At 38.2% G+C, this 72,089-nt stretch overlaps 3 protein-coding genes and 1 non-coding gene across 7 annotated transcripts in view; 1 reads left to right on the forward strand and 3 right to left on the reverse strand.

Annotated features, from left to right (window-relative positions):
• Positions 1 to 2,266, forward strand: part of LOC107830737 (gibberellin-regulated protein 1-like) — a 4,644-nt gene extending 2,378 nt beyond the window's left edge. The window contains exons 3-5 of one of the 2 annotated variants that reach the window (XR_012699366.1): positions 1 to 1,094; positions 2,024 to 2,185; positions 2,252 to 2,266. The exon at positions 1 to 1,094 is cut by the window's left edge and continues 1,542 nt beyond it. The gene's annotated coding sequence lies outside the window, so the exon portion shown is untranslated. Of the gene's footprint in view, positions 1,095 to 2,023; positions 2,186 to 2,251 lie in introns of those variants that run through there. The other variant, XR_012699367.1, reaches the window with a different exon arrangement.
• Positions 2,267 to 12,509: 10,243 nt separating this feature from the next.
• Positions 12,510 to 15,797, reverse strand: LOC107830761 (putative HVA22-like protein g). Of its 3 annotated transcripts, none has more exons than XM_016658403.2 (8): positions 15,576 to 15,797; positions 14,660 to 14,700; positions 14,474 to 14,572; positions 14,257 to 14,313; positions 14,112 to 14,175; positions 13,805 to 14,008; positions 13,020 to 13,455; positions 12,510 to 12,888 (listed from the first exon to the last, which is right to left on the reverse strand). In XM_016658403.2, exons 2-7 carry the CDS (start codon positions 14,689 to 14,691, stop codon positions 13,045 to 13,047), a joined length of 867 nt encoding a protein of 288 aa, XP_016513889.1. In that variant the 5' UTR covers positions 14,692 to 14,700; positions 15,576 to 15,797; the 3' UTR covers positions 12,510 to 12,888; positions 13,020 to 13,044. The 3 variants fall into 3 exon arrangements, with proteins under 3 accessions (XP_016513889.1, XP_016513895.1, XP_075087126.1); XM_016658409.2 differs by having other exon boundaries at positions 15,580 to 15,794; XM_075231025.1 differs by lacking the exons at positions 14,660 to 14,700; positions 15,576 to 15,797 and having other exon boundaries at positions 12,582 to 12,888; positions 14,257 to 14,388.
• Positions 15,798 to 18,909: 3,112 nt separating this feature from the next.
• Positions 18,910 to 18,991, reverse strand: TRNAS-UGA (transfer RNA serine (anticodon UGA)). The gene has a single exon. It is a non-coding gene; the product is annotated as a tRNA-Ser (tRNA).
• An 810-nt stretch (positions 18,992 to 19,801) lies between these two features.
• On the reverse strand, positions 19,802 to 38,278 carry LOC107830742 (5'-3' exoribonuclease 3). Its single transcript, XM_016658384.2, is given in 24 exon segments — positions 19,802 to 20,687; positions 20,690 to 20,874; positions 20,963 to 21,042; positions 21,493 to 21,568; positions 21,674 to 21,778; positions 22,366 to 22,523; positions 22,606 to 22,680; positions 22,757 to 22,797; positions 22,942 to 23,018; positions 23,131 to 23,259; positions 23,622 to 23,692; positions 24,766 to 24,861; positions 27,333 to 27,428; positions 27,638 to 27,988; positions 28,614 to 28,700; positions 28,824 to 28,901; positions 31,825 to 31,989; positions 32,126 to 32,275; positions 34,265 to 34,327; positions 34,438 to 34,557; positions 34,697 to 34,888; positions 34,966 to 35,042; positions 35,471 to 35,573; positions 37,911 to 38,278. Coding segments are annotated over 24 exon segments (3,324 nt in total). The 5' UTR covers positions 38,115 to 38,278; the 3' UTR covers positions 19,802 to 20,142.
• Positions 38,279 to 72,089: the final 33,811 nt, after the last annotated feature.

Genomic DNA, 72,089 nt, shown 5'->3' on the forward strand with positions numbered 1-72,089 from the left:
TACCAAGGCATTAAATGCCTGTCAGTCGTTGGTCGGCCACTACCAGTTTTGAACCGTCATTACCAGGCTATAAGTATTCAAACCTTCATATTCATTCAAAACTTTTCACCCAAAACTTCTTATCTACTCTTGCATCTTCTTCAAAAAAAATCTTTTTGCTTCACAATTCTCACACCACATACAACCCTAATTCTCTTTTCCTTTGATCATCAATGGCGAAAACCTCCAAAACAGTGCCGCAAAAAGAGGTCGCTTCTTCATCACGACCTGCCGGTGGCGGGGATGCGGCGGAGCCTCACCCTAAGAAATTCGTTCTAGTAAGGTGCTCAACCGTCATCGACTTTAAGGTTGAAAAACCCTCTTCGGTACCGGGCCGATGTGAGCCGATCTCGAGGTACTAGTACATAATCAATGAGAAAATTCTCAACAAAGTAAAAAAAGAATGCAACTAGGGCGAAAAGCACGTGGTAGTCCCATCGCCTGAAGAATCAATTACTACCCATGTGGAGGGGTTCTTAAGTGTTTATACTTATCTCTTCACGTTGGGTCCCTTAGACCCTATCATCGTCGCCTTTTGCAAGAGACATGACGTGACCCTCGGCCAGATCCACCCTTCTGTTTGGAGAATAGTGATTCTCCTCCGATTCTTTTCGAGCAAAGTCGAGTGGTGTCTTTTCACCCTCGATCGCCTCATGCGCCTTTACAGTCCCCGACTCTATCGAGGAGGGCTAATCAAACTTGTTTGCCGAGCCACCAAAGCACCATTCTCGAGCATATACGAGACTCGTAACCAAGATTGGATGGGCCGATTCGTTCGAGTTAGAACTTCGGACCTGATCCCTGCTGATGACATGCCGTTTCCTAACAAATAGAACATGAATCGTGAGTATTATTCCCCTTCGAACGTTTAATTTTGTGGTTCTGCTTTTCATTTTATTGATCCACTTTTTCTATGCTTGTTACAGCTGTGTCCCGGATGCCAGAACCGATTTCGGAACTTAAATAATGGGTTGAAGGTCTGGTGCTATAGAGATCGTACTCTGAGCGTGCTTGGATGGAACTATCGAAGGGTTGATGGGAGGCCCGTAGTCATGGTAAGTCTCTTTCTTAAATTGTTTATCGTTTGATCTTTTTCTCTGCTGACGAAGAGGTCCCTACTCCGAAGCAGGTCAAAGAGAAATAAAAAGAAGCTCCGAGTTCCCCGGTCTTGGAAAAGAAAAAATCGACGAAGAAATCTCGCAAGCCTAAGGGGGGCTCCGGTATTAAGCCTCCGGACTCGATCCGCCGATTAAGGGAGAAGCCCGAAGAAGGAGAAGAGGAATTAGCCTATGTGCGGGCAATGTTGTGATACAACATTCCTCTGAATCGGCGGAGGTTGATAAGGGAGCTCTGGCCATAATTCCTGAACAAGGAAAAGCCGAGGCCATTCCGTCCCGAGCTGAGATGGTCGAAGGAGAGACAGGGGGCAGGACTTCTCGGGCAGCAAAAGATATCTCGAGGGACGAGCTCGGGATAATTGACATTACTGGATCCCCTTAGATTTCGGATGCTATGATCCGTGAGGCTAACATGTTGGAAAGTCGATCTTTCGAGGGTATTCAGGGGTCGACTGATATCCATGGTTTTCTGGATGAGCTCGAGTCCACTGACTCAGAGGATATTATCGGGTTCATTGGGTTAACGGTACCAAAGAAAGCATCATGGTCGGGCACAAGCGAGTCTTCATCGATCCCAAAACTGGCAGACCGATTCCCGGTCCCCAGTGCTAATCCCGGTCGTAGGTGGAAAATAGTGCTCTCCGTCTTGGAGGATGCCCGAGTTTTCTCTCCCCCAGTGGGGATTGCTAGTTACCTTCGGTCCTTGGTGACCGAAGAGGATCAAGCCGTGATGAAGGCGGTAGGAGCCGCTTTCCTTTTTAACGAGGTCCAACATGCTCTGAATCGGGTAACCTCGAGGGTATCTCTACTGTTTCTTCTACACTTAGGGTTGTAGATAATTCTAACATCTTCTTCCTTGTTTGCAGGCTTTGGTGTTGCATCACGAGGCTTTCCTTGGAATTCGGGAGGAGCATGAGGCCGAGGTTCGGAACCTCAATGAGAAGAGTGACACCTACAAACTCCTTAGTGAGAAACTTCGGGCAGATTTGGCAACGAATCGGGATGAGCATGCCGAGATGGCCGAGCAGGTATTTCGAGTACTTCACGATAGTGAAGATGAATTGAAGATAACTACTAATGATCAAATTTTGCAGGCCCGACAGAGGTTTGAACAAATCGGACGACTCCAAACGCAGGTAGATATGATACAGGCCGAGGCGGAAGAGTTTAAAAAGAACATGGACATTCTAGTCTCGAAAAAGGAGATCGTCCAAGCTCAACTGGAGTCGGTCGAGACCCAGCTCTGAGCTACGAAAGAGAAGGTCTCGATGCAGATCAAGGAACTTCAGCATCGGTTGGATTTGGCCGTTTCTGATAAGGCAAGCTTGGCCGGTGAACTCGAAGTGGCCAAATACGAGATGACCGAGACTAACAAAAGAGCTGATGCTAAAATGGCCCAGTTTAGGGTCGATGTCGAGGTCAACCAGGCCAAGGCCAAGGGCATGGTTGAACATGCGAAATGATGGCTCGGAGGGAAGCTCTCGAAGGGGTCAGTGTCCAGGGCTTCGATATTGTGGCCGAAATTGAAAATGCCAAAGCGGAGGAAGCCAGGGCCCGAAGGCTAGCCTTCCTGAGGAAGACTCCGAGAGCAGCTCAAGTGAATCCGAAGACGGAGAAAATCTTGAGGATGGTGATGCAACCTCCGATGAAGACGAAGCCACTTAGGACATTAGGTTTCTTGTTTTCCTTTTGCATTTTTTCTAAGGCCGTTTTTTGGCCGTTGTAAATTTAGACCAATTTGGCCTTTGTAAAAAATTATTGTGTATAAATATATGGATTTTCTTGCCCTTTTGGATCTCGTAATTTTTCTTTGCTTTATTTGTATTTACAAAGGTTGAAAATGCCTTAGCACGAAACAGTAAGGTTGTGTTCGAGGGTTCGAACAAATCTTGCCTTTGTTTCCTTTCTTAAGTTAGGGATTTTACCGAGGGTAGCCTTTAGGACCGGTTGTCCAAAGTTTTAACATTTTCAAAGGCTTATTTTTATTACGGATTTTGGATGTCTCTGAGCCGTGTTAAATCGGTCATAGCCTTTTAGTTCGGTAGTTACCCATTGGGCTTGTTCTCCCGTTTTATTTGGGTTTGCCCGAGATATTAGTTCCCGAGTGGGGTGGCCGTGACTTTTAGAAATTGGGGCATTGCCTATTAGGTCTTTTGCTCCCGGGGTCCCGACGGCTTGGGTTGTTTGAGTCGGATGGCAGTCCCCGAATGAGGGAGAGATCGTTCGTATTCCGGTTAAGTATTGCCCTTGGTCTTGTTTATATTCGGAAGTACAAAGCTCTTTGCAAAGAAGGAAGAAGAAGGAAATTCTGCTAATTTTAAAGCATAAGATGTTTGCAAGGAACATAGTTCTATTTATTCTCGATCGAAATAGGGTTCGAGCAATCTATATGGGCACGGTTCGATTTGACCGTTTGACCCTTACAATAAACCTTATTTCTCGAGATCCTCCTTTTATGAATTAGTTTCCTTTCTAGAGTTGATATTCGAAAATAATGCATATCCGAGGGTAGTCCCCCAGCATTCGAGGTTGATTGCAAAGGAACCTCGGATAATGCCGAATGGATCTCCGATGCCGATTCGTAATCGGGCTTGATTCTAAGTTAGCATGATTCATTGTTGCCTCGTTAAAAACCTTGCCGAAAAAACCCATTTGGGACAAAACTCGGTCTGAGGAAAAACGAGTGCAACACGTGCTTTCAGACCTAAGGACTCCATGTCGTTTGCTAAAAAGCTCGTTGTCGTTTCTTGTCGACCACCTGCATGTGTTAATCTGAAAATAGGAAAGGAATAAATAAAATGCGTACCTTAGCAGTAGTACCGTTTTAGGCGAGATATGTTCCAATTGCTTGGTAGTTGTTCCCCATTCATTGTTCCAAGCTTGTAAGACCCTTTTTCCGGTGACCTCTAGAATTTGGTACGGTCTTTCCTAATTCGGGCTTAATTTCCCTTCATTAGGATTTCGGGTGTTGAGGGTGACTTTTCTTAGCACTAAGTCCCCTACATTAAAATATTTAAGATTAGTTCTTCGATTGTAGTATCTCTCGATTCGTTGCTTTTGGGCAACTAATCGGATGAGGGCGGTTTCACGCCTTTCGTCCAATAGTTCTAGGCTCGTAGTCATGGCCTCGTTATTTGATTCCTTTATTGCATATCGGAACCGAATGCTCGTCTCTCCGACTTCGACCGGTATTAGATCTTGGGCGCCACAAACTATTGAGAATATGGTAGCCCCGGTACTGGATTTCGAGGTTGTGCGATATGCCCAAAGAACTTCGGGTAGAACTTCCTTCCACTTTCCTTTGGCGTCGGTTAACCTCTTCTTAAGATTTTGGATGATAGTTTTGTTGGTTGATTTGGCTTGCCCGTTCCCGCTAGGATGATAAGATGTTGATAGGATTCTTTTGATCTTATGATCATCGAGAAATTTGGTTACTTTGCTGCCGATGAACTGTTTCCCGTTATCACACACAATTTTGGATGGCATCCCGAATCGACATATGATGTGATCCCAAATGAAGTCGATGACTTCCTTCTCCCTAACTTTATCGAAAGCCTGTGCTTCAACCCACTTAGAAAAATAGTCAGTCATAAACAAAATAAATTGAGCTTTACCTGTGCCAATGGGAGGGGGCCGACAATGTCCATTCCCCATTTCATAAATGGCCATGGTGACAAAATCGAATGGAGCAATTCCCCGGGTTGGCGAATCATTGGCGCATGCTTTTGACATTCGTCACATTTTCGAACAAACTCTTTCGTATCTTTTTCCATGTCGATCCAGTAATAGCCGGCTCTGATTACCTTTTGAACCAATGATTCAGCACCGGAGTGATTTCCGCAAGTGCCTTTGTGAACTTCTCTTAGAACGTACTCAGTGTCTCCCGGTCCCAGACATATTGCTAATGGACCATTGAACGTTCTTCTAAACAAAGTCCCATCTTCAGTCAAAGTGAATCGTGTTGCCTTCGTGCGTAGGGCCTTACATTCTTTCGGATCCGAGGGAAGCTTTCCGGTCTTCAAATATTCTATGTACTTATTTCTTCAATCCCAGGTCAAGCTTGTGGAATTTATCTCAGCGTGACCTTCTTCAACTACTGATCTCATGAGTTGCACGACGGCCCCTGAATCGAGCTCGTTGTCCTCGATTGATGACCCTAAGTTTGTGAGAGCATCGGCCTCACTATTCTGATCTCGAGGCACATGTTGCAAAGTCCACTCCTTAAATCGGTGAAAAGTTACTTGTATATTATCTAGGTATCTTTGCATTCGGTCTTCTCTAACTTCGAAGGTTCCATTAACCTGATTTACTATGAGGAGGGAGTCGGATTTGGCCTCTATCACCTCCACTCCCAAGCATTTGTCTGGTTCAAGACCTGCAATCATGGCCTCGTATTCGGCCTCATTGTTAGTCAATTTCACAGTTCTAATAGATTGTCTAACCACGTTACCTGTGGGTGGTTTTAGTATGATGTCGAGCCGGACCTTTTCGTGTTCGAAGCACCGTCCATGAAGAGGGTCCAGATTCCTGAGGACGTACCCGAATTTATCAATAGTTCTCTTTCGACCTCAGGTACTAGGGCCGGTGTGAAGTCAGCTACGAAGTCTGCCAAAATTTGAGACTTAATTGTTGTTCGAGGTCGATATTCAATATCATACTCGCTAATTTCTATGGCCCATTTGTCCAACCGTCCCGAAAGCTCGGGTTTATGCAAAACATTTTGAAGTGGATATGTTGTTACAACACATATGGGGTGACATTGAAAGTATGGTTTTAGTTTCCTAGAGGCGCTTATCAAAGTGAGCACCAATTTTTCTAGGTGGGGATATCTAGTTTCGGCCTCACTTAAGGTCCGACTAGCATAATAAATGGAAAATTGCATACCTCATTCTTCCCGGACTAAGACTCCACTTACCGCTACCTCCGATACTGCCAAATATATGTAAAGTTATTCGTCTTCCCTTGGTGTGTGTAGCAGCGGCGGGCTCGATAAGTACCGTTTAAGCTCTTCCAAGGCCTGCTAGCATTCCGAGGTCCATATGAAATTATTTTTCTTCTTTAGCAACGAGAAAAATCGGTGACCTTTATTGGAGGACCTCGAGATAAATCGCCCCAGGGCGGCCATGTGCCCGGTTAACCTCTTCACGTCCTTTACGTTGTCTACCACCGTGATGCCATCGATAGCTTTGATCTTGTCGGAGTTGATCTCGATTCCTCGGTTAGATACCATGAACCCGAGAAATTTCCCTGACCCGACCCCGAATGCACATTTTTTCGGGTTTAGCTTCATGTTGTACTTCTTCAATATACTGAGAGTTTCCTGCAAGTGTTTTAAATGGTCCTCTGCTCGCAGGGACTTAACTAGCATGTCATCAATGTAAACTTCCATAGATCTTCCTATTTTTTCTTCGAACATCCGATTTACTAGGCGTTGATAAGTGACACTAGCATTTTTTAATCTAAATGGCATTACATTGTAGTAGTAGGTACCATACTTAGTAATGAACGAGGTCTTTTCTTGATCATCCGGGCACATTTGTATTTGATTGTACCCGAAATAGGTATCGAGAAAACTGAGGATCTCGTGGCCGGTCGTGGCATCGATCATGCGATCGATATTAGGCAAAGGAAAAGAATCCTTTGGGCATGCTTTATTTATATCCTTGTAATCTACACACATTTTAAGATTGTTCCCTTTTTGAGGGACTACTACTACGTTTGCTAACCATTAGGGGTATTTTACTTCACGGATTGACCCTATTTTAAGAAGCTTGGTTACATCGTCTTTGATGAAAGCATGTTTGACCTCGGACTGGGATCTTCTTTTTTGCTTCACCGGATGGAACTTCGAATCCAAACTTAGTCTATGGGTGGTGATTTCTAGTGGGATTCCTGTCATGTCAAGATGGGATCAAGTAAAACAATCCATGTTAGCTATAAGAAATTGAATAAACTTTTTCCTGAGCTCGGGATTTAACCCCGTCTCCAGGTATACCTTTTGTTTGGGCAGTTGTTCGATTAATATGATTTGCTCCAGTTCTTCGACCTTTGATTTGGTAGCGTCGGAATCATCGGGGACTATGAAGGATCGAGGGATCCCATAATCACCATCTTCATAAGACTCCTGCTTTTCTAGTTAGGTCGAGGCCGGCGTTTGTGATTGCTATTTGGTCTCCTCCTTCGAATTTGACCCCTTTGTTGATGAGAGCGACGATATCGGAATCACTTCGTCGACGGCAAACATTTCCTTTGCGGCGGGTTGCTCCCCGTAGATTGTTTTGATTTCTTCTAGTGTTGGGAATTTTAGAACCTGGTGAAGGGTCGAGGGTACTGCTCTCATATTGTGGATCCATGGTCTCCCGAACAGGGTGTTATACCTCATATCGCCCTCGATCACGTGGAATTTCATTTCTTGGATGGTCCCGGCCACATTTATTGGCAAAGTTATCTTGCCCTTAGTAGTTTCACATGCCATGTTGAATCCATTTAGTACTAGGGTCACGGGCACAACCTGGTCCTGTAGACCGAGTTACTCTATGAGCTTCGATCGTATGATGTTAGCCGAACTACCTAGATCAATTAACACACGCTTAACTTGAGTCTCATTCATGAGTACAGATATTACCAGTGCATCGTTATGGGGTTGCATGGTTGAAGGACAAGGTTCCTTTCGGTATGTAATCCTGAGCTAGAGATTGCTTCTCTCTTACGATCGAGACCTTAGTGCGTTTAAACACTGGCCCTTGGGGAACATCGATTCCTCCGATGATCATGTGAATAATGTTTTGCGGTTCTTCTTGCTCGTTTTGTCTATTGAACTCTCTGTTTTTGAAATGATTCTTGGCCCGATCACTTAAAAACTCCCGAAGGTTCCCTTCATTGAATAACCGGGCCACTTCCTCTCTCAATTGCCTGCAATCTTCCGTTTTGTGGCCATGGGTGCCATGATACTTGCATACTTGATTGGGATTTCTTTGGGCTGGATCAGTCTGCAGAAGTCAAGGCCATTTAGTATCTTTGATGCGTCCGATAGCCGATACGATGGTGGATGCATCAACATTGAAGTTATACTCGAACAATCGTGGTGCTTCCTTAGGTCCGGTGTGCCTGTCGAAATCATTCTTGCTGATCAACCCTCGAGAGCCCTGACCTCGATCGCTTCTCCTCTCACCTCGTATGGAGTTGTGCCCATGTTCGTTGCCCCTACGATTTCTATTATACGGATGGTATTGATCCCTATTCATCCTCGGTTCTCGATCGATGTCTCTTTTGGTAGCGGAACCAGAAAGAGCCCTCAGCTAGTCATCTTCGACTCTAATCTTTGATTGATATCGATTATGTATATCGGCCCAGGTAATAGCCGGGTACTCAATTAAGTTCTGCTTCAACTGCTGTGAAGCCACTGAGCTTCGTTCATTTAGTCCTTGAGTGAAAGCTTGAACGGCCCAATCGTCTGTGACCGGTGGTAGATCCATTCGTTCCATTTGAAAACGAGATACAAACTCTCTTAGCATCTCGTTCTCTTTTTGCTTTACCTTGAAAAGGTCCGACTTCCTGGTCTCGACCTTTATGGCTCCGGCGTGTGCTTTGACAAAAGAATCTGCAAGCACGGCAAAAGAGTCGATAGAGTTAGGTGGTAAATTATGATACCATATCATTGCTCTTTTTGACAGGGTTTCCCCGAATTTCTTTAGTAATACAGATTCGATCTCGTCATCCTCTAGATCGTTCCCTTTAATGGCACACGTGTAAGAGGTGACATGCTCGTTGGGGTCGGTCGTTCCATTATATTTAGGAATCTCGAGCATGCAGAACTTCTTGGGGATTAGTTTGGGAGTTGCGCTCAGGGGGAAAGGCTTTTGTACGAACTTTTTGGAATCCAAACCCTTCAGTATTGGTGGTGCCCCCGGGATTTGATCAACCCTGGAGTTATAGGTTTCCACTTTCTTGTCGTTTGCTTCGATCCTCTTTTCCCATGATTCTATCCGCTTTGTGAGTTCCTCGAGCATCTTTATAATTTCGGGGTTAGTCCCTGATTCTTGTTCATTTGACCTTACCACAGCTGGCTCTGTTTTGTAGGTGACTCCTTGGGGTGGACCGAACTCGGCCCTGCTCAGTGCCTGGGTTTGGCTCTGCAACTGAGCTATCGCCACATGTTGAGCTTGCAGCATTTCGAAGATCATACGCAGGTTAATCCCGTCTTCTCCAACATTTTGGGTATTTCGAGCTGCAGATCGGATTCCACTATGGATGCTATTTTTGGGACCGGAATGTTGGTTCGCTTCGATGGCCATATGCAAATTAACATCAATTGGATCCACGGCCCGAGTTTCAATAGGGTCGGTGGGTGGCCTTTCATCCATGGGCGTTCCGTTGTTATTATCCCCTTGATGGCCAGATTCGTTGTCGATATGTAGGAGTATTATTTGAGAGTTCGTCATTTTTAGCCTGAAATCAAAGATACTTCCAAGAGAAAATGTAAAATAGTGTGTGTTACAGAGATTTGTATCAAATAACCACTATTATACTTAGCCCCACAGTGGGCGCCAAACTGTTTACCCGAAAAATAAATTGTTTACCCGAAAAACGGATAATCAATTGAATTTATACGCGGTTCTAAGGATATATAGTATAATTCGGTACAAATTGAAAAAATATATAAATGAATATCGAAATAGACTGTAGAAGAAATGAATGCTAACCGAATGAATTAATTAGCCTAAGCCTTCAAGTTTTATCACCCTCAAACTTAATAGAGAGTAACTGATAGGGGAACAATATGACTCAATATCAAAACCAGAAAAAAGATAGTATATTGCCTTATGTTCTATGAATCTGAATGAATCTCCCTTACAAATAATCAGACCCCCTTTTATATAGTAGGAGGTCCTATTCTTAATATAATTTTTAAATACAGCAAGGAATTCCATGATAGATTAATTAATTGTCCTCTCATTGATATGCGCCGTGATTTCTGCCGAGATTCTCGCCCAATTGCGGATATTCCGGCTTTCTATTTTTTGGCTCGATAAGCTTTCATCGGTCTCTATTTAGCCTGATCTCGATCTTGACCGATCTTGATCTTGACCAGTCTCTTTTTTGCTCGACCTTTATCTTTAGCCGATCTCGATCTTGACCGGTCTCTATTTTGCTCGACCTTGATCTTAGCCGATCTCGATCTTGACCGGTCTCTATTTTGCTCGACCTCTGGGCCTCGAGTTCGGTAACCTAATTTCGCATCATGACTTGATATTACACGAAGTTGAACCTTGGTCTATGTTCCAATCTCGATTATTCATACGAAGGGCAAACTCGGTTTTGACCTTATACAACTATAAAGAATTAATCATACTATTTGTGACGATAGATATGATCCCTTCAACACTTAATGAGAGAGTGGGTAGGGACCTTTTGCAGTGCAAATTCAGATTAATCGGGCCTAACGCGAGTAAAAACTGATCATACGAGTTAGTTATAGTTTCAGATGATATTCATGCAGGTGTAGTTATATTGTCCATCTACATGCATGAATGGCCTGGCCTTTCTTTGAATGTACCATAGCTATATACAGGGGAGGAGCTACTGTAGAGGGTGCGGGTTCGAGCAAACCCAGTGACTTTTTTCGAGACCCTGTATTTGTATTGAAAAATTTATTGTTTATATATAACTATATCATGTTGAACCCAGTAACAAAAGGGATCTGGGTTCAATGGTAAGAGTTCTGGGTTCGCTTGGAGAACATGTGGGTTCGAATCCTGTTGAAAGCAGTGAGCTATTTTCTTGTTTTTTACAATTTTTCTTTTTTAAGAAAGCAGAAACTAAATGATGTCGTAATCCCCAAATAACTTCAAAGTCCAAACGACATTTTGCCTTCCTTTAAACTACTCCATTTATTCTTTTTAATAAATAAACCATAAGGTTGTTTCTTCTAATCTTCTCAACTCCCAAATCAAAAAAGCTAGGATTCTGTTTCTGTTGATCGTCGGCGTTGCTACCACAATCTGCCGGAGCCGGACGCCTTCCAACTCTTGCAGTGTATGCTTTTTCTCCCTTAGAAGTTAGACCCTTTTTTCCTCTTCAATTTTTCTTTCCCGATTTGTTTTCTTCATGTTTTCCTCTTATATTTTATATTTGACAATTTATACGAAATCCGATTTTTAATCTTTGATTCTAGGGTTGTCCCATATTTTGAACTTCATTCTCTTTGTCAATTTGTGCTTTGGTTCTTTCCAAAAGTTCAAACTTGGAGTCTGTCGACGGACAAGGTATGTGGTTGTCGTCCTACTTTCTTGTTATTAGTTTCTTAGTGAGACTAATTTGCATTCACATGGAGTGGTCTTATGCCCTTATTAAGAAGAAAACTTTCATATGTAGTCAGGGGCGGAGCTACAGTAGAGGTGATGCTACATTAGAAGAAAACACAGTGACTTTTTTGTATTTGTAATTTAGAACTCATACATTTCAAATCATATCTCCGCCTCTAGCTATATCTTTTCTTTTTGTCTGAAAATAGTTAGGTTCCAACAAGCTCGAGTGTCAAATCATTTCAGAAGTTAATCAAGTTGTTACTGAAAAACAAAGTATGATTATGATCAAAACAAAGAAAATATTAAGAGATTATCATATTTTCTTGATTGATCTCTGAAGCTAAACCAAAAAAGGATACCCTGAGTTTTCCATTTCTACGCTTGAAATTTGAAGCTAAGGAAGCCTTATAATTACAACTACTATTTTTGGAGATAAAGGAAATATTAATTATGGAAGTATTAGTCATAAATTTCATTAAGGTATCGAAGGTTAAAAACGCTAAAAACAATTAGGGCGTTTTCATAATAAAACTAAATATAAGCACCCACAACTTTATATATTTTTATCTCTATCTTAGTAAAACCAGCTTAAGGAAATAAGTCAAAAAGGTTGAGTGATCTTACTTGGTAATGACAATACATTTGATTTAAGTACAACTTAAGTCATCATGAACATTTCTTTAATTTAACTTTCTGACTAATACTCTACAGCAGCATTCTTGCTTTTTGATGATTATTATGGACTGAATACATTATTCTTGGTACTTGGTTCAATGAAATTTCATGTATTATTAGTCTTTAGTTACACACACAACAAATAAGAAATTATTAGATTCAACAGTTCCTAAGAAGCCCAGCATCAGATATGCTACCACCAATAGAGTGTTCAACAATTACACCTGCGAAGAACCCACAGCGCTTTCTCTTTTTTCTTTTTCATTTTTTTTTATTTTTGAGGGGGGGTGTTGGGTTTAGTCCACTGCGAGACTAGGAAAAGAGAAAAAGACCAACTTGTAGAGCCAGCAAAATTTTGCGACATCGGATTCAGATTTCAGTGACCCAATTGAGTAGTTAAAATCGCGTCCCAAGACAGCTTAAAATGTATCTGAATTTACAGTAACTCTCTAAGATGCAGCAATCGGATTCATAATTCAGTGACCCAATTGAGTAGTTAAAATCGCGTCCCAAGACAGCGTAAAATTTATCTGAATTTACAGTAACTCTTTAAGAAGCTGAAAGTTCCATCAGCTCATGATTGTCAGAGCAGGAGCAGCAAACTAGAAGTTTCCCAAGAAAACGGAAGTATGAATTTAACATCTCTAATCACTAAGCACCTAACAGAAGCACTTAAATTTGGATTTTGGATAGTTCATCATGAATGGTAATTGCGTCCGGTGGCCCCTCTCCACTTGACCCCCCTCGTACTTTTCGATCCATGCAAAAAAAATCATGGACAACTTCAGTACTCAATGTAAGAAAACATGACCTGTACATTGAATTCGCTATCCTAAAGAGCATCGTTTTACCCACCACCCAAACAGATTTTCAAACTTACATGTGTAAGGACCGGATGCCACAAGTTAAGGATTGGGTGCAAGCTGTGTCTTCCTTGATCTGGCACGTGTTATTCGAACTGCTTCCTCCATCACTATCTCAACAGGAGATGCGCCTTGATTGTCTAAGGAAGGCACTTGATCAATCTGCACCACTTGAGTTTCACTTGAACTCGAAGCTTTGGTAGTTTGAACGAAGGCTTCAGTTGGAGTTGCTTTTTGTGCATTTAAGGCGGCAGCACCAGCAGCAGGGGCAGCTACTGGAGGCGGTTGTGAGGGCTTCAGCACTTCTATTGCGTCTGCTTCATTTTCACTTGAAGATTCAGTAGAAGCAGGAGATGGTTGTTCTTCAGTCTGTACCCGTGTTGTTGGGGCAGCTGATCTATGTTTTGGTGGTGTTACTGTACGCTGGCGGCCTCTACTGCTTTGCCTCTGTGGCTGCAATTCAAGAAAAAGAGTCACAATTGACCCTCTAAACACAGGAGTTAAATTCCAGCAACACAATTGTGGAGAGAAGATTGCAGGTGGGAGGTCATGATAGATAGGCAACAAAATGCATGCAATAAACATAGGCAAACAAATAAGATCTCAGGTGTGAAACTACTAAAACCATATGATTTAATAAACAGCAACGTCATTTGTATAACTGGACAAGCAAATTTGTGCTCCTAAGGAAAATAAGATTTCAGATGTCAAGCTACTAACACCATTTTACGTTAATAGCATGACTCAAAGACAGCACATGATTGAGATAGGAAGATCAACTCTAAGACACATTAATGAAAACCTGAGTTGGGCGAGGAGTTGACTGAGAAGCAATATATTGCAATATATCAAAAATCCTAGTCTGCGCATAGCTAGCAGCATTCTGCCAGTATAGCAATGCCATATCTCCTACTCTTGTCCTCAATTCCAACAAACTACGATCAATATCAGTCTCATGCCTTAACACTACCGGTCTAAAGAAGGAATCATAGACATATGTTGTTCCCTGCAATGATTTTATGCGAAGACAAGACAATTAGGAGAAGATGGCCAGCAGAACTAGCAAAGATTGAAATTTCTTTCAAGTAAGAGAGGATATATGTGGATACCTTAGTTTTGGGGCACCACAAGTATATGAAGAATGCCAACTTAGCTTCGCTGTACATTGGAACCCTTCAAAGCATAACAAAAGGGTTAACACTAGTTCGGTTTAACACTAGTTTATATGAACAGCTAAAACTTTACTATGATTACCATGAAACAAAAGCATCACCAAACCTTTCACAAACTGTCAATACAGCAACTAAGATCCTGAAAATTAGGAGGAATGACGAAGTTACAGGCGACATTCATGAGAAGATACTTTTGAAGTCTAAAGAGTGAGTGCTGCAAAATTAGGAGGAATAACGAAGTTATGGGTGACATTCATGAGAAGATACTTTAGAGGTCTAAAGAGTGTGCTGCAATTTACCAATACTGGCACCAAAAGCGAAGTTCCTGAATATTAGGTTTATTCATTTCCACAGTTTTAAAGCACTCATAAGCAGGATAGGCATAACCAAAGACCATCCTGCACAAGGAAAAGGAAGGATCATGATTTGGGAAACTAGGACTACTAATGTTCAAAACTTTATGATGGGGATATTTTCAAACTCACACAAGCCCTCTAGTGAGAAAAGATCCAATCATCTTGAATTCCTGTGACAAGGAAAAATGTGGGTGCTCGTTAAGCACGCTCTAGCATTAGAACATACAGAGTTCAAGTGTTCAACATATAGGGTAAAGAATCTTATGAGGAGCAGTCAGTTTAAATTTAATAACAAAAAGAAAAAGAAATACAGGAAGTGCCAAGAATGTCATTCCTTTTGGGCCTTTTGTTTCCAAGGCAACGAGTAAAAACAATAACAACGCTGCAATCACAAACTATTTTGGTTGGCTATGCTATCCTCTATTTCTATTCCGCTCAATTTTGGGCCCGATCCTTTTCAATACTAATAGGAGTACTCAATGAAATTGCTTTTTGTTTCTACTTAATTATTTATAAACCATATATTTCCATATGAATCCACTCTAAGGATTATACAAAATCTTCAATTAGCTAATCAGCTCCAAAAGAAAAGGAACAACATTGAGCCCCAAACGCACAATATAAAGAGAACAGTAGGCCACAACTTAGTCCAGAATCACAGTCAAGCAAACAATTTATTTATTATATTTTTTATGGGAGTAAGACAAGCAAGCATTCACGTATTCAAACACACAATCGCCTTGCATTGCACCACTCATTTCATATACAAAATAATTTACGCAGATTGTGATTTTCGCGACTTTATGGCACACTAAGCAATGGAGTAGAGACTAAAACAAATTCACTTATTACGTTCTCTAAATATCTCACAAGTTATCTAAAAAGCAGTAGAGAAAATAGTAAAAGCAAGGACCGATGTTGTATAAGGACAGACCTCGACTTGAACTATACATACTTGGAATACACACACACACACACAGGGTTAAAGAACGAATTAAATTAGATAGTAAATGAGGCAAAGTTTCACTTAGAAACCGATCAATACCTACAGTTGATGAATCGAATAACTGATATGAATGAACAAAAATCTGTACAAGGCAATTGATCGTTGGTTAATAAACGGAGAAGCAGAGCATGTAGCTTAACGGAGTGATTGTTGTATGGTTATGGAAGATAACGGCGCCGGCGAACCGTTGCGATGTCGGCGGCGAGGGAGGAGAGAGAGGGAAGACCAGATTGTATCGTTTTAAAATTCTATCTATTTAGGAGTAAATCTCTCCGATACCACTTTTAATTAGTTTAGTGGGGTTTTGCATTTTAATTGGAGTTTTCGAGAGGGATTGATTGTGCGAGGGTCTATGGCAATGGCGTGGGCTTCTTCATCATAACCGTAAATTTTGGAAATGTCTAGGTTTAGTTTGATTTACAAATATATGTACTCTTATTCCGCATTCTATCTCACATACTCCTTTCGTTTCAATTTATATAAATCTCTTTAATTGGGCACGAAATTTAAGGAAAAAAAAAATTTTGAATTTTGAACTTGTTGTGTAAATGAAACACATATATTTTGTGTAGTTATAAATCATTGTATAAAGATAAATTATTTTCAAATATGAACATTAGTCATTCTTTTTTGCACAGACTAAAAAGAAAATAAGTTCATATAAATTGAAACGGAGGGAGTAATTTAATACGTTACTTCTCGCTTAATTTAATTGAAATACTATTTAATATCGCTAATCAAAAGTTGCATTTAGTTATGTGATGCTTATTTTTTATTATGCGATCAACTAAATACTATAATGCCTCCATTCCAGTTTATGTGAATATTTTTACATTTTGAGATTTAAATTATGTAAATTTTGACTAATATTAATTTGAAATACATTACATCATATTGACATGAGAAGAATTGCGGCTTTTAGTATTTATTTTATTGTATAATTTTTGAATATCAAAATTTTGACTTTAAAATATTGAATTAATCTAATCTAATTTAGTTTCAAATATTAGTCAAATTAAATTTCGAAAAGCAAAAAGAATCACATAAGGTGGAAGCCATGGAGTATTATGTTATATTATGTTGGAATAAGGTATTCCAAACGATCAACCAAACCTGCCTTAATGTTTGTGGCTTTAAGTAAAAGATAGACTTCCTTTAGTGCCTTATCCACTATGAACAACTCATGATTTGGAGAAATGTTAGCATCATTCTTGGATATAACTATCAAACATGTGTATATTTCCAACTCTCCTCATCAGGCTTATTTTCTTATTTTCGGAATAAAGGTTGCAATGAAGGTCAATTGTTCCATTGACGTGATAGTTGCTGGAGTACTAGGTCCGCATTTTGGCAATAAAATTCGATTGTAAAGAGGAAAGTATACAGCACTGCCAATGTAAATAAATTACACAATTGGTGCATATAAGATAAATTAAAATATATGAACTGTAATTTGTTACTAATTAGGTTCTAAACCTTAATGGACCTAATATAGTCAAACTTCTCTATAACAGTCTCGTTTATTCCAAATATTTTTGGATGTTATAGCGAAGTGTTGTTATAGAGAACATGTATTATAACATAATATGAAATTTAGTTCTAGAAACAGCTTGGCTTTTATAATGAAGTATTGTTATATAGGAATGTTATAGAAAAATCTGACTGTTTTAGACTATAATCACATAAAGAAATTTAATTTAAGAAAGAAAGAAAGAAAAAAAACACCAGCTAGTTTGAAAAATAAAAAAAGATTCTTATCATTGGATTTTATGATCTGGTTTTGTGTCGTTGTCACTGATCTAATTCCTCGTACGTTTATTCTTTCAGTTATAACCGGCCACTTTCCTTTAATTAGGCTCAACTCTAAAGCAAGAAGGACCAAAACTGCTCCTAACCTATTCTCTTTGGTTTAAAAATACTCTAGTCTACTTATTTTGTAAAAACTTCCTTTAACATCAATTTTCTCGCCTATTTTTACCCCGGAAACTAACGGTCCTATTTTGATTTTAAAAAAAAATTATTACTTATTATGTGTCAATTTTCTATTGGCTTAAATTAAAACCTCACCCAACACAGGGGCGGATGTAGCATATATTCGGCGGGTTCAATTGCACCCATAACTTTCAACGCGGAGTAAAAATTTATATGTAAAAATTCATTAAAATTGCAAAAATAGTAGATACGAACCCATAACTTTAAAAATGTAATGGGTTCAATGCTAAAAATTTTAAAAGTTGAATCCATAAGGTTTAAATCTTGAATCCGCATCTGACCCAACATCCATTTATTAGCCCATTTCATGACCCAAAAAATTCATACCCGACCCATGACTCACTTTTTGAAATGGCCTAACTTCACCTTTCAACTTCTCCTCTTGAATCTGCTGGGCATTTGGCAAAAGATTTAAGAGCCATGCATTTTGCACGTTTACTGTCTCATTAACTAACCAAAATTCAATTCATACTATGTCGAGTTCAAAGTTTGATTAGAGTGTTTGATGCCCAAAAAAATCAAGAAATATTAATGTTGAAATAAATCTCTTGAGAAAACATATTTGATGTCTTCTCAAAAGAGTCAAGTGGTCAAGGGACTCCATACCATAACAATTTAAATACAAGTGTCTCACCCTACATGTGGCCGTACACTATGGAAAAGATGGTAAAAAGGCAAAGACCCAGGAAAGAAGGATGAGTGTGGGAACTAATTGGTTTTATCAAAGCATTGGTTACCATGTTTATTGTTGGTTTTTGTCTCAAAGGAAACAATTCCAAATTAGCCTAGGAACACATGCCAGGATTTAAAGTTAATGCTTCAAGATTCTAATCTTTTTAAGTTACTGAATTATAAATTAATAATTATACATTTTAATAGATTTCTTTAGATAAATAAAGAATTTGAACCAAAATTACTGAGTTCGATCAAACTCGTAACCGGCATGCTAGCTCCGCCTCTAACCAGAAGCATGAATGAACCATGAAACGAAATGAATCATCATCATATATATATATATATATAGTATAGAGACTTAAAGAGAAAGGCCTTTGCTCGACGACGACTAAGGCCATGGTCATACTTCCTCATACCTTCAAATGATGGTTACGCTAGCCATTTTGTAACATAAATTTCCTACTATTGTGATTTTCCTTAATTTTGTTGTTCAAGCTCTTATTGGTTGAGGGAAAAAATGAAAAAAAAAAAAAAAGCTCTTATTGGTTCATCCATCACACAGTAGTTTCTTGTTTAGGGATAATGTTCTTCGCAGGTGGTGGTGATTACTTATTCTTGCTTTCTATTTGTCTAATTATGAACATAAACGACTATACATAAGAAAGGAGGAGACAGTTCATACAAGAGAAATTGTCAAAACTTAATTCGTCGATAGCAGGGTTCGAACCTGCGCGGGCGAAGCCCAACAGATTTCAAGTCTGTCTCCTTAACCACTCGGACATATCGACCTTGTTGGTAATATTTATGACTTATTACATTTTCATAACTAGATCACATTAGACCTTACCCCCATACTCCCAAAAGTCTTCGCTCCTTTTCTCTAAGAAATAAATTTAAGAAGGGGTAAAACATTCCAAGGTAAAGCAGCTTTGACGACGTCATCTTGAAAGGACTTGAAGCCATTTGTAAATGTAACAAATTAATTAGTGTGCGACTGTGCGTAGATGTTGCTTCTCTCTTTCGGCCGCTTAGTCAGTACCTTTTCCAATCTGGTCTGGTTAATAATAGTACTTCCTCTTTTTCATGTAGCTACCGTGTTTGATTGGATAAAAGAGTTTTAAGAATGTTTAACCTAACATGTGTTGTTATTTTAATTGTGGCGGAAGAAAAGTTAAAATTAATGGTTGAAAGTGATTTTCACAAGTTACGGAAAAAGTTACCTGGTTTTCTAGTAATTATCTTAGAAAAGTTTCTCCATTTAATTGCACTTCTGCAATCTTATTTGCATACATATACAAGTTAGAGAATATCAATTCCCTTTATCCTTACGTGAATTTCTATCTTAGAACGACAGAAGAACATGAACCATCGAGGTATATGACAATTAACACAGCAATTGAACAGCTCTTGGTGAATATGGTAGGCACATGACCTTTGAGTTTTTGCTTGAGAAAAGAGGATTAGGTTGGCTATGACAAGAAAATATTAATAGGACTTACTCGCATAATGTTTTTCTAAATATGCAGTACTTTCACTAGAGGAAAACACCTGCAGTAGTTGTGGTTGTGACCGTGAGAATTGAGACTAAGAGGGAGGTAGGGAGAAAAGGTTTTCCTTTCTTCGATTTATGCAATAAACCAAACTACTTATACATCCAAGATTGATCTTTCAATAATACAATGTGTTTGCTCTAATAAATGAAGCTTAATGACATCTATGTTACAACAAAGAATATGAAAAAAAAACAGATCTAAAGAACTAGTATTACCACATTACCGTTAGGACAAGCACCAGAAAGTGGCCTGCAGATAATTATCATTGACAAGCAACAACTATTTGTTCTTCTACCTGCTTCTGAAAGTAAGTCGTTTGCAAGATCCGTCGCATCCTATGGCAGCAACCGAGCTTAGCCTAGATTGTCCAGGCTAAAAACAACCCGCTACCGACGATGCCCTGAAGAAGGTGGCCGTCTACTTCCTCCCCTCCCTAAAGCTGAGAACTGATTTCCTGAAGGATGTGGATGATGATATCCTCTAACATTTTGATTGGTTTGAGGGGCCCTTCCAGCACCACGTTGGTTATAGCTTCCAGCCCCGTAAGGTTCATAGCTCGTAGAAGTGTTATATCCACTCTGCTGGTGGAAATTAGCAGTTGGTGGAACTGGTACTTGACCTACATGCTGAGGATGACTGGCATGCGAGGAATAACTGTATCCACCATTATGCTGCATTCCATCTGTATGATGTCCACGACTACGATAATCTCTACTGCGGGTGACAGGTCGCCCACCACTCTCATGGTGAGGGTGAGACCTACTGTAAGAACCCACATCAGGAGGGACATAAGACTCGCTATAGCTATGGTCGTAGTGATGCCGTACAGTCGAGGAACCTGAAGATCTGGGTTGATTTCCAACATCTCGAGCAGAATGGCCGAAACTAGGCCGTGTGTTTTCATGAACATTATATCTATGGGTTTGAAATGAGGACCACGTGCAGCAGGATAGGACGCTGGTCTGGCATGCGTATAGTCATCATGCCCCTGACCATTATATGCACGCCTGTAATCACTACGTCCACCCCTATCTTCTTTCTTCTGCATACTATTAACCACCAACCGATGCGCAGCTTCTCCAAGCTGACGACCAGAAATTGCACCAGGGTGGTGGTGCCTGCAACGATGCACACAAGCTACATATAACCTAAATAGATAAGATTGACATACTGACTACACTGCATCAATTATATAGTGCAACATACCGTCCATTTTCCCAAGGTTTCTTTCTAGTATCCTCATGCCATAGTACAGGATCAGGTTTCATATCACCTAATGTAACCATCTGTATAGAAACAGTACAGCATTGGTGAGAGAAACAGATAAATGCATGCAAGAATGAAAGATTTTGAAAAAGTTCAAAAAGGGGCACAAGCTTGTAAAAGGTAATGAGACATGAATGAAACACGCATATGATAGTGTGTTTAACCTTATCCAAGCTGGCCAAGCATGGCCACATAACCACAGCTGGTTTTTCATTCTATATCGGTCATGTAAAGGCAACAACCAAAGTGGTATAATAGAGGACCCTCATCACTATTTGCGCTAAACACTGCTAGGAAATCTGAGAATAGCATTCTAGTAAAGAATATGGCATCCCCCCCCCCAAACACATAACCAACCACCTGGAAGAAGGAAAGGTGAATCTGTTGCTTTCAACAAAACTTGAGACATCAGAAACAAATAGATTCATGGTATATGATCGGTTGGAGTAAGTTTGTTCAGCATTATATACCTTCTTCGGGAAAATAACCCCTTCCATTGGCCGAGCGACATGGTTATGAGTATCTGGAAGTCTGTATATTGCACATCTGAAATGCAAGAACAGGAAAAGCCGATGAGCAACACATAAAAGTTCTATGTTGGTCAGCGATGTCAATTGATACAGATGCTGCTGCCAAAAGCTGGGTTCTTACATGACTTGATTTTGCTTAATATCTTCCATCCCCTCAATAGGTGATCTAAAAATCGGAGGACAAGGATCTCCCATGCAAAGGGATAGGTATCCGTTCATCCCACCGCTGCAAGAAGACCTAGAGAGAATCAGAAGAGTCCAGCTAGGACTTCAAATATTGCGGTTGGAGCAAGGATTTAATCACAATAGACAATATTGAAAATACAGAACAAAGCGATGGAAAAGAAGATTTAAACATACTAATTTCATACATGATGTAGAAACATGATCCAATGCAGAGAAGCAGCAGATAAGGAATAGAAAGAAATTAGCAAGGAGCTCTAGGCTGAATCACGAGTAAAGACTCGGATCACAAAGGCAAACACAGGAATAACTTTTAAAAAGTACTCAACAGCACAAATTTTGCAGTACGGAACTCAACCGGATACAAGATGAACTGAGACTAGTGTCATTGGAGCTGACCAGAAAACTGAAAAGACAATTTCATCCACCCAACACAACCAAAAGCACCAATTAACAGCCAGCTAGTCATGAGAAATGCTCCCCGACTTGATCAATTTTCTCATTTTGTCTAAAAGTCCTTCAACGTCCAAATAAACAAGTACCAATCAAAACAAACAAATACACAAACAAAAGGAAAGTCCAAATTAATAAGCTATTCATTAGCACAGATAGCTATAGTGGCAAACAAACCTAGCTATTGGGTCCAACTGCTCCTTGACTTTGAAACGTTCGTTGTCTGTAAGCTGCTTACAGCGATCATCAAGAGAGAAAATGCATGGAGACAAAGGATGAGATAATGACACAAAAAGCATATCACACATCACGCTGTTTCTTCGTGCTTCTTCTTCCTGTATGAAAATAACTACATTAGCAAATCAAAATCCTGCTAAGAGAGTCAACTTACTGATTCAGAAACAAAAGCTATCATACCGTCAAAGAATGTTCAATTTTTGCAATCTCTGTTAGGAGCCTCGCTTCTTCAATGAAAGGCAATTTTGCAATACCCTTCAATACAGAATGAAGTCAACACAAAATATGAGAATCCAGTTCTTAAATAAAACTACAAGTGCTTAATAATTACCTGCCAAGAAAAGCGTTTTCCATTCATATCCACCTCAAAATCTGCACACAAAGCATGATGTAACTAAAATTGAGAAGAAGCACTACAAAAAACTAACACCAGCAGAGAAGATATATAGTATATTGTACCGTGTATAAGTTTATTGACAAAACGTCAATTATCAAAAGAAAAAAAGGAGATCATACCGGCAGGATAAAAATCAATAATGAGCGAAGTTGGGTCTGTCATCAATCTCCTATACTGCTCAGGAAGAGCATGAGCACTGCAATAAATAGTCAATATTCCCAAGAGTGAAAACTAGCTTTTTTTCTTTTTCTTTTTTAAATGACAGGAGAGACAAGGTGTTTAAGGACTGCAAAAAAAGAGGATTAAACCTGGCAGCAGGGAAGACCCCCAACAGCTGATTGAATGGCTTGAAAGGTGAACCTAGTTCAAATGTGATATTCAGCTGCCCAAGATCCTTAAGATCAGAAGCAAATGGTGCGTAATGATAGGGATAAAACCTGCATAGGAACAACTTATGCAATGAAAGCCAAAGCGCCATGATGACAAGTAGTGTCTAAAACTAGAAGCAGAATTAGAAGAAGGTTGTTCCATAGAAAAATGAAGCACAAAAACAGCACATAAGTTGAAAGAATAAAAATTCAAGTATAAATAAACGTGATGGATGTGTATGATCATGTGAAATGCAAACAACATTTGACAGCAAGGTGCAGCAAGTCATGTGGTTCTTGGTCCCAAGTACATTATACACATGCAAGACAGTGTATACTATATACTAAGGGCAATATATCCACACACTAAAGAGGGCTAGAAAAGGATTATAAGCAAAAATAACCTCATGTATTCAGAAGGGAGAATTTACCACTGCCAGGAACAAACACCCTCATAATAATAGTGCATAACCCAGCATAGCCCCTCTGTATATTTTATCACCTACAGACGGAACAAATTTGTTGTAAGGTCCAAAGTTTCAATAAGATTCATAAAACACCCTAAGCCTCACGTAATGGCATAAAAAGCCCAAACAACACCTTCAAATACACAGCATTTGCATTTGTGGCCTACAAGGCTGAAGTTTGTAGTCATTCAGATATCCTAAGCTTTATTTGGATAGTTTTTCAAGAATGCACTTTGGAGAAATTTCTTATAAATGATTTTGAAAATCTTCTGAAAAGAACTTGTCGTTGGGCTAAAAAGGGCAGGCAGCTCGGTGCATGAAGCATCCCGCTTTCATACAGGGTCCAGAGAAGTGCCGCACCCCAAGGGAGTGTGATATAGGAAGCATATCCTGAAATTTGTCGTTGGACTAATTTCTCAAAAACTTTTCTGAATAAGACTAAAAACAAACCAGACTTACTTCCTCAATATACCACACACTTTTTAAAGGTATCACTTTGACCCTCCCTTTTCTTCTAAGTTATTCTTATTAAGTTTTTACCCATTTTACTCTCCCTATCATTGCATTCAAAAATATTCTGTAACTTTTCTCATCTTGCGCACCCTTTTAAAATGTAAAATCTAGTGTTTATTTCTTTTCAAAGAAAGTTCCTTATATTGCTGGGATGTAACTTATTGTGTTAATCTAATGCATGTTGCTTAAGAGATATTCTTAAAACATTTACATAATGGGGACAGATTTAATAATATGGAGGAAGGACTGATTATTTTATCAAGTAATAAGTAAATGTTTTATTTCCTGCTTTAGCAAACGAATAACAACTATTTTCTCACAATTTTGAAAAAGCAGTCAGATAAACAATTTATTTTCCAGAAAGAACTTCTAAAAAACATTACTATATACAATAGGAAAATATCCCAAACAAATAGGGTTTAGATACATCATTCTCAAATATAGAATAGTATACCAATAGCAGAAAGAATTCTGTACTCAGAAAGCTATATCTTGGTGCAGAATGTTAATCAACAGATGTCAAGTTCTAAATTTTCAACCACCTCAATATTTTACCTTAACCAGTAAAGATGCTACACAAGATCAGATAACTTACAACGTCTTTTCGTATTGCTTCCATTTCCTCGGGTGTTTTTGCAGAAAATTTTTCTTCATAATATCTCTCTTTCCATCCCGGTGCTCCCAGTTTGACCTACAAAGACAAATTAGATAACAACTTTGCAGAATAAATATGTAGACAGTAGCTACTATAAAAGATTCAAAGGGAGCATAATCATATTGTGACTATTTGGTAAAGTTAAATACCAGAAGCTGCCAAAGATCTCAAAGAAAAAAAAGCAACATCCAGCCCTCAGGCTGTTTACCAGTGGGGCTACTACATTTTAAAACCCACTAGAAAAGGTCACCTAAGCCAATCCGCAAGTATGATCTCAGGTAATGTAGTCAAGGTAGACCACATGTAGTTCCATGTACTAGGTCTCGAACCCTCCTCTCTCTCGCTTAGGCTAGCATGTACATCTTCTTATCCCCGCATTTTCCCTCAAGTTATTCGTACAAGTGTTCGAGCGCTGCCGTCTTCACCGCCGTAACTGCTAACTTCGCCTCCTTCTTCGCCGTCTAATACCTCTCCCAATTCGTCCTCCTATCCTCCTCGTTTTTTCTCTCCACTAACTTCGCATAAGCAGCCTTCATGGCTTCCACTTTCCCTTGGACGAAATTTCAAGGTAGTAATTCATCTAAATTTGATAAGCCAAAAGTGCCATTCATCTTGCTTTCAGGAAATACTAAATTACTACTCCCTCCGTTTCAATTTAGATGACGTAGTTTGACTCGGCAGGGAGTTCCAGAAGAAAAAAAAACTTTTGAAACTTGTGGTCTTTAAAGTTTAAGGGTAAAAGCTTTGTGGGGCCAGGACATTTATGTGGTTATAAAAGCTTCTCATTAAGGGTAAAATGGGTAAAATGAAGAGTTTAAAGTTGAATTATTTCCAAATTTAGAAATGTATCATTTATTTTGGAACAGACTAAAAAGGAAAGTACCTCATCTAATTCGAAACGGAGGAAGTAATAGCTAGATCCCTCGAGAAAATTTAGTAAATACCATCTAAAACTACCACTAATAGAGTTTTTATAACCCCTTTTCCATCCGCAGATCAACTGCCATGCCAATCTTCAGAGGCACCTTTTATTTTTATTCCTTTAGGTGGTGATTTGGGGGGAGGGGGGGTGTCTCTAGACGGATCAAGTCAACTAGCAGTCATCAAGAGAAACTTGACTGATTGGACTCACTTTTTTGTTATTTCTTGTTTGATGGATAAAAGAGACAATTGACTTATTGGTTTCACTGATTTCATGGTAACCACTAACAAGCCTCAACTCATAGCTCTAACTGAACACATTTCCTATACGATCTCAGTCCCAAACTTGAATAAACTGGTGCAGCAGCCCACGGTTTGACAAGTTTTTAGACAAGCACTGACTTGAGAATTGGATTTAAAATAAAGATTATAGATTATCTTTTTATAAGTACAATAAACATGATCAAATCTAAGAAAGAAAAATTTCCATTAATTATCATAAAAATTGATTAAAACAATGTTCAAGGTTTTCTATTCCTTCGACTTTCTTAACAACTAAGTCAAACAAAATTTATCATTTTGCAAAAAAAGCCAATAAATCTCACTATGCAATTCAGCAGCACTTCTTTTCCACCAAATACTCGGATTATTTTATCCCTTCAATACAAGCAACCTGAACTAGTGTTTTAAAAGGCATTTCCAGGGGGAGCCCTGGGGCGAGGCGCACCAAAAATGTCTTGAGGCGATGGTGTGGGGCGAAAGTCTCAAGAGGCGTACGCCCAGCAATTCGAGGCGTACGCCCGGGCGTTTGAGGCGCATTTTTGTAGTGAGGCATAAGCCCGAGAGACTTTTTCAAATTAAAACAAAATTTGTTGAATATGTCCTTTATATAATACCCAAATTCCCAAAAGTCAGCTTGTAATTACTCAAAAGTTTTAAAAAGGAACTGAAATGTATTAAATTTTGAAAGTCAAGATCTTTTTTATTGATCGAAGCCCTAATTTATGGTATTTCCCAATTCTTTATCTTGCCCGCTAGTCTGCTAATATCTCCCAAAAGTAACGAATATTTTTTTACAAATATAAAGAGAACTTCATTCTCTTTCATAACAGCAAGTTCAAAGTTCAAATCGCAGGTTAGTCATCATTTTTGTTCCTCCATATAAAAAACTTTATTCTTTTCGACTCAAGTTACTTGTGCTTGTAAGTAGCGTATAATATATTGTTTTGACTAGTTTTTTATGGGGATGGAGTACATCTATATATATTTCACGTATTTATAGTTTTCTTCAATTTTTATGCAATTTTACCTGTTTATAAATATTTGCTAACAATACTATTTTACAAATATTAAAAATTAAATACACATGGGGCTTACGCCTCTCTGAGGCATATGTAAAACGCCTTACGTCCACGCCTTTTAAAACACTGACCTGAACTTAATACCCTATGTAAATCACTAGTTTGACTCAAATATTCAAATTCACCAATCAGATTGATTTATGATAATCTTAAATGCCACATTAATTTCCAGGACAATCACACGCACAATTTCCAAGGAGTGACAAGAGATGTTTATTTTCAAACCTTGTCTTCTTCAGGATTCTCTGAATTGAAAATATCATTCTTGTCACGAAGCAACTTGTTTAGCTTTGTTTTCAGTTCTTCCTTGTTTTCAGAAACCTAAATGGAATAGAAAAAAATTAGAAGACAATCAAATTTGTTTAAAACTAATAAGCAATACATATTATATTTCAATAACAAAGTTAAAGAAAACTATCAACTCCTATAAGAAAACCTAAGGTAATTTAAGTTCATGAGATACAACCTAGCCTAAAAATGACTGGAGTTGGAATACATTAAAATGCCTCTCCCGAAGCAGGAAAACATACTTCAATTTCAAGGCTATTCTCAGCTTCAACTATTGCAGCTCCTATCGTGGCGTCGGAACTCAAACGTGATACTTTTTGCGCACGGACAACAGTTCGTTTATCATCAGAAGTGTCAGACTGCTCATTCTTACTGTCAAGGATGGAAAGACTGGAGGTGGCCTGCCCAAGTTGATCAGGTCTACAAGATTTTGAAGCTCCTCCCTGTTGATAGGGAGAAGGTGAAGGACCCGCCGCTAGGCGAGAACCATGGAATCGAGCTACTGGAACCAGAGACTCAGGTTCAGCTTGAGGTGCAGTGTCATCACCTCTTTTTGCCTGCGCCTTATCACGCTTGATTCTTTCAGATTGTCTCTGAATACACCATAAAATAGTAGAGTGAAGATCATTTTATATGCAGGAGATCAAGCACTAGAGTATTGAGTCCTAGAAAGAAGAAAAACACATTTTTCCCTATGAAAGAAAGGCAGAATAAGAATGAATAATGATCTTATCCAAAAAATGAATAAATGACACGATTGCCAGATCCAAAATAATTTCATTGAAAATAGAATGGTTAACTGAAAAATAAATCTTAGAACATTGATGCTATGTATTTATAGCTATAAAATCAAGTAATATACAGTAAAAGTAATATTACTTGATCTCTATTTTAATGATATACAATTGAAAATTTATCATAGTGCCACAAAAACTGCTACTAGGATTCTTCATGTGAACCTTTTCTCCAAAAAGAGGACAATAAGGTTCACCAGCACTATCCTTCTTTTTTGTTTTCCCTGTTCTTCATTTGCTTTTGATGGATGAGAACTGGACAGAGCTTTGATAAACACCTTCTATGTTTAAGATACTAGTCATCTTTACTATCAGAGAAACATGTCACTTAAAACCAAAAGTAGCAATCAGTAAAGCCACAATTTCCTTTAATTTTTTTTAAAAGGAAGGTGAAAAAGCAGTAAATGGTCAGACAAGAGCAGACCTGATGTAAGCGAGATCTCTTTTGGAAAATCTTATCTTCATATGATCCTACCGCCTGAATAAAAGATTCTACCCTGCCAAGGTTTGGCTGAAGAAGTAAAAGAGGCAAATCAAAAGGTTAAGTACAAATTGCAAGAATAACTAGGTAGACAGGCTATAACAGGCAAATATCTAGATTAAAGGGTCACCGATCAAAGGAGTAACCAACTACCTGGCTTGCATCAGTCAGATACCCTCCCAAAGACCGAAACTCCTTCTTATAAACAGCCATCAACAGGTTTATTGCGCCCTGATAAGGAAGAGGACAAAGAAGGACAATGATTATTGTGATGATTATCCTATAACAGGTTTGCCAAAGAAACTTGAAGAAGAATGTTGAGGTTTCTTAGAGCAAAAAAGAAACCCATTCGCTCATGAACAAAATAACTAAATACTATAAGCAGTTCTCCAAAAATCAAACTTTAAGGGGAAAAAACTCATCCGTTCATCCTATTTTTTTTAAGCATGTTTTATTTCATCAAAATATTGGGTCACTAAGTGCATCCTTAATCGCTTCACAATGGATTACAAACCAAGGGAGCTCGAGAACTACATTGGTATGACGTTTCTATCCAGAATTTTCCTATGGTCTGCCCAGTATACAACCTTTCTGTATTGCTACTGTAAATCGTGAGCTACCATGCCACACCTTAAAGCACATCTTATATTCATTTCCATCCAAACACCCATATATCGCATTAATGTTTAATAATCCAAAATTTTCCTATGGTTCTGCCCAGTACACAACCCTTCTGTGCATCAAAAAATTGAAGGGCTAATTTAAGCATAACTCAGTTCATCCAACAATACGGCAGGAACACCATCCATATTTCAGTAACCACCTTGCAGCATAGCAACAGATGATTGACCGAATCGTTCTGGTCTTTACAAATAACATAATCATTTACATATTTTCATTCCTTTTCTCTGTAAAAAGGTCTAGAGGGATAGCTTCCCAAGTCATTGTCCAGGCAAAAAACATTAATCTTGTGGATGCTTTGGTTTTGCACATTGTTCTACAAGGAGCACCCGATTTCATTGCTGTTTGAATGACTTGACAGGCAAGTACCTATGATACTTCCGTTCCATACTAGAACATCAGGTTTGTTTGGTAAAGGCAGAATACCTAAGGACATCTCCTAAAGTTGACATGTTTTATTTAGTGCACAACTTAACTTTTCCTAGTCATTATTAACCCCAAGACTTGGCATTTCAATGGCCTCGACCCTTAAACAGATCTCACCTCATGGCATTTTTTTAAAATAAAATATATTTAATACCTTTTAAAATTTGTTAACTCCTTGGTTTATCTTTTTCAGGCCAGTAAAAAAATTTGGCTGAAACTCCATCACTTGACATTAATAAATTATTTAGCTAAAAGTAATGCAGTTTCAGTCAGCTTTTTTACAAATTTGGCCCAAAAGAGAAGAAATGCACAATTGAACAAATTGTCATTGCATCTAAAGACGAAATAAAAGGAAATACACAATTGGAAAAATAGCCATTGCATCTAAAGAAGAATAAAAAGAAATACACAGTTGGAGCTCCATTATTTTGGCTAAAGACTTTATTATTTGGCTAAAAACAATATGTTCCAGCCAATTTTTTTTACAGTTTTGGCTCAAAAAAAGAAGAAATACACAGTTAAAAAAAAAAAAAATTTTGCCTCTAAAGAAGAAATAAAAGGAAATACAAAGTTGGGGTAAACATGCACTGTATATTAAGAAGAAGCAAGACGAAATACAAATTTGGAACAAATAAATCATTGTATATGACTACGTGGCAATTAACGGTTGAAAATACCCTACTTAGAAGCTGATTTTTTTTTTTATTTTGTTCACCTCCACGCACCTAAAAAGTGTATTTATGCTCTTTGTCACGTTAGTGTCTAAGAAGTCAAGACTCTCAAACTGCCAAATTCAGAGGCGTAATCAGGACAAAAGATAGTTTGGTTGTGCACCGTATAAATGGTGCCAAGTTAAGGGTGATTCCGATGTATTATGATTTATGTAAAATAACAGTCCCACTGAACACTCTCAAGAGAAAACTGAATCTTTCCATCATCCAACAATTGTAATTCTCTGAAATCTCAAATCCCAGATAAGAAAAAACAAATATCAAACAGCTCCGTGAATCCTTCACCCAAAAGAGCGTGGCCAATCAACCAATCCATCAAATATCTGTTGTTTCTTCCATTATCCACTTTCAAGATAGTGTCTTGAAAAGTTTTCCATAGGCTAACACCACACAACATGGAGACTGCCCTGGAAACACCAAGTTGCTTCCTCAAAATCTGTATTGTGCTTGCTACCTTAACAAAAAAAAATGTATTTTGCTTGCTATGACCAGGCGCAATCCTTCTTCAGAAGCAAATCTCCAAAAGCCATTATCCAACGAAACTCAAGTTTCCTGCTTGAAAGAAGGAAAAAAATTGCAGGTCGCATGTCATAACCTAAACATTGCACCCGAAATACTTTATCAGCGGGCTAACGTACTTTTGCCATTCGCAAAATTGGAAGCTCCATTTCATACCACTCCGTTGTTATGTATCTCTCAATCAGACACACCTTCACTAGACAGGGAGTGAAAAGCACCATCATTTTCCACTCTATATGCATGCAACACCATTAACTACAACCATTAACACAAGAGGTGCTCACTGCTTGCTTTTCATCAAACTCATAAAGCTAACACAACTTCCTTTGGTAAAAACCAGTTACATATGTCTGATAATAAAATAATCTTGATCTCACAGGAAAGCAAACTTCCTACAGTTCTCATCTTTTCACCTTGGGCTTTAGATATATGAGCAGTACGACAGTACATTCTTCAGGGACAGTTATGCATTTTGCAGGATCTCTCTCTCATTTTTCCCCACAATATGTTCGGCACTTTTTCCCTCATATATGATCAGTACTTGTCTTTCCCCCAAATTTCGTTTTTTTACATTTAAAATTCATTATTGGCTCCAAAAAGCAGGCAACAGCTTTAGATACAAACTTCTCGAAGTTAGAGAAATATTAATCCATAAATATAAGAGAAAACCATCAGAGCATGTCAAGAAATATATATATCATTTTTTAGTACAAAACTAGTAGAGAAGTTCAGTTAGGGGGAAACGTCACAGTCATAACAAATACACAAAATGAAACCAGTTCTTATAGAGAACACACCTCGCGAATCTCCAGAGTGGGCATATGTGGTAGAAAATCATTGCCAACGAAGAAGCACATAAATATGAAGTCATCAACAATACGCTCTAAATCAATCGCAAAAGGAGGATTGGGAATTCTCAAATCATATTCCAAATACTCCCGAAGAGTCCAGATGTTGAGAAACTGAAACAGATGCATCAAATAAATTCTGAAAAGTTACATTGGAATGAATAACCACAGGAAAATCAGAAATTTTTTTTTTTTTTGAGAATGAACAAGAAATTCAGAAGTTAATTATTTTGGTACACTGAAATGTTACCTGGAATGGCTTTTTTGCCACAACCTCCACATCTCCTTTCTCATCAAACTCTCCTGCTTTTCGTTTTGCCTTCCCTTCGCAATTTGCAGCTAAATGACCCATTTGACCACAGAGGAAACATTTATCCTGCTGGCCTGGAGTAAATACGACCTGAAAGGTAGACAGAGTATTCAAAAAAAAAAAAAAAAAGAGGCAAAGTAAAACATAGAACACAAGTATATTAGCAAAAAATATTCAAAATACAGCAATTACGCATCCTAACTAAAAAGTATTTACCAAATCAGTCCTATAGTTCCGACACACTTCTCTAAGTCCAAGTAGAATTCTGTGGGACTAGTATGTCCTACTTCTACTAACTACTAGCTCATAACAAGTCCGAAATGCTTTTGCATTTAATATACTATCTTTATCATTGCTCGAGTTGATTCCCAATTACAACTGGGAGATTACACCAGGGATCAGTTTGAGCCCGTACTTATTTACCCTAGTTATGGATGAAATATCCAACAGAATACAAGATGAGGTCCTATGGTGAATGCTATTTGCTGACGATATTGTGCTAATTGATGAAATCAATGAGGGTGTCAACAAAAACTCAAACTCTAGAGAAGCATTCCAGAGAGTAAGAATTTTAAAATTAGTAGAAATAAGACTAATAATTCAGTCAAAATAAAAAGTGAAGTTGAGATGAGATTAGATGGGATTGTGATGCGTAAATGCAAACAATACAGATATCTAGACTCGTTCCAGGAGAGAATGTTGCTTGAGATGGCTCCCAGGGTGTACATGCAAACAATACAGAAACAATAGAACGAGATTTATGGTGCTCCCAGGGTGTTATGTGAGAGAATGTTGCTTAAGATGGTTCGAGCATATCCTACATCGACCTCTAGATGCATTGGTCGGTCCATAAGTGTGAAGCTATGGCGAGTGAAAGTGTTAAAAGGAGGAGAGGAAACCTAATCACATGTAAAGGAGCTACCTCAAAAGACCTACATTTTATTAGAATCCATCCAGACTTGGCAGAGAATAAGGCAACAGGGAAGGAAATGATCTATATAGGCAATACCAACTAGTTAAGAATGTGCTTTAATCACGTTAGTACATTTACTTTAGGTCATATGCTTGATGCTAGGAGTCATTTAATCATGTCAGAGATTTATATGCCAATAGAAGACATAGAGAACTTATTGTACTTTATATTTTAACTTTTCTTTTGTAAAATATTGGCCAGTTTAAACGAAGAAACATGGTCAGTGAATCTTCACAAAGCCGATCCCGATTTGTTTAGGATTTACGCTTAGTTGTTTTGTTGTATCCAAGGAGTTTTTATTAACATAAATGAATTGATTTATTAGGATGAGGAGGATTTCATCTAGTTTATAATGAAATACAATTGTTATTATACCAGTGGAAAAACTCAACCTAGATAAATAAAAACCAATTCATAACAACAACAATAGATGTACAACATTTGCACCAAATTACTGTCAGGAAAAAGAATATTGGTTGAAATACAGATGTAATATTATGTTTAGAAGAAGAAAAAAAGATTACTACTTCAAAATAACAAAAAAATATAAGTTGTAGATATATTCAGTAAAAAGGGTCAAAAAATGCAAGAGGAATACATGAATATATACAAGAATGATCAACCAAGATTGCTTATACTACACTGACCGCATCGTCAGTATTCTTGTATACTTAATTGCTTTACTATTATTATCTAACAAACAAGTATTGTAAATCAGAAACTAATATAAGTATGATCTAATAGCCAATAGTTAAACAACCATGGAAATTAAAAGAAAATATACTGCTAATAGTATTTACTTCTAAGGAAATTGTTAGGTTTAAGCCCTTATAAAGAAAAGGAAATCGTTAGATTTAAGCCCGGGCTTATTAGTTCCTAAAATTTTCAATCGGACATGAAACTTTACTGAAAGGGAAAATAGGAGGTATAAGTATTCTCATAAAAATGTAGGTGAAACAATGAGAATTTTCTTTATCCGTCTTAAAAAGAAGACTTTTTGTGAACAAAAGGATCCAATTTTTTCCTTCTTTTGCGCAAATTTATAACCGACATGTTAGCGTATGTAATGATAAATGTCCGTCCACATAAAGAAATTGAGCATTAACCTCTCTGAGTATAGAGAAGTGAACTTCATGTGTAGCCAAACCCAACATAATTAAATCTGCATCCTGTTGTGGCACCAAATAATAGAGTGTAAGATATCCAGTACAATATTCATGAAAATCAGGAAGAAGATTCCATCCAAAGATTTACAAGTCATCCAAAAGATAAGACGTACCAAACCATAAAGACAATGGCGTGTATTTGGATCATAACCAGAAAGATTCCTTTGGAGACGAATATAGGACATAATTTTATGCTCACCTTCACCAGGGACATTTGCATCAGAAAGTATAACCTTCGAAAAAATAGTTGAATAATAAGTACACAATATTCTTTAGTATCATACCGAGAGAAAAGAAAGTGACTGCACCAACCTACAAAACAAATCCAAATAATCTCAAATTGAAACAGCAAGAAATTTACAGGAACAATACCTTAACATTTTTCCATCCTGGATCATGGTTTAGTCTAAGGTGAATATAATATTGAAGAGCAATCGACAATGTGGCCATGAATTGAGTCCCAGGAGTAATTACATTTGAATCAAAAACTTGGGACGCTTGTTTAGGAGGAAGCTTCCTACCCTCCCTCTCAAATTCCTCACGCAACTTTTCCTCCTCAGCTGCCTAAAAGAAGGATTCCATGAGATAGAATTTGAGCAGAAATTCTTGCTCCATGATTAAAGAATGTTAAGGGCATGTACCGCATCTGCTGCATCTTTCGCTGATCTAAAACGTCTAGATCTTTGCTGGTTCATTTTGGCCCTTGGAGCAACACCATCTACCAAAATATATCCCGTCAGTAATTAGCGCAGAAATCTAACCACTTATAATACATAGCATCTGTTTTGTACAGGAAATTGCTCAATGGGGAAAGGAATGATTAGAAAAGAAAATCTGGGTCCCATATTCAAAAACTTACAGGAGGGACAAAGAAAAATAAAATAATTTGAATTTAAAAAGATTTTAGAAGTCGATAATTAAGTAGTGAGGAGGAAAGTAAAAGCAGTTTTAGTTCCCTCTTTATGATCTCCAATTTCTCTTATTACCTATATAGGAAATTTTGACAAGAGAACCCAAAGTTTTCTTCGACTTCCCCAAGCAATAATAACCCACCCCTTTCTTAATACATCTGACCCATATTTCATTTCCTTTGAAAAATACAGAATTCGTAATATAATTGAAAGGCAGTTTGACCTTGTTACCCACCAATAGCCATATATAGCAGCTTTCGAGGACGCACCATAGAGAAAAGCCTGTCTATGTAATCAAACATGCAATGGAACACTTCATCAAATGTTGTTGGAGAAGGCTGCATCAGAAAGTATGGAAACTTATATAATAGAGAATAGAGAAGATAGCACAAATAACGAAAAAATCTTACAAATATATAACATGAAAGCAGTATCATCCAAACATGTATACAATAGAAACATAGGTCATCAATGAAAGAGCATAATGCTAAAATATGTTCCAACTATTTATCTTAACTTTCCTCTTCTCGTTATAGCAGAAACAACGTACATGCATAACTCCTTTATCAATTTCATTTATCTGCTTTTTCAAACATTATTTGTCCAAAGTTCTACTATCCTTTAAGGTAAAAGATCCACAAGGTTGCGTTTGCGACATCCTCTAGCTACATCAACTTTTTTATTTGACTATGAATGTGAGTGGAATTGACATTTAACACATAGGATAGGGAAATGGCAACGATGCACTGAGTATCTCAATTGCAAACACTTTCTTCCTAATTTGCTCCGACACGGCAGTTTATGTGTTGCACCCATATCCAAATTCTGAAACCGCCTCTTAACAGGAGCGTATCGAAGAGGATGGAAGCGGGTTCACATGCACCCATGCTCTCCTCGCTGAATCATGTATAGTAATGTTATATTACTTCAAAATAATATAAATATGTGTGTGTGCACCCAAGCTCAAAAAGTCATATGGTGTAATGGTTAATGGGTGCACCAAGTGAGGTCAAGGATTTAATTTTCTCGTCCATCTTGCATTTTGATTAAGCATATTTTTCTTTGTTTTTCTTTCTTATTTTGGTTTATTTTTTAAAATTCCCAAGTCTATTGTAATTCCTGTTCTCCTTCTGTAATAACAAAATTTTATATAATCAAACGAAATGTCTTACATTAAAATTAGGAGCAATTGAGGATATAATATTGAGTCAATTAACGGGTTCAACTAGCAAATTTTTGACATGGAGTACAGATATATTTTGGAAAAATCAGGAAAACGTCTATAAAAAGTTTAAACCTGTAATTTCAATAGTGTAATGGTTTCAATAAGCTAAATGTTGAACATCAAATTTAAATCCTAAATACGTCTATATATAATAGTGCACTCATCTTCTTAAAATCCTGGATCCGCCTCTGGTGTGGGTATGGGATCCATATCGGATCTGGTCAAACAATTTTGGGTACTTTGACCATGACAGACGAAAAAATTTGAGACAAGATACAATTTGATTCCCAAAAGCAGAACCAAAACTAGGGTAAATTTGAAGAAAATAGCATACCTTATCTAGAAAATTAATCATTTACTTATCTACACCTTGAGAATAAAAAAGAAATCCACACTTTATAGCTATACATAAGTATTCCACAAAATTTCTCATAATTTAGAGATATTTTTATATTTTATTTTTTTGAATTATATTTAGTTGATCCCCGTACTTGTATCCGTACTAGGATTCATATCCCCGAATCTTAGAATTTACATCTCGAAGGATCCGACCTCTAAATCCACACCCGTGTCGGACACCCGCACCCATGTCCGAGCAACTTAGCTTTCTTCCCAAACATCACGTTCAGGAAATATATAACCAATGCATAAGCACATTTCTTGCAAAAGCAAACCGATTCTTTTATATATAATCAAACTTCCCCTCACCCAAAATAAACATCTTGATTAAATCAAAGTATCCGGTCCAACAATAAGGGACTCTTATATAGCCATTTTTAACAAACCCGGACAGAAACAATAAAAGACTTGACACATTCATAGTGACTTGAAAGTTAATAATCAGCAGTGCAAGATTTTTTTCTGTCATTTAACCTTAAATATCTACACTACCCTGATTTTTCATAAAATTGTTCATGTTGTATAGAGCAATCGACAGTGATTACATGAAAATCATGTATCAAAGTAGCCACAAGCAGATGAAAATGCATGCACCACCTCCGATGTCTTCTTAAAACAGTACAAAGGCACCAGCAGTTATACCGCGTTGTTCGACTTAATAAGGAATATAAGATGTTAATTTGACTGTGCGCTGAATCATTGATAGTTGAAAACAAAAACAAAAAAATAAAGTATTGTTTGAAACTTGAAAAGTTAGTAACATCTATCAAAGTTAAAACTTTAATAGTTTAACCAATTTGAATTTTAGTAACTTGTGAAAGTTGTATAGAAATGACATGGAAAGAGTGTTTATATAAATTGGAATGATTTAACAGTATTAAACACGCCATGATGAAGCTCACATTTCAGCATACCCAAATTCATACTCAATTTATATGAGAACAACCAACAATTCAAAAACACAACACAAACACAGTCAAATTCTAACAAAAATATAATCAAAAAGGACTAGAGTACACTAAATTGAAAGCAAGAGGATTAAAGTGCGTACTCGATCTTCGGGGTGAAAACAAGGATGAATAATACCATTCATATCCAAATAAAGGTTATCATATTCGATGTTGTTTGGGTTAGGTTTACTCGTATCAACTGGAACTTTAATTCCTTCAATAACAGCTGCTTCTTCTTCTATGACGTCTACTATAACCATTGAATACTTCTCAGCTAACCATCGGTAAAATGCTGGTACTCCCATTGTAATTAACCTCTCAAACCCACTAATTAACGGACTTTTATTTAATTAAGAATGGTATAAGAGAAAGTTATTAGGAGAGAAAGGAAGTGATATGGGAATGACAATGGCGGGCTACGATTTTCAGATCGAGGAAAGAGGTTAGCCTGTTAGGGCACGGAAGAATTGTGAATGGACGATAATGACCTTTGTCTATATAGACGTCACCTGAGGGGTTTGTGAGTGGGTCCGTTTGGTTGACAGTTAAAAGAGCTCAACGAAAATATCTGTGCGAAAAACACGACAATTGAAAATCTAACAAAGATACGTACTGACTACTGAGCAGTCTGTCAAAGTTAAGCCACGCTCATTTACAAATTACGAGGTGTGATAAGAGACATTTTTTTACTTAGAGCGTGGTTATCCAAAATTTATCGAAAAGTGATGTTTTTTAACCTTATAGCCTTGAAACCAAATCCGTAACCAAAATAATGCAAAATTGGATTTTAGACACAAAAATTGGTGAAAAAACAGTTGATGACATTGTTATATATAGTGCATTTAAATATATAGAGCATTAAATATATGCGTTATGCTTATTATTTGCTGACCCATAATAATTGGTGAGTATAGTGCATGGCGCATATAATACATGCGCCATATACATACCAATTGTCATCCCCTCGCATTGAATATTTGTTTACTTAAGGTCCAACATTTGTTCTTCAAAAAATTATTCTGAAAAATTTATTCTTCAATATTATTTGTATCACTTCATATTCATCAATATTTTTTGAATTTTGCTACGATGTTTGAAGAGCGAAAAATTAAGGTTGCATTACATTAGGGTGGTGAGGTTGTGGTGGAGAATAACCCGGTACACTATAGTTGTTCTCCACAGAGCATTGTTAAGATGTCACTCACATTGGAGTACGACAGATTGGTATCTTTGATTTGTAAAAGACTGGGTGTGAGTAAAGGTTCGGTTAATATTAAGATAACCGGAAGATATCCTTATTCGCTTACTCCGCAAGGGGTTGCTTGTTATGCCGAGTTTAACATCGAAGACAATGAAACTCTGCATGATTTTTTGAGGCCTCCGAATGAACATTGGGATGTTCTTGTGTTAAAATCACTGGAAATGTATATCAAGTCTAAAGACGTCAACAATATTGATGTTCTGCAAAATATGGATAACACTCAACTATGTGGTGGTATTTTTGGATCAGTTTTATTCGAACATGTCATGTATGAAAGAGTCTGGCCAGATCTAAACTTATCTCCGCGGGCGAATGAGGAGTGAGGACATAATTTCTCCCCAATGCAGCAACATGGAGGGTCACCAAGTTTACATGATTCACACATCGATTGGTAAATTTTAATTTTCCTTGTTTTTAGTATAATTGTTTCTTTTATGTATCATATTCGTACTAACACTTATATCTTTCAAAGGGGTTACCGGTCATATATGAATTTTACAAGTTATGAACCAACCAATAATTAGAATATACCTAATTTTGGAGGTTTGGATTATGTTGGTCCATCTGTGAGTCATCAACAACTCGATAATGTGCATCATGGGCTATCTACAAATTATGAATTGTAAGTTAAGAGATAAAGTTAATATATTATGTTGAGATGACTCTGAGAAACTCATTATTTTATTGGTTGTGCAGTAAAAATGAGCAACATGACGGTTCTGTCATAACTCAGTTGCGCGATGACGATATATTGAATCAGTAAATGGCAGATGCACAAAGTGAGGAAGATGACAATGATTATGACAACAACGCTGATGAGTCTAGATATGATACACCCTTCCCTGATGAGAGCGGCGATGATGAAAAACACTTCGTAGATGAGAGTGAGAATGAACAACCCAATTTGACGAGGGAGCATGATGCCATAACTAAGCATGCTCCGTATATGCAGACTCCATCTACCGTTAGACCCACAGTATACGAGTCCCGTGTGCCTTTTTCATTCATGGGAGATTCCCTACCTTGACCACTTGCCAAGTATTCTGTATGTGGATGCCCTCACAAGCGATCTTGATGACATTCGTACAACAATTTAGGATGAATCTAGACCAACAGAGCTTTGTAAGAATATGTTTTTTGCTTACAAGTCACACCTCAGCAGGGCGGTACGAATTTACAGCATAAAAATGTCGTGAGATCGAGGTTGTTGAGTCATCTAAGCAAATATATAAGGTTGTTTGTCGTAGATGGGACCAAGGTTATAAGTAGATGTTGCGTGCGAGAAAGAGTATATAGACACATTCAATGGGAATCATTTTAACTTGAATGTTGATTTGATTTTCCTTGTCTTGATTCCACACATTGAATCGTCCATAAGGTACAAGGTGAAAGAGTGTATAACATCAGTTCCGCAGGTATATGGGTGTACCATTACCGAAAGAAAGGCATTTCTCGGGCGTAAACGCGCGTTTGAGATTGTTTATGGCAATTGGGATAAGTCATTAGCGGCTCTACTGAGGTACATGACTATTTTGCAACACTTTAAACTCAGGATAATTTTTGAATTGAAGCACGATCGGAGTCCTAACTTACCAGAATACATATTCATATATGTGCTCTAGGCATTTAAACTATCCATTGATGGTTTTGTTCATTGTCGGCCAGCAATCTCCATAGAGGGCACACATGTATATGGAAAGTATGATGTAAAGATGTTGATTGTCATTGCAATAGATGCTAATGGAAGAATATTTCCCCCCTGCATTTGTTATTTGTTCCAATGAAAGTCATGAGACTTGGACATGATTTTTAAACCACTTGAAGGAGCACGTTGCGAGACAGCGTTCAGGTATTTGTCTAATATCTTATCGGCACGGTGGGATTTTAAGCTCTGTGAATATTGTTGGATGCATGGAAGGAGTCGTACGCCTACCACCGTTAATGTGTTAGGCATTTGAAGGCCAATTTCCAGTAGGCTTCTCCGAATAAGAGCTTACATGATTTAACATGGATGGCTGCAACAGATCATCAAGAGTGTAAATTCAGGATGTGAATGGAATTGATTATGCAGGAAGACGAAGGAGCTTATCCTTGGTTGATGCAACATGAGCTTGATAAGTGGACTTTACATAAGGATGGTGACAAAAGATGGAGAATTTTGACTACAAATATGTTAGAGTCTTTCAACGGATTGTTGAAGTCTGCCCGTGGATTGCCTGTCACTGCCATGGTACGGATGTCATTCAAGAAGTTGGCGGAGAGGTTTGTTGAAAGATCTCGCAGTTCATTGTCCTTGTTGGAAAGGAGTGTTCAATTTATGCCACAACCGATGAAACGATTTGAGAAATATAGGAAGCGGGCACGGTGGCATACATATTTGCAATATTGCAACAATCGAAATATTTTTGAAGTTCGTACCGGTTTGCATCAAAACTGCGGTAATAATACCCACACCATCAATGAATCCAGGCGATTATGTTTATGTGGGAAATGATTGATTTATCACTTGCCATGCTCACATGCCATGAAGTGCTTTCAACATGCTGGGTTTGTAGCTATGAGGTATGTTGATAAAGAATATAGTGTGGTTGCATACGCAAACACCTATAGCGGCCACTTACAACCAGTGGGTTTTGAGCATTATTGGTCGCTGGAACCATTTAAAATGGTTTGTAACAAAAATTTCTTGTGTCGCAGGCAAGTGCAAAAAAAATGCAAATACTGAACCAAATGGATGTTAGTGATACCATATATATGCGTAAATGTGACATATGTTCCCAAACAAGACTCGATCGCCGTAAATGTCCTACATTCGGTTTGAGAAATAGTGGCAATTCAGCTCCTAGTGGCAGTTCATCCAATATTGGTAATTTTCAAGTATAAAATTAGTTTTTGTAACAATATATTTAGCAGGAATTGGTGTTTGTAACGGTGTGTGTTTGCAATATTAATGAAATAAAATTATATTTCCAATAGTGTTAACTTGACACTTGGTATTGAAGATTCAGTAGAATACTTTAAAAAGCTTGAAGAAAAAAATAATGATTTTCTTCGTCATTATCGTCACTGGTGGGCATTAATTCATCGTTACTTTCGTTGGTCTCTTTATTGTCATTTTATTCATCTTCTTCTTCACTGTCTTGTTCGCATCCTTCCAGACCGAGGTCATCATAATCTAGGCCCCAATTGACACACATTTATCGTATTTCATCGATATCATCAACAAGACCACTTGCTTGATTTCTATATATGGCACTCTTATGTCCAACGTTTGCGGTAGAAATTTTGTTAGTCCCTCCCACTCCACAACTGTTGGGAATATAGGATAATCAAGATCTTTATGAAATTTTTCATTCTCTAATAAAGCTCAATCATGATCATCTGTTCCTTGGATATAGTTAAGTTCATCCAGTGCATGAAGAACGGCCAGTGCCTTTTCCATCTCTAAAATCTCCTTCATCAAATGCCGAATAACTTCTTGTTCATATTTGTGTGTGTTAGTTTGGAATGTTGTAGACAATGCTTGTGGTACAACTAGCCCATGCAAATGATATAATACTTCATAATCACACCTTTTTGAGTATAGAGGAACCCATTGTAGGTTTCCACCCCAAATTCGCATACCTTCAGGCTTTATAGAATGCGCTTCCCCCTCAATAATGTGCCATACAATTTTGAGATCTATATGTATATTGATGGGCTTATTTTCCAAAAGGACGTAAAACACCATACCACATGTCATCCACCAAATCAGTATAGCAACCTAGCAAATTGTTTTCAAGGAAGGGATCGATTGTGTTCTGACGTGTTTCATGTGGATCTTTTGAACTACCTTCACCCTTTTGCCTCTTCTTAAACCATTTATTAAATGTAAGTGGCATTTTTGAAACAGTTATTTAAATGAATAACTGAAAATTTGGTTCAACTTAAGAAGAACCAAATAGGAGTTAGTTCAACATGACGCATGTGCAATATGCATTATCTTGTCTTGTCGACCTGTAAAGGCATGTACGTTCTAGTACCGTAAAGATTCCACTCAACTATGGCTCATGAACAATATGCATTATGCAGTAGCTTAGTAAACAATACAAAATTAATGTGTGTCTTGTCGACCTGAAAAAACATGCATGCACTTGTACCGTAAAAAATCCATTGTAAGTGAAACATAGCGCATGAACAATTTACGTTATACACCAGTTCAGAAAATAGTATAAATTTAACGCGTGTCTTGTCTTGTCGAACTGAAAAAAACTTGTATGCACTTGTACCGTAATTATTCCATTCTTAGTGAAACATGTCTCATGAACAATATGCATTATGCAACCTAAAATCACTCATTCTAACCTATAAAAAACACATGCGTTTTATATTATTCTTTGTGGATCATCACAAATTAACCAAACAAGGATACTGTTTTCCATAAATTTTCAAGTTCAAGCAATAGGATATGTCTGGACGCGATGAGGTGCCTAGGTGTTACTGTGGGAAATATGCGATTTTGAATCCATGTTGGCCAACTTGCAATCTAGGGCGCAGACGTTGGATGTGTAAACAAGTTATGAGTTATTAATATTGAATTTTATGTCTGTTAATAGATTGTTTATAACATCTTCATTAATATTCGTTTCTTAGTATCACCATTTGTAGGACTAAAATCAATATGGTTTTGAAAAATGGTACGATGAACCCATTAACCAGGAGTACTACAAATCATATTTGCTAAACCTTTGGAATCGTACTGGGGAGTACGAAATACATATCTTGAAACTCGAATAATAATTTGCGGCAGTGAAAGAGCAACTGAAATAGACAGAAAAAGAAAATAATCGGTTGCAAGAAAAATTTCAGTGGTTGAAGCAGAGAATAATGAGCGATAGTGACTAAACAAACACATGATTGTGTTTTAAGTGTAGTGTTTATTTTATGTTTTAGATTTCATGTATTATGTGTTCTTTTTATCGTATTTTAATGTATGTTTATCTGACATATTTTTTGTGTTCTAGGTGTATACCAATTATGACTAAAATTCGGCAGAGTTTTATATGTACTGTCAACTTTTTATCATATTTATTTGTCATTATAAGAATACTAAATATTTAATTTGTATAACTTATCGAGATAATTTTAAATATTTTTAATAATTATTTTTATATAAAGTACTATTAAGTATTTATTGCGTTCGTAACAATTTATATGTTAATTTGTTCCCTTTTACCAAAACAAATACGGTACCATCTCTTTTATGTACTGTCAATCTTTTAACAATTTTATTTGTCATTAAGATAATACTAAATACTTAATGTGTTTAACTAATCGATATAATTTTTAAAGTTTTAATAGTTATTTTTATATAAACTATTACAAATTATTTATTTCGTTCGTAACGATTTGTATGTTAATTTGTTATATTTTACACAAAAATCCGATATAGTCTATTTTATACTGACAATAAATTATTTTATTATTCATCGGTCAAAAAACACTCAAAAGTTAATTTCTTTAACTTATCGTATATTATTTGATTCATATCTGATAATACTTTTATTATATGATTAATAATTGATTAATATTTGATCCGTAATTGATTACTATAACTGTCTACGTTTATGACGGCACATAGTTATTATTCTTGTAACGACCCGATCAGTCGTTTTGAGAATTTGCACTTTTCTCGGTAGTTTGAGGGCACGAGTTTCTCCGCATGATGTATTATGACTTGTATGAATCGTCGGTTTTGGATTTTTCAGGTTATTCGGAATTGATTGGAAGAATGAACTTCATGATTGAAGCTTTAAGTTGGAAGAGTTGACCAAGTTTGACTTTTTAGCATTTGACCTCGGATTGGAGTTTTGATGATTTCGTTAGGTCCGGATGGTGATTTTGAACTCGGGTGTATGCCCGAATTTGTATTTGGATATTTCTATAAGGATTCGGTACTAATTGGCGAAAGTTGGAAATTTGAAGGTTTGGAAAGTTCATAAGTTTGACCGGAAATTGACTTTGAGGATATCGAATTTGGATTTTAGTTTCAGGAGTTGGAGTATCTTATTATGTAATCTGGAACTTGTGCGCAAAATTTGAGGATATTTCGAGTTGATTTGATATGTTTCAACGCAAGTTTTGAAAGTTGAAAGTTGAAAGTTCATTAATTCATATTGGAGGTGTGATTCTTCATTTCGATGTTATTATATGTGATTTGAGGCCTTAAGTAGGTTCGTATTATATTATGGGACTTGTTGGTATATTCGGACGGGGTCCCGGGTGGTCCGGGTGAGTTTCAGACGTAGTTCAGATCATTTTGAATGGTTTTTCATTTGCTGGTTTCTGCTGTTACATGTTGCTTCTGGCGTTCTTGTAATGACCCGACCAGTCATTTTGAGAGTATTATCCCAAAACCCCTATTTATTGCTCCCTTTATTTTATTCTATGGTTACATGGCTTGCACGGAGGTTGATTTCTTGGTTTCAGAGTGAAATGGGACACATAGTCCATAAAATTTAAGTTTAAGTAGTAGGAGTTGACTGTAGTTCAAATTGTGTGAAGACGACCTCGGAATGGAGATGGTTCCAATAGCTCCGTAGGGTGATTTTGGTCTTAGGAGCGTGTCCGAAGGTTGATTTGGAGGTCCATAGATCATTTCGGCGTTAGTTGGCGAAAGTTGGAAAATTGAATGATTGTTTTGGAAAGTTTGACCAGGAGTGGACTGTGATGACCCAACATGTCATCTTTAATTTTAAATATTAATTTCTATGTTTTGAGACCTCAAAAGGCACTATTTAGCATTCCTTGACTTGCGTGCGCAATCCGTAATTTTTTTCGGAAAGGTTTTATATGAAAAATTAATTAAAATGTGAAATAGATCTTTAAAACTCAATTGAGTTGACTTCGGTCAATGTTTTGAGCCAACAGACCCAGATCAGTATTTTGAGAGTTTTGGTAGGTCCGTATCGTGATTTGGGACTTGAGTGTATGCCCGGAATCTAATTCGAAGGTCCCTAGCTCAAATTATCGACATTTAACAGAAACTAAAAATTTAAAGGTTTAAGAATTTCTAAATTTGATCATATTTGGGTTTTTGTTGATACCGGGTCCCGATTTAGATTGCGAGAGTTCGATCAGCTTCGTAACAATATTTATGACTTATGTAAAAAATTTGAAATTATTCTGAGGTACGTAGACACGTTTTCCGTTAATTTTTGAAAAAAAATAAAAGGTTTGATTTTATAAAGCTTGAATTTTTAAAGTTTGACCGAAGATTTGACTTTTGAGAAAATGACCCCATAATGGAATTTTGATGATTTCAATAGTTTCGTATGGTGATTTTGGACTTAGGCGCTTATTCGGATTTGGATTTGGAAGTTCGTAGGACAATTTGGCACATTTTGTGCGAAAGTTGGAAAATAGAAAAAATTTGGAAAGCTTGACCGGGAGTTGACTTTATTGATATTGGGGTCGGAATTCAATTCTGGAAATTGGAACAACTCCATTATATCATTTATGACTTGCATGCAAAATTTGAGTTCATTCTGAATTGATTTGGCATGTTTCGGCGCGAGTAATAGAATTGAAAATTTCATAAACTCATAAGTTTGAATCGATGTGCAATTTGTAGTTTTGCCGTTGTTATGTGTGATTTGAGACCTTGAGTAGGTCCATAATATGTTTTGAGACTTGTTGGTGTGTTCGGACGGGATCCCGAAGGACTCGGGTGAGTTTCAGAGTGGTTTCAGACCATTTTTAGGTCATTTTTAACTGGTAGTTTTTGACAGCAGTGTGCGAAATTTCTGATGCGCATAGCTGACTTTGGAAACTTATATCTCGTAATCTATAAGGAATCTCGAAATTATCAAATCATGAAAGTTGTAGACCTTTGATTATAGTTTTCAGAAAGATAAACCATTCATCATTTAGACATTTGTACAGAAAATTATGATCGATTTATTAAAGACTGGTAATGCAGTTTTTGTTTGCCTGACAGTGTGCATCGCCAGAAATATGTGATGCACAGGGCTGACTTTGGAAGCTTATATCTCGCAATCTATAAGGAATCTGAAAATTATTAAAACATGAAAGTTGTAGCCCTTTGATTCTAGTTTGCAAAAAGATAAACCATTTTTCATTTGGACATTTATGCAAAAAGTTATGATCGATTGACAGAAGACTAGTACCGCAATTTTTGGCTTGAAAATTTTGAGACAAGTCGCATCTCACAAATGCGACTTGCCTGGACAGAATATATATGTTCGGAGTTCGACATTTTTGTTCATTTTTAGAGTTTTAGACCTCGGTTTTGGGCGATTTCAGAGGCATTTTTCACGAGTTTGAATTGGGTAAGTATTCTTTATCCGAAATTAGTTATATTTCATGATTCTATACTCATTTACATCATGAATCCGTGAATTTATGGAAGAAAAAATCAGATTTTTATAAAATCTTCCAAAAATGAAAATTTAAGATTTGAAAGCCAATCTGATGTCGGAATTAGATAATTTTTGTATGGTTAAACTCGTATCGGAACGGATGTTTGGATTTCGTGAGTTTTTTGGGATTTGAGACGTGGGTCCCACTGTCAGATTTTGAAATGAATTTCGGATTTTAATCCGAAAAATTAGTAATTTCATATGAAATTAATTCCTACAATTCGTGTTGAGAATATTGAATTATTTGTGACTAGATTTGAAGCTTTCAGACATCAATTCGCGAGGCAAAGGTTTATTGGAATCTTAAATTTGGTTGCGAAGCGAGGTAAGTGTCGTGGTTAACTTTAACTTGTGGGAATAGAACCCTTGAATTATTGTTACGTGAATTTCATGTGTAATGACGTATAGACAAGGTGACGAGTGCCTATACGTCGTCAAATTGATTGTTTGCACATTTATCTGGAAATCATAAATTATTTTAAATCATGAATTAATTATTATATTAATTATTTCTCCCATAATCCCCGCTCAATATTATGCCTTGAATCCATGCTATATTTACTACATGCTTATTTGATTTATGTGACTTAATTGTTACTTGGCATTTACCACACTAAATATTAAATTGCTTATTTCCTCCTTAATTTCCACAATAAATTACTACTTGTCATCACTTGTTTCTAAATAAATCATAATTATTATATGGTTGTTGTCTTACAATTTCATATTAATTGTTGCATTTGTTGGAATAATTTCTTTTTTAAGAATTGGTAAATTATATTATTGAGGAGCGGGTTGCACGCCGCAACAAGAATGAAAGTGAATATATTGGAGGAGCGGGTTGCACACCGTAACAGAAATTGAAAGTGAATATATTGGAGGAGTGGGTTGCACGTCACAACAAATTAATTGAAAAGATATATTGAGGATCGGGTTGCACGCCGCAACGGAATTAAATGAAAATGAATATATTGTGGGATCGGGTTGCATGCAGCAACATAATTGAATATGAATATATTGTGGGATCGGGTTGCACGCCGCAACGGAAAGTGATTTAAGTAATAATTGGTTATGACTCCCGAGTTGGCTTGATTGTTGATATGATTTATCGGTTTAATTTCTATTCCTGTTCTCCTATATTGTTGTTATTATTATTATTGCGTACAGGTTAATGTAAGTGACTTGCCTCAGCCTCGTCACTATTTCGTCGAGGTTAGGCTCGACACTTACTGGGTACATGGGGTCGGTTATATTCATACTACACTCTGCACTTTTTGTACAGATACCAGAGTTGGTCCCATTGGCGTACAATAGATTTGCTCGGATTCAGCTATCCACAGGAGACTTGAGGTATAGCTGCACGATGTTTGCAGCTCTGAAGTCCTCATCTACTTTATTTTAGCTGTGTATTTCTGTCAAACAGTTTTATTTTCATTCAGACCCTTATTTGTATTATTCTAGTAGCTCGTTCACTTGTGACACCAGTTCTAGGATGGTATTTATACATCGCTATTATTATGATTTACTCACTTTATTTCAGATTTTATTCTAGTTATTAGTTTCTTTATAATTAAATAAATTAAATTGTTAAAAAAAATGGTTAAAATTATTCTAACGTTGGCTTGCCTACCAAGTGAATGTTAGGCGCCATCACGGTCCCGAAGGTGGGAAGTTTGGGTCATGACAAGTTGGTTTCAGAGCACTAGGTTACATAGGTCTCACGAGTCATGAACAAGCTTAGTAGAGTCTGAAGGATTTGTACAGAGACGTCTCTACTTATCTTACATAGGCTATGGAGTTTAGTAACAATTTCACTTCTATTCTACACTGTCGTGCGATTTTATTCTATCATTGACGATTGAACTCTTCTATTCTTGTCCTCTCGTAGATGGCGAGAACACGCACTGCGTCTACAGTCGGACATGAGCCAGATCTCCCAGTGACAACTACGACTAGGGGTAGAGGCCGAGGTAGAGGCAGAGACAGAGCTCATTCTAGAGCTCGAACAACAGCACCTGTTGTAGAACCTCAGGTGGATTTAGAAGCGGAGATTCCAGCTCAGACGGTACCTGTTGGACCAGTTCAGGTTCCGGAAGGATTCATAACTACTCCAGTACTTCAGGACGCTCTAGTCCGTTTGGTGAGTCTTATGGAGGGTGTGGCCCAAAATGATACATTTCCAGTGGCACCAGCCGTCTCACAGGCTGGGAGAGGAGCACAAACTACCACTACTCCCGCTCCGGGGCAGACAACTCCCCAGTATCAGGCTCCAGTAGCCCATCTAGTTGGTATAGTTCAACCAGTTATTGCAACACAAGCCGGTGATAGGCCTGTTTTGTCTTCTGAGGCTCTTTTGAGGTTGGGCAAGTTTACCAAGCTATTTTTAATCCATTTCAGTGGTACACCTTTTGAGAACATGAGGATAGTCAAAAGCAATGAGGTTGATTTTGCTGTGTTTCAGATGTCTTGTTCCACCAAGAGGTAGTGGAAAGATTATGTATTTACTAGACCAGTTGGTTCGCCTGCACTTACTTGGGAGCAGTTCTCGCAGCTATTTCTGGAGAAGTTCCTTCCTATTATACTAAGGGAGAATTACCGCAAATAGTTTGAGTGTCTCCAGTAGGACAGTATGTCAGTCACTCAGTATGAGACCCGTTTTGTGGATCTAGCCCAGCATGCTCTTCGTCTGCTTCCTACCGAGAGAGAGGGTGAGGAGGTTCATTAATGGACTCGTTCAACCTATCAAGCTACAGATGGATAATGAGACCGGGAGTGAGATTTCTTTTCAGACGGCTGCTAATGTCGCTAGGCGAATCGAGATGGTTCTTTCACATGAGAGAGGGCCAGTGTGAGATAAGAGGCCCCGTCATTCCGTTAATTTTAGAGGCGCCTCATCTGGAGGCAAGAGTACTTATGGTAGGGGTCATCATCCCAGGCCATTTTATTCAGCACTTCAGACTTCTCATGGTGCTTCGGGGAGTCAAGGTCCTTATGTTCCTTACCCTGGACAGATAACATTCAGTGCACATTCAGCTCCTATTAGTGCACCACCACTCCAGAGTCACTATGGCGGCTATCCGACCCGTTCGGGTCAGCTTCAGCAACCACGACAACAGGATGGGTGTTATGATTATGGGACCATTGGTCACATCATGAGGCATTGCCCTAGGTTGTTGAGCAACAGATCTCAGCAGAATTCACGTGCCATCATACCGGCACCAGTTGCTCCACCTCCCGCTTGATCAACTAGGGACATGGGTCAGACTGTTAGAGGTGGAGGTCAGACTTCTAGAGGTGGAGGCCATCAAGCTATGGCCTGTCCCATAGATGTAGTTCAGACTGGTGGGGCCCAGTCCCGATTCTATGCTTTCCCAGCTAAGCATGCGGCCGAGTCATCCGGCGCCGTGATCACATGTATTGTTTCAGTTTGCCATAGAGATGCCTCAGTTCTATTTGATCCAAGATCTACTTACTCCTATGTGTCCTCCTACTTTGCTTCATATATGGTTGTGCCTCGTGATTCTCTGAGTGCGTCTTTATATGTGTCCACACCAGTGGGAGATTCGGTTGTGGTAGATCATGTCTATCGTTCATGTGTGGTTACTATTGAGAGTCTTGAGACTAGTGTGGATCTTCTACTTCTCGACATAGTAGATTTTGATGTCATGTTGGGTATGGATTGGCTGTCACCTTATCATGCTATATTGGATTATCATGATAAGACGATGACCTTAGCCATGCTGGGGTTACCTCGATTAGAGTGGAAAGGAACTCCTGGTCATTCTACCAGCAATGTTATTTCTTATATAAAGGCTCGACGTATGGTTGAAAAGAGGTGTCTAGCCTATTTGGCTTATATTCGCGATCCCAGTGCGGATGCTCATTCTATGGACTCAGTACCAGTTGTTCGAGAATTTCCAGAAGTATTTCCTGCAGATTTTCCTGGGATGCCACTCGATAGAGATATTGACTTCTGTATTGATTTGGCTCTGGGAAATCAGCTCATTTCTATTCCACCATATTGTATGGCCCCGCCGGAGTTGAAAGAATTGAAGGACCAGTTACAGGACTTGCTTGATTAGGGATTCATTAGACCTAGTGTCTCGTCGTGGGGTGCACCAGTGTTGTTTGTGAAGAAGAAATATGGTTCAATGCAGATGTGTATAGATTATCGGCAGTTGAACAAGGCTACTATCAAGAACAAGTATCCGTTGCCAAGAATTGATGACTTATTCGATCAACTTTAAGGTGCCAAGGTATTTTCAAAGATTGACTTGAGGTCTGGCTATCATCAGTTGAAGATTAGGGCATCTAATGTCCCTAAGACAACTTTTCGGACTCAGTATGTGCATTATGAATTTCGAGTGATGTCATTTGGGCAGACAAATGCCCCAGCAACATTTATAGATTTGATGAACCAGGTGTTCAAGCCCTATCTGGATTCCTTTGTGGTTGTATTCATTGATGACATCTTGATTTACTCCAGTAGTCGAGAGGAGCATGAGCAACATCTTCGAATTGTGCTTCAAACTTTGAGGGATAATCCATTATATGACAATTTTTCAAAATGTGAGTCTTGGTTAGACCCAATTGCCTTTTGGGGGCATGTTGTATCGCTAGAAGGCATAAAAGTGGACCCTAAGAAGATTGAGGCAGTTCAGAACTGGCCTAGACCTACTTCCGCTACAGAGATTCAGAGTTTTCTGGGTCTGGCAAGTTATTATCGCCAGTTCGTGGAAGGGTTTTCATCTATAGCAAACCCATTGACCAGACTGACCCAGAAGGGTGCTCCATTCAGATGCTCAAACGAGTGTGAGTTGAGCTTTCAGAAGCTCAAGACTGCTTTGACTACGGCGCCAGTGTTGGTGTTGCCCACAGATTCAAGATTATACACGATGTATTGTGATGTATCTCGTATTGGACTCGGTGCAGTGATTGCATATGCATCACGACAGTTGAAAGTTCACGAGAAGAATTATCATGTTCATGACTTAGAATTGATAGCCATTGTGCATGCGATAAAGATTTGGAGGCACTACCTTTACGACGTGTCATGTGAAATATTCACAGATCATCGTAGTCTACAGTATCTATTCAAACAAAAATATCTCAATTTTAGGCAGAGAAGATGGTTGGAGCTATTGAAAGACTATGATATCACCATTTTGTATCACCCGGGAAAGGCTAATGTGGTGGTCGGTGCTTTGAGTAGAAAGGTAGTGAGTGTGGTCAGCCTTGCATATATTCTAGTTGGTGAGAGGCTGCTAGCTGCATATGTTCATACTTTGGCCAATCATTTTGTGAGGTTAGATATTTCGGAGCCCAGTCGGGTTCTAGCTTGCGCAATCATTCGGTTTTCTTTATATGAGCACATCAGAGAGCGACAGTATGGTGATCCTCATTTGCTTGTCCTTAAGGACACGGTACGGCATGGTGGTGCCAAGCAGGTTGCTATGGGAGATGATGGAGTTCTGCAGATGTAGGGTCATATTTGTGTTCCTAATGTGGATGGGCTTCGTGAATTAATTCTTGAGGAGGCCCACAGTTCCCGATATTCTATTCATCCGGGTGCCGCCAAAATGTATCAAGATTTGCGGCAACATTATTGGTGGAGAAGAATCAAAAAGGATATAGTTGCATATGCAACTCGGTGTTTGAATTGTCAACAAGTTAAGTACGAGCATCAGAGACCTGGTGGTTTGCTTCAGAAGTTAGAAATTCCTGAGTGGAAGTGGGAGCGGAAGCGTATCACTATGGATTTTGTTGTTGGACTCCCACAAACTCAGAAGAAGTTTAACGCATTATGGGTCATTGTGGACTGGTTGACCAAGTGAGCACATTTCATTCTAGTGGCAATTCCCTATTCTTCAGAGCGGTTAACTGAAATTTACATTCGTGAGATTATCCGCCTTCACGGTGTGCCTGTGTCTATTATTTTACATCGAGGTATGTAGTTCACCTCGTACTTCTGGAGGGTTATACAATGTGAGTTAGGCACGCGGGATGAGTTGAGTACAATATTTCATCCACAGATAAACGGACAATCAGAGCACACTATTCAGATATTGGAAGATATGCTTCGCACTTGTATTACAGATTTTGGAGGTTCTTGGGATCAGTTCTTGCCACTTGCAGAGTTTGCCTATAATAACAGCTACCAGTCGAGCATTCAGATGGCTCCGTATGAAGCATTATACGGGAGGTGATGTCGTTTGCCAGTTGGCTGGTTTGAACCGGGAGAGGCTCGGTTGTTGGGTACTGATTTGGTACATGATGCCTTGGATAAGGTCAAGGTTATCCAGGATCGACTTCGCACAACTCAGTCTTGGCAAAAGAGTTATGCTGACCATAAGGTTCGTGATGTTGCATTCATGACTAGAGAAAGAGTATTGCTCCGGGTTTCACCTATGAAAGGTGTAATGAGATTCGGAAAGAAGGGTAAGTTAAGTCCTAGGTATATCGGACCCTTTGAAACTCTTGAAAGGGTGGGTGAAGTAGCCCACAAGCTTGCACTACCACCTAGTTTATCAGCAGTTCATCTAGTGTTCCATGTATCTATGCTCCAAAAATATCATAGTGATCCGTCCCATGTATTAGATTTCAGCTCAGTCCAATTGGACAAAGATTTGACTTATGAGGAGGAGCCGGTAGCTATCCTAGCCCGGCAGGTCCGACAGTTGAGGTCTAAAAGTTATCCCTCAGTTCGGGTGCAATGGAGAGGTCAGCCAATTGAGGCAAATACCTGGGAGTTCGAGCCGGACATGCGAAGTAGATATCCCCATCTTTTCACCAGCTCATGTATTTTTCTAACTTCGTTCGAGGACGAACGTTTTGTTTTAGAGGTAGAGAATGTGATGACCCAATATGTCATCTTTAATTTTAAATATTCATTTCTGTGTTCTGAGACCTCGAAAATAGCTGTTCAAAATTCCTCGATTTGCGTGCATAATCCGTAAATTTTTTCGAAAAGTTTTTATATGAAAGATTGATTAAAATATGAAATAGAGCTTTAAAACTCAACTGAGTTGACTTCGGTCAACGTATTGAGCCAACAGACCAGTATAAGTATTTTGATAGTTCTGGTAGGTCCGTATCATAATTTGGGACTTGGGCGTATGCCCGGAATCGAATTCGAAGGTCCCTGGCTAAAATTATCGACATTTAACGGAAACTAGAAATTTAAAGGTTTAAGAATTTCTAAATTTGATCATAATTGGGTTTTTATTGATACCGGGTCCCAATTTAGATTCCGAGAGTTCAATCAGCTTCGTAATAATATTTATGACTTATGTACAAAATTTGAAGTTATTCCGAGGTACGTAGGCACGTTTTACGTTAGTTTTTGAAAAAAAATAAAAGATTTGATTTTATAAAGCTTAAATTTCTAAAATTTGACCGGAGATTTGACTTTTGAGCAAACGGCCCCGGAATAGAATTTTGATGATTCCAATAGCTTCGTATGGTGATTTCAGACTTAGGCGCATGTTCAGATTTGGATTTGGAAGTCCGTAGGACAATTCAGCACATTTTGGCGAAAGTTGAAAAATAGAAGATTTTTGAAAAGTTTGATCGGGGGTTGACTTTATTGATATTGGGGTCGGAATTCGATTTTGGAAATTTGAACAGCTCCATTATGTCATTTATGACTTGCATGCAAAATTTTAGTTCATTCCGAATTGATTTGGCATATTTCGGCGCGAGTTATAAAATTAAATATTTCATAAACTCATAAGTATGAATCGACACGCGATTTGTAGTTTCGTCGTTGTTATGTGTGATTTGAGACCTCGAGTAGGTCCATAATATGTTTTGAGACTTGTTGGTTTGTTCGGACGGGATCCCAAAGGGATCGGGTGAGTTTCAGAGTGGTTTCAGACCATTTTTAGGTCATTTTTAACTGCTGATTTTTGACAGCAGTGTGCGAAATTTCTGATGCGCATAGCTGACTTTAGAAACTTATATCTCGCAATCTATAAGGCATCTCGAAATTATCAAAATATAAAAGTTATAGTCCTTTGATCAGAAAGATAAATCATTCATCATTTGGACATTTGTACAGAAAGTTATGATCGATTGACTGAAAGCTAGTAATGCAGTTTTTGTTTGCCTAGCAGTGTGCATCGCCAGAAATATCTGATGCACATGGCTGACTTTGGAAGCTTATATCTCGCAATATATAAGGAATCTCGAAATGATCAAAGCATGAAAGTTGTATCCCTTTGATTCTAGTTTCCAAAAAATAAACCATTTATCATTTGGACATTTGGACATAAAGTTATGATCGATTGACTGAAGGCTGGTACCGCAATTTTTGGCTTGAAAATTTTGAGACAAGTCGCATCTCACATATGCGACTTGGCTGGACAGAATATATATGTCCGGAGTCTAACATTTTTGTTCATTTTTAGAGTTTTAGACCTCGTTTTGTGTGATTTCAGAGGTATTTTCACGAGTTTGAGTTGGGTAAGTATTATTTATCCGAAATTAGTTATATTTCATGATTCCATACTCATTTATATCATGAATCCATGAATTTATGGAAGAAAAATCAGATTTTTATAAAAACTTCCAAAAACAAAAATTTAAGATTTGAAAGCCAATCCGATGTCCGATGTCGGAATTCGATAATTTTTGTTTGGATTTCGTGAGTTTTTCGGGATTCGAGACGTGGGTCGCACTATCAGTTTTTTAAATGAATTTCGGATTTTAATGTGAAAAATTAGTAATTTCATATAGAATTAATTTCTACGATTCGTGTTGAGAATATTTAATTGTTTGTGACTAGATTTGAAGATTTCGGACATCAATTCTCGAGGCAAAAGTTTATTGGAATCTTGAATTTGGTTGCGAAGCGAGGTAAGTGTCGTGGTTAACCTTGACTTGATGAAATATAACCCTTGAATTATTATTATGTGAATTTTATGTGTAATGACGTATAAGCGAGGTGACGAGTGCCTATTCGTCGTCAAATTGATTGTTTGCACATTTATCTGGAAATAATAAATTTGTTTAAATCATGAATTAATTATTTATCTCATATTCCTTGCTCAATATTATGCCTTGAATCCACGCTATATTAACTACATGCTTATTTGATTTATGTGACTTAATTGTTACTTGACATTTAGCATATTTAATATTAAATTGCCTATTTCATCCTCAATTTTCACAATTAATTATTGCTTGTCATCACTTGTTTCTAAATAAATCATAATTATTATATGCTTGTTGTCTTACAATTTCATATTAGTTGTTGCATTTATTGAAATAGTTTCTTTTATAAGAATTGGTAAATTATATTATTGAGGAGCGGGTTGCACGCCACAACAAAAATGAAAGTGAATATATTGGAAGAGCGGGTTGCACGCCGCTACAGAATTGATTGAAAAGATATATTGAGGATCGGGTTGCACGCCGTAATGGAATTAAATGAAAATGAATATATTGTGGGATCGAGTTGCACACGGTAACGAAATTGAATATGAATATATTGTGGGATCGGGTTGCACGCCATAACGGAAAGTGATTTAAGTAAAAATTGGTTATGATTGTCGAGTTGGCTTGATTGTTGATATGATTTACCAGTTTAATTTATTATTATTATTATTATTATTATTATTATTATTATTATTATTATTATTATTATTATTATTATTATTATTATTATTATTATTATTATTATTATTATTATTGTTATTATTATTATTATTATTATTATTATTATTATTATTATTATTATTATTATTGACATGCCTTAGCCTCGTTATTACTTCGTCGAGGTTAGGCTCGACATTTACTGGGTACATGGGATCGGTTGTACTTATACTACACTCTGCACTTCTTGTGTAGATATTAGAGTTGGTCCCAGCGACGTACAATAGATTTGCTCGGATTCAGCTATCCACGGGAGACTTGAGGTATAGCTGCATGACGTTCGCAGCTCTGAAGTCCCCATATACTTTATTTTAGCAGTGTATTTCTGCCAGATAGTTTTATTTTCATTTAGACCCTTATTTGTATTATTCTAGTAGCTCGTGCACTTGTGACACTAGTTCTGGGATGGTATTTAGACATCGCTATTGTTATGGTTTGCTCACTTTATTTCAAATTTTATTCCAGTTATTAGTTTCTTTATTATTAATTAAATTAAATTGTTAAAAAATGGTTAATTTTTCTAACCATGGCTTGCCTAGCAAGTGAAATGTCAGGCGCCATCACGGTCCCGAAGGTTAGAATTTCAGATCTTGACATAGACTTTTTGATATTGGGGTCGGATTCCGATTCCGGAAGTTGGAGTAGGTCAGTAGGTCCATAATGTCAATTATTACTTGTGTGCAAAATTTGAGATCAATCGGACTTGATTTGATAGGTTTCAACATCAGATGTAAAAGTTTGAAGTTTTGAAGTTCATTAAGCTTGAATTGGGGTGTGATTCATGGTTTTTGCATTGTTTGATGTGATTTGAAGGCTCGCCTGGGTTCGTATGATGTTTTAGGACTTGTTGATATTATTGGTTGAGGTCCCGGGGGGTCTCGGGTGTGATTCAGACCATATTCGGTGCATTTCGGATCATTGAGGAGTTGCTGAAATCTAGTGCTCGGGTTTCCTCTTATGCGATCGCGGAAGAGGGGACGCGATCGTGATGCTCTGAGATTTTGGCAGTTAGGGTTCTGTTCTATGCGATCGCAGGTATGAATATGCGATCGCGTAGTTGTTTGGGGCTAGTGAATCGCGAACGCGTGGCCTTTGCTGCATTTGCAGCGAAGAAGGGAGGACCTGGAAAGTGGAATGATTTACTCTATGCGGTCGCGTGTGGTGTTACGCGATCGCGTAGCGTGGCATGGTAGTGGATTGCGTTCGCTTAGTAGCTTCCGCGTTCACATAGTATGTTTTTGAATTGATAGCAATTTTGTTATACGTGATCGCATGTGTATTTCCGCGATCGCGTAGTGTAAACACATGGGCAGCAATATTAATTTTCAAGATGAGGATTTGAACTCATTTTTCACATTATGAGCTAAATACCTCGTATTTGGGCGATTATCGAAGGGATTTTCAAGGAGTTGATTGGGGTAAGTGATTCTTACTTAGTTTTGGATAAATTACATGTTTATGTCTTTGATTTTATCATTTAATTTAGTGTGAGGTGAAAAATTGGGGGAAAATGGAGGAAAGTTCTTAGGCCGAATTTTGAGGATTTGATTGAGATTTTGGTATCGAATTTGAGTAATTTTAGTATGGGTGAACTCGTGGTTGAATGAGTATTCGGATTTTGTGACTTTTACCCGATTCTGAGAAGTGGGCCCGGGTCGACTTCTTGGGGCGATTTTTTAAGTCTTTGCTAAAATCGTAGATTTATTATTTAAATTAGTTCCTTATAGTTATATTTATAGTATGTAATTGTTTTGGCTAGATTCAAGCCAATCGTGGTTGAAAAGTCGAGGGAAAGGCATTCTTATTGATTGATTGAGCGAGATTTGAGGTAAGTGACTTGTCTAACCTGGTGTGGGGGAAACTCCTCTTCGATTTTGGTACTCTTATGTTATTTGCAATACGCGAAGGCTGTGTACGCGAGGTGACGAGTGCGTACTCGGATTAAATATTTAAAATCCGGTTATTGCTAAGTAGTTTCCTTTTTAATTCCTTAATTGAGTTACTCTAGCATGTGTAATCATCATATTTAGCCTAATGTCGCATGATTATGTGTCTTATCTCTTATGTGCAATTTGTGCAAAGTGCTTAGTTGGATTACCTGTTTCGTTGATTTTATATTCAGTCTATAACTGTAGGATTCCTTGCTGTAATTTCATTGTCCCATTGGTTATCTGTTGCGTATTTATTTTTCAAACTACGAGGTGGTACCTCGGAAGTGCCCCTGTTGTGTATTTACTTTTAGGACTATGAGGCGGTACCTCAGGAGTGCTCCTGTTGTGTATTTACTTTTGGGACTATAAGGCGGTACCTCGGGAGCGCCCGTGTTGAGTATTTACTTTTAGGACTACGAGATGATACGTCGGGAGTGCCCCTATTGTTTACCTCTATTTGATGTGTTGTTATCTTTCTGTAATTTCTCATAGTTCACTTCTCAGTCATTTCATTATATTATTATATCTTCTGCCTTATTTCTTATTATTTCTAGCAGGGCCCTGACCTGACCTCGTCACTACTCTACTTAGGTTAGGCTTGGCATTTACTGGGTACCGTTGTGGTGTAATCATACTATACTTCCACACATTCTTTTGTGCAGATCCAGATACTGCTTACCAGACCGGGTACCAGTGAGCTAGCCGTACATGGAGACTTCAAGAAATATCTGCCAGCGTCCGCAGACCTCGAAGTCCCCATCTATCTTTATTATGTTGTTTTCTTTATTTTTATTAGACTCCGATATATAGAGATACTTAGAATTTTCTCTTTGGAGCTTGTGACTTATTTTTACCGGGTTTTGGGAGTTGTAACTATTTTGAATCGCAATTTTTATTTATTTCAGATGATGAGGTTTGAGTTCCAGCTTTATATTTAATTATTCCGCAAAATTATTAGCCTTACCTAGTCTTAGAGACTAGGTGCCATCACGACATCTTACGTAGGGACATTGGGGTCGTGACAGTTATTCGCGATCGCGAAGGCTTGGCCGCGATCGTGTAAGGTGTTTGGTCTGTTGTGATAATTTTCTCTCCGCGTTCGCAAGAGTATGCACACGATCTCATAGGGAGGGGGCTGGTCTTCATTGCGTTCGCGCAAGGGTGCACGCGTTCGCATAGTGGTTTGGACTGAGTTGGGCAAATGTTGTTCTTCTTCGCGTTCACATGTGTAGTTACGCCATCGCGTATGGTATATGTAGAGGTAGTGGTGGTTGTCTATCATGATAACTGAGGTTTGTTCGCGATCGCGTAGTATATTTTCAGGGGCAATGCATTTTCTTCTTCGCGATCGCGAGGGTATTTCCGCAATCGTGATTCATTGATTCGTCTAGTGATTATAAAGTACTCTATTTCGGGGGTTTCGGTCATTTTTACATATTTAGAGCTATGGAGCTCGGATTTAGGTGATTCTTGAAGCAATTTTTACCATGTGAATTGGGGTAAGTGCTCTCTACTCATTTTTGTTTTTATATCATGAATCTATCTTTGTTTTTGGCATTTGATCGAGGGTTTCAAAAGAGAATTTGGTTTTTTTGTCTAAACTTTTCTAAAATAAATTTTTGAGTTTTAAACATCGATTCAGAGTCATATTTGAGTAAAATTAGTATGGTTGGACTCCTATTTGAATAAATTATCGGATTTTGTGACTTTCATTGGGTTCCAAGGTGCGGGACTGAGTTTGACTTTTTAGTTAGCTTCAGGATTTTGATTAGAGATTCGACCTTTATCATTTGGAATTGTTTCCTTAGGTATTATTTTATGCCTTTGAGTTTCTTTCGGCTAGTTTCGAGCCGTTCGGAGGATGATTTGAGCGGGATGACGCTTCTAGGGTATTTATTTGGCTCATTTGAGGCAGGTGTCTTGCCTAACTTTGTTGAGGGAGTTTTTCCTACTAATTGACATTATTTGCTACATGCGGGGGTGATCCATATATGAGGTGACGAGCATATGTGCATGCGCCAGAGTTAATCATGCTTGGGGGTAAATTATACTATAAATTGCGCCCTGTAGAATTACGTGACCTTCTTACTTCATATCTTACTTAACTTCTAGATCACTAAGAATATGGAATTAAATGTTAGAAACCAAGATTTAGTTTATTATAACTTGATTAAAATTTGACAGAATATTGAGAAATATTGATGTGTCTAATTCAGTCATCATTGTGCTTAATCACTAATACATTGCTACTCTTGAGATATTAGATTCTATACTCGTGCTGTAGATCATTCTTGAGATTTGTTGAAATACTTGAACAATAAAGTTCTTGAGGGTTTATTGAACAATTGTTGGCTTGAAAGTTGTGATTGGAGTTCATTTGGAATATTCATTTAACCACTCTCCTTGACGTTATTTATGCTTCCTATCTTGTTTGTCATTGATATACATATGCTTGGTGAGGAAGAGTATAAAGAACGAAGGGTGATGCCACTGCATCTATAATATCATGTGAGGGAAAGTGTAAAGTACGAAGGGTGATGCCGTGCCATTTTATATATTTTATCATGTGAAGAAGAGTGTAAAGCACGAAGGGTGATGCCGTGCCACTGCATATATATTATCATGTGAGGGAAAGTGTAAAGCACGAAAGATGATGCCGTGCCATTTCATTTGAGAGTAAAAGCACGAAGGGTGATGCCGTGCCATTTCATTTATATTATCCTGATCTCATTTATATTATCATGTGAAGGAGAGAGTAAAGCACGAAGGGTAATGCCGTGCCATTTCATTTATATTACCATGCTTTTATGTTATCATAAGTTCATGGCACGAAGGGTGTTTCCGTGCAGGTGAGGACGAGGGACATGCATTACGTTGTGATATCGTTTCCTTGTGTATACATTCATGCCGTTACCTAGAATTGGTACTGTTGCACCTATGTTATCTACGTGACTTGTTGTTGTTATTTTGTCTTTGTCCTCTATCTCGATTGTTGTTGTGTTGTCCATGCCTTCTATATGTTTAACTTGCAAAGATCATACCTTCCTTCCTGTTGTTATATCTACATCCATGTCGTATCTATTTTGTTGCACTTTAGTATAAGCCTTCTACCATGTTATCCATTCATGCCTCTACTTGTTAGATTATAAAGATCATGTTTCTCCCTCTTATTTGTTATATCTACATCTATGCCTTCTACCATGCCAGTTAGGTGAAATTATGTTCTTCTTTCCTAATTGATGTCATCACTCTTATGCCTCTTACCTAGTCTATTACTGTTTTTCATATGTACTGCCTTGTTTATCATTGCTACTTGTGTATTTCCTACCTTCTCATTACTGTTATCGGTATTTCTTTCACCTGGTTGATACTGTTATACGTATATTTGGTGAGAATAAGATAAATGCACGAAGAGTGTTGCCGTGCCATTTAATTTGATTTTTTGAGTATATTTCTCACACTATGAAAGTTATGGATTTATTACCGTGATTTGCTGGTTATCGCTCTAAGGAAAGGATTGGTCATGATATTGAGGAATATTAATCGGCGTTCTTCTAGAAATCATTTACTGCTTCGCATATTTGTTTCCATGTACTATATTCAGTTTTGTTCTAGTATTGTTATATTGCTAGTCTTCTGCACATGCTATATCGGTTGTACTCATACTACACTTCTGCACTTTGCATGCAGATTTTGGAGCGGAGCTGCGGGTGATGACATGGGCTGACTCTGAAGATGTTCGTGCCTTCCAGATGTGGCTGCCACTTGTCCCTGGGTAGTTCTAGAGTTGAATTCTGTTTAAGTACATTTCAAACAGAAGTTGTTTTTATTTCATATCCATTTTTGCGACAATCTAGTCTTAGTAGCTCATGTCTTGTACTGCCAGTCCTTAGGATGTTGTATGGAATCCAGTCATATCATTTGCTGATCACATTTATTTTATTAGAATTGTGTCAACTGTTAATTGGCTGACTTAACGGGTCGGGTTAGGTGCCATCACGACTAGTGAATTTTGGGTCGTGACAGTTCTGCAATAAAAGATACTAAAGAGCACTAAAGGCACACTAAAGAGCACTAAATAACACTAAAGACACATCATTAAAGGCACATATTTTTGTTGTACATTTATAAAAATAATCAACGAGTAAGACAAAATATTCAACAAATTTATTACAGTGGTATAATAAATAACTTTCAAAATTATTTGCTAAAAATTATGTTAATATGGATAAAAAATAAACAAAAATACACAACACCATGCAATACATTACTACGAACTAATTAAATAATTATATATATATATATATATATATATATATATATATATATAAAACTTATAGTAAAAGAGTGTTTTAATGTACTATTTGTTTTTGAATGGAGAAAATTGAGGGACTTTTACAACCGAATCGAGCACAAATCGCATAATATTCCACGAGGCAGCGTTGGAACGCGTCTTTTATCAATAAAATATGAACGAATTTTTTTTAGGGGATTTTAGTGGGCTCCAATAGAGTTTTGGAAAAATAAAATGGTGTGTATGGTGGGTGAGGGGGAGAACATTTTGAAGCTTCTATTAGGGAAGAAGAGGTTTTGTGATTTTTAAATAAATATAGCACATGAATTACATACGCTATACCTGACCGCCTGTTCACATCCAGGTATAGCACATGTAATTCATGCGCTATACTAAATCTTTTAAAATAATAAGCATAACACATGTATTTCATGCGCTATATCTTAACGGAGTAATTGAAATTTAAGGTATAGTGCATTAAATAAATACGCTATATATAAAAATGTTATCAATTGATTTTTTCACTTATTTTTGTGTCTTTGAGTCCAAAAAAAAATCATTTTGGTTTCCGGACTCTTGTAAACCCCATTAGTGGTGCGTGTGAGAGAGCGAGGGGTCATGCGCCCTTGAATGCCTCTTTAACCCGAGGGGCACAAATGTCATAAATACTGTCTCTTTGACATATTCTCGATAAAATTTCTTGACGTAACTCTTTTTCCTTTTACTATTGATTTTCGATCAGCATCTTGCCAACTTGTTCTCTTATCTGCATACTGAATCTTTTCTTTTCTAGATAAGTTAAGTTTGTGTCGTGTAAGCGGTCGATAAGGTGACGAAATTTAACTCTGAAATTATATTGGTCAACACAAATATTAAAGATTCTTTGTTTCTAATAAATTAGATTTAGCGGCAATTGTGATAACTCGACTTAGAAAAAAAAATTATTTCTATATAAGCAATTTTAATTTGTCTGATATTGAAATGTTGTATTTTTGGTTTACCACTAAAAACTTTTTTTATTTAATTTTAGTTGCAAACAAAATGCAATTGCACTCACTCATTCGGACAAAGGCCATAAGGTAGGCTCAGCAGTCATTAGAAGGAGACCCGTGCAAATCCCACCTTTATGCCCTCACTGGGCCTGTAGACCCAAATCATGTCTAATTTGGTGGTAGACAACTAAGGGCTGGCCTAGATTTTAGATTTCTTAGGGGTTATTTGACGGTGGATGAGATATCTCATGGGATTAGTTATCACACCTTATAACTAATCCTATTATTTGATATAAAAGTTATTCCCGGATTAACTAATATCCAAACCAAACATAGGATAAAGTTAAATTCACGCTCTCAGAATTATTATCCTTATCTCGTGTATCAAATGACCCCTTAGAATAATAGGGGCCTAACTAATATGATAATGTGACGTTTTAGCACTTCTGCAATCCTAATTTGTTTGACAATTTTTGCTAATAAAAATCTCTTTGACCAAAATTAGAGCTAAATCAGACTAACATATTAAACGAAAAAATGTATAAGTGGAAATTTTCCTTATACAATGTGAAGAGAGATTTTACTTTAAAATATTAGTGAAAACCATTAATTTGAATCTTGGGAAACGAAAAGTGTCAAATATTTTAGAAAAGGAAGAGTAATTTCTTGTTATAGGCTTTTAGCATTTCATAATTCTAGTAATAGTTTTGGAATTGGATCCAGCAGATCATTCTATAGCACTAAAATACTCTGCATGCTCTTGCGGATTAGAAATTGATACTGTTGTTCAGTCAGGATTCAACTTATTCCTTTACTGCAGAAAAAGTTAGATTGAGACTTACGAGTCATATGTATGGAATATGGTTGTTTAAACCTTTCTCAAATGTTAGTTATCCCAATTACCGCATATTTAAATTTGAATTGAAGGAGGTTTATAATTGATTCATCACACATAGAAGCGAAGGCTCAATTATGCAAATACTAGATACAGTACACTTGCATTGTAAAAAAATATAACTAAAGAGTAACAATATTGAAAAAGACGAAAAACATTATACAAGTGTGATGACCCGATAGGTCACCTTGAGTTTTAGCTGTCATTTATGTGTTTCGAGACCTCGAATAGCTCCGTTTAACCTTTCTTAATTTGTGTGCGTAGTCCGTATCTTTTTTCGAAAATTTTTTATGTGAAAAATTGAAAAAAATGTGAATTTTACCTTTAAAAATAATTTGAGTTGACTACGATCAACATTTTATGCAAATGGACCCGGATCCGTACTTTAACAGTCCCGGTGGGTCCGTATCGTGATTTGGGACTTGGACGTATGCCCGGAACCGAATTCGGAAGTCCCTAACTTGATTTAACGCGATTTGTTAAAAACTAGTAATTTGAAGGTTTAAAGAATTTCTAAGTTTGACCGTAGGTTGTCTTTGTTGCTAACGGGCTCGAATTCCAGTTTCGGAACTGGTATAGATTCATTTCACTATTTTTATGACTTTTCTGCAAAATTTGGTGCAAAACGGAGTTGATTTGACGTGATTCAGACGTGCGATTGTAAAGTTGGATGTTTTTAGTTTTTTTTTTTTTGAAAATTTCATTCAGTATGATGTCCGATTCGTAGTTCTAGATATTATTTTGATGTTTTGATCGCGGGAGCGAGTTTGTATGATATTATTACACTTGTGTGCATGTTTGGTTTGGAGCACGAGGGGCTCGAGTGAGTTTCAGATAGGTTATAGAGTGATTTTGAACTTAGAAAGATTGATGGTTTAAGTGATTCTGGTATATGGTGCATTGTTCTTCGTGATTGCGAAGACACTCTCGTGATCGCAAAGAGGGTAACCTGGGCTTGGAATGGGATTTCCTCTATGCAAATGCGAAGTTGAGGTAGCGAACGCAAAACAGTTGTGGGATCACCCTTCGCGAACGCGACCAATACCACGCGAATGCGATGGGTATGGGCCTGGGAGGGGAGCAACTGGGTGCTCTACGCGAACGCGATCAAGGGGTCGCGAACGCATTGGCCAGGGGAGAAGAGCCATCGCGAACACAAAGGACACTTGGGCCGTAGTTGTGATGACCCAAAAGGGTCATCTTATATTTTAAAACTCGAATCTGCGCTCTTAAGCCTTAAAAATCTTATTTTTACCCTCCTTGATTTGCGCGCGCAGTCCGGCCAGGTTTCCGGAAAGCTTTTATGTTGAAAACTAATGAAAATAAGAATTTTTGCTTTAAAAGTTGATTTTAGTTGACTTCCGTCAAGATTTTTGGTAAACGGGCTCGAATCCGTATTTTGACGGTCCCGCTAGGTCCGTATCGAATTATGGGACCTGGTCGTATGCCAAGAATTGAATTCGGAGGTCCCTAACTTGAGTTATGATTTTTTGATGAAAATTAAAAGTGTGAAAATTATTTATTTTTAAGAATTTATTGATATTTGACATTGTTAGTATCAGGTACGTATTTTGGTTCCGGAGCCAGACACAGGTTAATTATGTTATTTAAGACTTGTCTGTAAAATTTGATGAGAAACAGAGTTGATTTGACGTGATTCGGACGTCCAGTTGAGAAAATAGAAATTTTAAAGTGTTCTTGAGAATGTCATTTGATTTGGTACTAAGTTCGTAGTTCTAGGTGTTATTTTAGCGATTTGATCGCGCGAGCAAGTTCGTATGATAATTTTAGACTTGTGTGCATATTTGGTTTGAAGCCCCGAGGGCTTGGGTGAGTTTTGGATAGGCTACGGAGTGATTTGGACTTAGAAAAATAGCTGGTGTGCTTCAGCTGTGTTGGAGGCCTAAGACCTCACAAATGCGAGGTCAGGGTTGCCATTTGCGATCACTGTTGAAGTCGCATTTGCGAACTTCTCATCGCAAATGCGAAGAGAAGCTGGGCCAGCCTGTGTTTGCAATTGCGATCTTTTCTTCGCATTTGCGAAGGGAGTCTGGGAGGGGTATGTATCGCAAATGCAATCTTTTGTCCGCATTTGCGAGGTCAGTGATCGCAATTGCAACACTTTCCTCGCATTTGCGAAGGGCAGCAGGATTGTGAAGGCTTCGCAATTGCGATAGCCCCTTCGCAATTGCGAGCTTCGCATTTGCGAAGCTCAGGTCGCAAATTCGACTTCTGCAGCTGAACAAAATGACTTTTGGATGAGAATTTTCATTCATTTCCCAATTTTCAAGACCTAAAACACAAGAGGCGATTTTCCAAAGGCCATCTCTTCCCCAAACCATAGGTAAGTGATTCTAAACTGGTTTCTTTCAATCTTTTACTACATTTTACAAGATTTCAACTAAAATCTAAGGTTTTCTTGGTAGAATTATAGGGGTTTTGGGTAGGACCTAGGGATTTCGGAAATTTGAGGATTTAGACCTCAATTTGAGGTCAGATTCCAAAACCAATTATATATTTGCGCTCGAGGGTGAATGGGTAAATCGAATTTGGTCCGAACCTCGGGTTTTGACCTAGCGGGCCAGGGGTCGATTTTCGACCTTTTGGAGGAAAATTTAGGAAATCTAAATTTTTGCAATGTAATTGGTTCCTTTAGCAAAATTTAATATTATTGAGTCATTTTTGAATAGATACGAGTGGTTTGGAGGTGAATTCCAAAGGAAAAGCTGTGATTGAGAATTAAGTGGCCTTCAGAGCAAGGTAAGTGTTGTGTCTAACCCTGACTTGAGGGAATTAGGAACCTTAAATTACTTGCTAAGTGAAATTCATGTGAGCGGTGTATATATGAGGTGACGAGTACTTATGCGTCGCCAATTTACCCGTTTTTCATGTTTCTCAGTTTTTCTTATATTGTCTTAATCCTATGCCTAATTGCGATGTGTTATACTAGTGTTGTTCATTTTTTCATTCTTATCATGTTTACGGATTTTCTGGTGATAATCAAGTTTTTATTTCAAAGTTGAGATTGATGTTATGGAACCAAATGTTGAGGTAAGGTTTGTACTTGCTATTCTATCTCCCTGTTGATATTTATACATTGCATTATGGTAAGGGGGAGTGTTAATGCACGAAGGGTGATGCCATGCCATAATTTGAGTGTTAATGCACGAAGGGTGATGCCGTGCCATATTATGAGTGTTAATGCACGAAGGGTGATGCCGTGACATATTGTGAGTGTTAATGCACGAAGGGTGATGCCGTGCCATATTGTGAGTGTTAATGGACGAAGGGTGATGCCGTGCCATATTGTGAGTGTTAATGCTCGAAGGGTGATGCCATGCCATATTGTGAGTGTTAATGCACAAACGAAGGGTGATGCCGTGCCATATTGTGAGTGTTAATGCTCGAAGGGTGATGCCATGCCATATTGTGAGTGTTAATGCACAAAGGGTGATGCCGTGCCATATTGTGAGTGTTAATGCACGAAGGGTGATGCCGTGCCATGATATGAGAGTTAATGCACGAGGGTGATGTCGTGCCGTTTCTATTGATTTTTATGGTGAGATTGAGAGTAAAAGCACGAATGGTGATGTCGTGCATTTTTCCTTACTATATTCACTATTCTTGTTGATTCATGGTATATTGACTATTCCGGTGATCATTCTGTTGTAATTCTTTATCTTGTATTCCCTTTAGTATGTCCCCCTCCCGACAATTCCTGTTTAGATCTTCATTTTTGTTATTTGTATATATACTGTTAAATTGTATAGGTTGATTCATAGGTGCCTTGCCTTAGCCTCCTCACTACTTCGTCGAGGTTAGGCTCGACTCTTACCAGCATATGGGGTCAGTTGTACTGCTACTGCACTCTACACTTTCTGTGCAGATTTTGATACCGGCTCGGGTTGATCGAGATTCTGCTATTGGTCCGCTGTTCGGAGACTCAAGGTAGATCTGTCGGCTTTCACAGACCTTGAAGTCCCCGTCTATCTTTTCTGTTCTACTGTTTCTTTCGTTCAAACAGTTGTATTTCTTTCTGACTATTACTTGTAGCAAATTCTAGAATGCTCGTGAATTGTGACTCCAGATCCGGGTGGTAGTAGTTAATACAGATTTATGATACTCCGCACTTATTATATTTCATCTTAGTTAATTATTGTTAATTACTGAATGGAAATAAGGAATTGGTTAATGATTCTCTAACGTTGGCTTGCTTAGCAAGTGAAATGTTAGGCGCCATCACGGTCCCGTCGGTGGAAAATATCGGATCGTGACAGTTGGTATCTGAGCTCTAGGTTGCCTAGATCTCACGATTCATGAGCAAGCTTAGTAGAGTCTGGAGGATCGATACAGAGACGTCTGTGCTTATCTTTTTGAAGCTATGAAGTTTAGGAACAAGTTTCACTTCTTTTCTTCTGTGTCGTGCGATTTTTCTTTCTCAATACTGATTGAACTCTGCTACTCTTATTCTCTCGCAGATGGCGAGAACACATACTGCTTCCTGAGTTGAGCAACAACAAGAGCCTCCAGTGATAGCTCCTACGTGGGGCAGAGGTCGAGGCCGAGGCAGAGGCAGGGCTCAGCCTAGGGGCCGAGCAGCAGCCCTAGTAGTGGAGCCTCAGATAGAGCTTGACGATGAGGTTTCAGCCCAGATTGTTCCTACCGGACCAGCTCAGGTTCCGGAGGGGTTTATTGGCACCCCAGTACTTCAGGATGCTTTGGTCCATTTGGTGGGCCTTATGGAGAGTGTGGCCCAGACTGGCGCATTTCCCATGGCACCAACAGTCTCTCAGGCTGGAGGAGGAGCCCAGACTCCCACCACTTCCACTCCGGAGCAGATAGCTCCCCAGTATTAGGCTCCAACAGCTCAGCCAGTCGGATTAGTTCAGCTGGTTATTGCGGCACAGGTCGGAGATGGGCCAGCTATGTCTTCTAAGGCTTTATGGAGATTGGACAGGTTTACCAAACTCTTTCTTGTTCACTTCAGTGGTGCTCCTTCAGAGGACCCCCCGGAGTATCTTAACAGTTATCACGAGGTTCTACGAAACATGGGTATAATGGAGACCAATGGGGTCGATTTTGCTGCATTTCAGATGACTGGTTCCGCCAAGAAATGGTGGAGATATTACTTGTTGACCAGACCAGCTGGGTCGCATGCTCTTACTTGGGACCAGTTCTCTCAGCTCTTCATAGAGAAGTTTTTGCCTATCACATTGAGAGAGGAGCTTCGCCGTCAATTTGAGCGTCTCCAGTAGGGCAATATGGCTGTTACTCAGTATGAGACCCATTTTGTGGATTTGTCCCATCATGCCATTCTTCTGCTTCCCACCGAGAGAGAGAGAGAGAGGGTGAGGAGGTTTATTGATGGACTTGCTCAGCCTATCAGATTGTAGATGGCTAAGGAGACTGGGAGTGAGATTTCTTTTCAAGTGGCTGCTAATGTCGCCAAACGAATCGAAATGGTTCTTACTCATGGAGGTCAGGGGTCTGACAAGAGGCCTCGTAATTCCGGTGAGTTCAGCGGTGCCTCATCTAGAGGCAGGAGTACTTTTGGTAGAGGCCATCCTCCCATGCCGTTTCATTCAGCGCTCCAGGCATCCCACGATAGCTCAGGTGGTCGTGGCCCTCAGATACATTATTCCGACCAACTAGCCTACAGTACACCACCAGCTCCTATTAGTGCACCTCCACTCCAGAGTTATCAGGGTAGTTATTCAGGTTGACATGGTCAGTTTCAGGGTCAACAGTCATAGCAGCCGAGGTTATGTTATACTTGTGGTGATCCGAGGCACATTGCTAGATTTTGCCCTCGTGCAACGGGCAGCTCAAAGCATTAGAGTTCTCGTGCCATGGTTCCGACACCAGTTGCTGCACCACCTGCTCAGCCAGCCAGAGGCAGGGGTGACACAGCCAGAGGTAGGGGCCAAACAGTTAGAGGTGGAGGTCATGCCATTAGAGGTGGAGACCAGCCATCTAGAGGCCGTCCCAGGGACGTAGTTCAGGGCGGTGGGGCCCAGCCCCGGTGTTATGCTTTCCCAGCCAGGCTTGAAGCTGAGTCATTTGACGCTGTCATCACAGGTACTGTTTCAGTTTGTAGTAGATAAGCTTCAGTTCTATTTGATCCGGGGTCTACTTACTCCTATGTGTCATCCTATTTTGCTTCCTATTTGGTTGTGCCCTGTGATTCTTTGAGTGCTCCTGTGTATGTGTCCACACCAGTGGGAGATGCTATTATTGTAGATCATGTTTATCGTTTGTGTGTGGTCACTATTGGGAGTCTTAAGACTTGCGTAGATCTTCTACTTCTCGATATGGTTGATTTTGATGTCATACTGGGTATGGATTGGCTGTCACGTTATCATGCTATATTAGATTGTCACACCAAGACGGTGACCATAGCCTTGTAGGGGTTGCCTCGATTATTATGGAGGGGGAATCTTGGCCATTCTGCCAGCAGGGTTATTTCTTATATGAAAGCTCGACGTATTGTAGAGAAAGGGTGTCTAGCCTATTTGGCTTATATTCGCAATCCCAGTGCGAATGTCCTTTCTATGGACTAAGTACCAGTTGTTCGTGAATTTCCAGAAGTATTTCCTGCAGATTTGTCGGGGATGCCACCCGACAGAGATATTGACTTCTGTATTGATTTGGCTCCGGGCACTCAGCCCATTTCTATCCCACCATACCGTATGGCCCCGCCAGAGTTGAAAGAATTGAAAGAGCAATTACAAGACTTGCTTGATCAGGGATTCATTAGACCTAGTGTCTCGCCCTGGGGGTGCACCGGTATTATTTGTAAAGAAGAAAAATGGCTATATGCGGATGTGTATAGA

The sequence above is a fragment of the Nicotiana tabacum genome, chromosome 15 (genome assembly GCF_000715075.1).
Source record: "Nicotiana tabacum cultivar K326 chromosome 15, ASM71507v2, whole genome shotgun sequence".
NCBI classification, from domain to species: Eukaryota; Viridiplantae; Streptophyta; class Magnoliopsida; order Solanales; family Solanaceae; genus Nicotiana; species Nicotiana tabacum.

Coding starts and splice junctions, on each gene's coding strand:
- LOC107830761 (XM_016658403.2), bottom strand. CDS start 14,691: ATGATTGGATCTTTTCTCACTAGAGGGCTTGT. Junction 14,176..14,256: donor GGTGATGCTTTTGTTTCATG/GTAATCATAGTA, acceptor TATGCTTTGAAG/GGTTCCAATGTACAGCGAAG. Junction 14,009..14,111: donor TGTGGTGCCCCAAAACTAAG/GTATCCACATAT, acceptor AAATCATTGCAG/GGAACAACATATGTCTATGA.